The 68,674-nt window shown below is 51.3% G+C and overlaps 2 protein-coding genes across 2 annotated transcripts; both read left to right on the top strand.

Annotated features, from left to right (window-relative positions):
• The first annotated feature begins 11,848 nt into the window (after positions 1-11,848).
• Positions 11,849-13,554, top strand: FOXE3 (forkhead box E3). Its single transcript, XM_037043357.1, has one exon. The coding sequence runs from the start codon at positions 11,881-11,883 to the stop codon at positions 12,799-12,801; it is 921 nt and encodes a 306-aa protein (XP_036899252.1). The 5' UTR covers positions 11,849-11,880; the 3' UTR covers positions 12,802-13,554.
• A 17,768-nt stretch (positions 13,555-31,322) lies between these two features.
• FOXD2 (forkhead box D2) lies at positions 31,323-34,227 on the top strand. The gene has a single exon (XM_037043332.1). The coding sequence runs from the start codon at positions 31,941-31,943 to the stop codon at positions 33,444-33,446; it is 1,506 nt and encodes a 501-aa protein (XP_036899227.1). The 5' UTR covers positions 31,323-31,940; the 3' UTR covers positions 33,447-34,227.
• The last annotated feature ends 34,447 nt before the right edge of the window (positions 34,228-68,674 follow it).

Here is a 68,674-nt window from a genome sequence, read left to right as displayed (position 1 = left end):
GCTGCACCCATCTAAAAATAGGAAGGCAGGGAGTTTAACACCAAGCAGACGGCAGAAAAGCAGCCTGGGCAGGCCTGGGATGAGCATAAATATCCCCCACTCACAGAAACCATACTCATTACATTCTGAGCAAAGGCAGTTCACAATGCACCCTGGAGAAAATATGCAGTTATTGCCCCCAAACATGCCAAAGCCCTACTAATGACTGCACGCCTGCACTGAAGGCTAAACTGTTCCAGATGCTGCTTCCTGCCTCTGGGAGAGCTCTTCCCTTTTCCCGCCTGGAGAGTTGTGGACTCTTCCTTGGGTCCTAGTCCCCTGGGAGACCTGTGGTCAGCTTGGGGTCTTGGGGTAAGTGATCTCTGTCCCGCAATGGGCCCTCTAGGGATCTTTGCCTCAATTGACTGTTGGGAGAAGGGTGGTGGGCAGGAAGCCAGTGTTTTAGGTGACTTGGGGGTGAAGGGGGGTGGGCTCTAAATGTGAGTGTTTCCCATTTCCGCATCTATCAAGTGATAAGGAGTCTGTAGGGAAGCAGTAATCTGCAAACTCAAACAAAGCCCCAAACACACTCAGGGATTGGACGAGTGCCGGAGCTTGGAACGGGGTCTTCTGGCCGGGTGACTCTGGGCAGCTTCCCCCACCTCTGTGAAGCTCCATTTTCTCATCTGCAAATTTGGGATAGTTTCTGAAGTTAGCATTTCCCCCCTCTGATGAAAGAACTATGTATTCTTATGGTCTATTTTTTACAGTTTAATCAACCCATCTTCAAAATAGGTGACACGCGATCCCAAGTTCAAAAGATGCAAATGGCACAAAGTTCAAGTCTCACCCTCACTCTTGTTCCATAACCGCACCGTTTTCTTCCACCAAATGCAACCGTTGTTATTGGTTTATGGTGTATTAAATATGTATAAAATTTTAGAGCTTTTTATTGAGGTGTCAACACAGATGTATACAACAAAGTGCCTATGTCTCAAGAGCACATCTTGGTGGATAATGTTCAGTTTTAATTCCTAAAAAAAAAAAAGAAAAAGCTCTGACTGGTGTGGCTCAGTTGGCTGAGTGCTGTCCTGCAGGGTGGGAGGGCACTGGTTCAGCTCCCGGCTGGGGCATGGGCCTGGGTTTCAGGTTCAGTTTCAGGTTCAGTCCCCGATCAGGGAGTACGTGGGAGGCAGTCGATCCATATCTCTCTCCCACGTTGATGCTCCTCTCCCTCCCTTTCTCCCTCCCTTCCCCTCTCTCTTGAGATAAAGAATAAAATCTTTTAATAAATTACAAATCAATAAGAAAAAAGAAAAGTCACCCCAAATCCTTGCTCTAGGGATAAAAGCTGTTGCTATTTTTGGTGATTTTCTTCCCATTTTATATATGTATAAAATATAAAAATATGTAATATATATATCATCTGTATAATTTTGTACCCTGTTTTTATATTTAACCTTTTAAAATGAACATTTTCTCATGTCATTAAAAATTCCGCCCCCCCCCAAAAATTAAAAAATTCCTCAAAAAATTTCTTTCATTGTTTGCCTATTGTTTCAAAGGAATGGATCCAACCTCACTCTGGGACCTTCAGTCCCACGTTTCCACTAATAGCATAGTGGTGTCCCTCCTTAAACACGCATCACGGAGCACACCCCACAAGAGGAATTCCTCACATGGCCATTACTGAATCAAATAGTGTGAACCACAGCCACATAGCACATAACAACGTTTCAGTCAATGACAGACCGCATATACGACAGTGACCCTATAACATTATAACCAAGCTGAATTTCCCGTAAGAAATGGAAGGATGTGTAGTTCAGGAGGAATTTTTTTTCTCTGACGGGAGCAATACCTGTGGGGCGTGGCAATAGGTTCCCTCTCACGCAAGGCGCCTCGATTTTGAGTGCACGCATTACCTCCCGTCAGTCAGTCACTGACCTCTCAGCACAGAGGAGCCTGGGCCCCAGCACCACATGTTTGGAGGGTGCAACAGCCCTCGCAGATCTAGCTTGATGGTTTTCTGAGTACAATGCCCTACATTCTTTGTGGAGGACCCAAGGTCCTGTACGAGGACACAGGTCCAAGGGATTACTGTAACAGGTAGTAGGTGCCACTGCCCCTTTAGTTAAAGCTGTCTGTGGTCCTGTGGACCCAGCCTGTCTCCGTACTTTGGAAATATTTTCAGGTTGTAATGATGTAAAGCACAAATTGTATTTCTTCCATCAGTTCAATGCCAGAAAAAGCCCTTTGTGCTAGGGTCAAGGGAACCAAAAAAAAAAATTCCAGTGTCAACATATTGAGTCATCAGCTTCATACCCTCATGTTCAACACCCTCTTTTCTTTATGGATACAACAAATTGCCTTAATCTTGTGACTGTTCCAACATGCAACAGCTAAAACCTTATTGCATGACAATCCCCTATGATCCTTCATCTCTCTATCCCGATTTCTTATTCCAACTGGTCCTCAGGCCTCTTTCACTCCCTCCTGACAGTCACTACTGTGGTGATCTACGCCTCACCCAGCCAGTCTCTCCTCATGATTTCCAATCAGTCCTGCCCGTGTCCCTGTTCATGGAGCAGCACCGACAGCTTCAATGCCTCATTCCTGACCCTGTCAGAAGCTGGGAAACAGCTTGTGGGACAGTGTTTATAAAATCTGCAGTAGTGGACACTGATGCACTTGGCCTTCACATTCACTCACCACTCACTTGACACCTCACCCAAACAACTTCCAGTCCTACAAGCTCCATTCATGGTAAGTGCCTTATACAGGTGTGCCATTTTTTGTATTTCATACTGCATTTTACTGTACCTTTTCTATGTTTAGATATGTTTAGACATATAAACATTATTGTATTAAAATTGCACACAGTAGTCAGTGCAATAGTAGCGTGCTATAAAGGTTTGTAGCCCAGGAGCTATAGGCCATAGCATTACAGCCTCATGTGTAGCAGGCTATTTAGTCTGGGTTTATGTAAGTGGTGTTCAAACAAAGACAAAATTGCCTAATGACTCATTTCTCTACATGAGACATGACTGTATGAGAACTCAGAATGAAAAGGCCTCACGGAGCCACTGTGTTAGAGGCGGGGTGTAAGGCTCTGGTCTGGACACAGCACTCCGTGAGTGTGGGGCTAAGGGGTGCCAGACGGGGGACAGATACAGGCCTGCTGCTCCTCCCTCCAGGTCCTTCCTCCCTGGAGCCCCCCGAGAGCCACAGGGGAGAGCCTTGGTCTTGTCTGAGCTTAATTATTTTAATCATTGGATTCTTGCCAAGTGGTGGGCTGGTGAATATTTAACAGCTGGATCTCCTGGGCAGGGAGGGTTAGGTTCTGATTTGTAGTGTTTTTCCATTTCTGTGGTGTGAGGACTCCCACTATGGCCATTTTCAAATCACCAACAACATGTCTATGAAAGCAGAGTTGCGAGGAGAAGCACTTAATCTCACAAGCTGGTTGGAGCTGGCTCCAGAACCCCAGCTCTTGCCTTTCAGCCTGTCCAAGTCTCTCTTCTTCACCCCTCCCCATTGTCCCCCACCCTGAGACCCATCCAAGGTGACAGGACATAAATTGAACATTTTGCAGGAGGCCACTGTTCCCAAAGAACAAAAACATCCTCTCTTTGTTCTCCAAGGGAGAACCTGAGGCTACAGTTGATCAAGATGTTTGCCCAGGTCACCTGGCCAGATGACCTTTCACAGCATGTCATCCCCTGGTCTCTGCTTGATGAACTTCCCATATGAACCTGGGAACCTGTGCTTCCCACTATAGAAATATGCTGTCTTTTCTAACTGCTCCTCTCTTTCTTCGGGGACTCCTGCGCCTGGTCCACAAGTGATGAGCCCCAGGCCTTGCAGTCAAGGAAGTGAGAGCCCAGAGAGGAGGGAGACACCTATGAGTGGTTTGTACAAAGCAGAGACCTGGGCGCTCTACAGAAGCTGCCCTGTTCAGTCGCCTGCAGCCTGGGCTGCCAGCCTCCTTTCTTCTCTCTTGTAGCAGACACTGCTGAGGGCCCTTTTCCTCCTTTTTAAAGGGGGCCATTTTTTCCAGTATCCACTCTCTTCCACACAATAACCTGTGTGATGGGAAAGTGACCCACCACCAGCTCCTGGAGTAAGTAGGTTTGGACTGGTTCTGGTCAAACCTGTAATAACTTTGCTCCTTGCCAGTGATTGGTTTAGGAACAGGGGAAGTGATCCCATTCTGGCCAATGAGGGCTGAGAAGACTTTGGGGAAGGGGAGTTTTTCTCTCCTAAGAAATTTAGGCATAGAGTGAGACACCTGTCTTTGGGATCACTAGAATTCAGGCATTGTCGTTCTGGGTGCTGTAAGTATCTTGTCACTAGCCTGAAGATGAGGCCAGCTTGCAAGGGGAACACAGCCAGGAGAATCACTGAAAAAGGAAGCCAGAACCCTAACCACATCCTGCCTCTGAACTTGCTAGGGAGAAAATCTATTTCCCTACATCCTAACTCACTTTGAGTTGAGGTTTTCTGTCACTTGAAGCCAAAAACAGCCTGAATGATAAAACCCTTCTGGCCCAGTGTCCACATTGCAAATGTGGTGGTTTTTATACAACAGGAATCTTATCACATCACTTCCTGATTCCAGTCCTTCAGTGGCTACTTTTAGCAGTTAGGACAGAGGCTTTGTTCACTGTCTCTTCTGCCTACATAATACCTATATGCTCCTAGGCACCCATCAGCCACTGAGACTAGGACTGAGAGTCTGCCACAAAGCAGGTGCTTAGCAAAATTGTGGAATAAATGCAGAGAAAAGGAGGCTGGGGAGACCATGTCCTAGACTCCACTTCTGGTTTGGCACTGACTTGCTTGGGGGCTTTAGGTAAATCACTCCCCTTTCTGGACCCCAACATCCAAAACTGTAAGAAGTCATATTAAACTAAAGCAGTCGTTGAAGAACAAGATTAAAAACCCCTCTATCAGCTACTCTGTGGGATAGTAGTTGGGCTTTTGGTATCCACTAATGGGTTAAAAACAAGAAGGGCTAGAAAGCTTTCACGTGTGGGCACTCACCAGTCACAGCAGCATCAACAACCATTTAAAAGACATCCCTTCTTGTGTGTGTGCGACACGTCATGCATCTTCTTTATAGACAGCCCTGGGGAGCATGTGGTTTCCAGATGCCTGGCTTTTGCTAAAGGGCCTGACCATTGGGATTCACTGACCTAGATCATCTCGGGCTTCTTCAGGCACTAGGGGCTGATGTGTCTAACACAGGCCACAGGAGTTGCACAACTTGCTCAAGATCACACAGCAAATGAGTGGTGGATTCCAATGCACTCTTCTCTAGCCTGGACTCTCTCGGCTCAGCCAGCCTGGCTGACAGCACTGCTCCCCCTCAGCCTCCCTGGAAATGAAAAGCAGGGAGGTCCGAGGGCCCTGACATTGTGTAGAGGGCAAGCAGAGGGAGAAGGCAGAAGGCAGTATGCTGACAGCCCCAAATGACATGGAACATACTTCAGATACCAGTGTGTGGTTTAGCAACGGCTGGAATTACACCCTCAGGGCTGAGCGAACCCTGTCTAAGTCTGAACCTGAGCTGAGTGTGGGCCCTGCTAAGGCAAGGGTTGCATGGGAGGTCTCAGTCCTGGGCCACACAGCCCAGCAGAGAGACAGTGAGGGCATGACGCGGGTTCTTAGCTGGAAATCAGGCACAGGGTCCTTTTGTCTTTCCAGACACATGTGAGCATTTGTTAGCTGGCTAACTCATTCATTCATTCATTCATTTATTCAGCAAGGTAGTCCGTTAGTCACTCAACAAATGCTCAGAAGTGTGCAGCTCTGCAGCCTGGCATAGGGTCTAAGGATGAACTAGACACAGAGGAAGGCAAACCAGAGCATGTGCTGAAGTCAATCTGGGTACAGTTGGGCCAGAGGCTAGAGAGGCTTTTGTCTGGGGAAGGAGAAAGTAGGAAATGTTTTTTTTAAAGAATAAAGTAGTTATTTTCTGTGAGCAGTTCTCAAAGGACAAGGGGCAGGTACACCAAGCAGGTCGTGGAAGACTGGCGCTCCTGACAGAGGGTCAGGTGGGAGAAGGGGTAAGTTCCTTCTCCGCATTTGGATGGAACACTCTCAGGGTTTTGTTCACTTGCTTGTTATTTGTCTGACATTCTGGAGGAGCAGTCTTTCAGAGGGACAGATGGGTTTCTGGTTACAAGATCTTAGGAAATCAAGGGGCTGGTAGGAAAAGTAAAAGAGACTGTAGTTGTACGCAGAGCTGGCAAAGTGGGTTGTGCTGATTTGGGTTAGCAAAGGCTCGGAAAGGGAGAGGACCTGGCCTCTGGCTAAAAGCAGCTCCATATGGATCGTGCGTGTGTTTCAGGGAAAGTGGGCACAGGGGCTGGTGATAAATGAGGCAGTAGGGGCTGCAGGCCAGGTTGCGTGGCGCTTGCCAGCCATGTTAATGACTTGGTCTGACTCCTGAGACGATGGGGAGTCACTAAAGGTGTTTAAGTGGCCCTAACATCATTCTAGCTGCCAAGTAGAAGAGAAATCAGAGGGGAAGGCAGTGAGCTCAACCAGGAGACAGCTGCAGTTGGCAGCGTGAATACAAATATTGGCCTGAACAAGGACAGAGACAGGGGACAAGAAAAGAGAATGGACTTGAGAGAAATTTCTGAGGACACACAGGTCTCAATGACTGGAGGTGGTTGGAGAGAGAGAAAAGGGTAAAAAATGATGACCACTTCCTGGACTTGTGACAAATTCGATGTTTAAACCGTTCTGTGAGATGGACGGTAGGAGCTTTGCTCTCTGCTGTGGTCTGGAATGAATGTGATCGAAGGGTCTGGTGAGGCCCCCAGACGCGGAGGCTCGGTTCACACCTCATCGTGCTCTCAGCTTCCCTCCTGCTCTCTCAGCCTCCAGCCTCTTCCCTCTCTAGCCTGTCTGCTGCCACACTGATCTAAACAATGGATGTGACTGTATCGCTCCCAGGCTGGAGAATTTCAAAGGCTCCCTGTTGCTCCTAGAATGATTTGAGCTCCTTAGGCTAGCAAATAAAGTCATCTACAATCTGGCCCCATCTACCTTCTTTGTCTAGGTTCCTTGACCCTTTACATTAGCCACTGTTAATAATAGTACAACAGCAATAACAGCCTATACTTGCATGTCATTGTTATCTGCCTGGCAGTGTCCTAAGAGCTTTATAAATATTATTAGCTCATTCTTAACAGAAAACCACTGGAAGTCTTACACTTCCCAGAATGGACTATATCCTATCTTGCCTTCAGAACTTCCCACTCACACTTTTCTTGTCCTGGTATCCAACTGCCCTGCCAGCCATCTGATACATATTTACTGACCATCATCTTGTGTCAGGCACTATACTAAGTGAGCCATAGTGCCTAGTGCAGGAGACAGACACATACAGAGCCAATAAGGTAAGTGCGGTGACAGAGATGTGATGGGAGCACAGAGAAAGAGCCTCTAATGCAGCCCGGCATCTGCCCCACCTGGCCAGCTGGAACTTTACTCTTCCGAGAAGCCTTCCTGATTTTACCAGGCTGGGTGAGGTCCATCTTCTGAGCCTCTGCAAGTCCCTTCTCTGCCCATGTTACACGCTGGCCACTGTGTATGGGGCGTGACTACGTGGCTGTCCCCTCCTTAGTACAGTGAAGGCAGAGAACAGTCTGCCTCATCACTGATCCACACCCAGAGTGGCCTGGATGCAGACCCTTAGGATTTGCTGAATGGAAGCTCTTGAGGAATGAAGAGTCTCAAGAGGGCTGCCCTTCTTCCGGGTTGCTCCCTGGTGCTCTCCCCACAGCCAGGCATACACTTGTCTCCTTTTTGAACCTGGCTGGGCTGCTCGGCCCAGAGGGCAAGCCTCCGCAGGAGTCAGGCCCTTCAGATAAGGCTGGGGCTGCTGTTGCCATCCCTAGTACAGAAGCAGCCTGGTTAGAAAGGCCGTGCCAGAATGCCCCCCAGCCAGTTTGGAACTGTCTACCCCAGCCTTCTGAGGAAGGGGCAGTATCTGGGGCAGCTCTAGTTGTGGGGTAAGAGGGAGGGGTCCTGCAGCAGCCCTCAGAGTCCCTGGGTGGCAGAGGTGGGGTGGGGGTGTCTTTGAGCTTTCCTTTGATTCCTGAGCGCTTTCTACAGCCTTTGGGTTATGAGATAAGTGGACGATGTGATGGAGGACTTTAGGAATAAACGACTATGGAGCAGTGTCAAACTAGAGGTGTTTGAGAAATATTCCAGAAATACTTAAGGGGTCTGGCAGCAGCTCATCTAGCCCCTTGGACCCTTGCTGGATTAACATAGCTCTTTTGCCCCAGAGCTCTGGAGGGCCTACAAATCTCAGAGTAAGGAGCAGAACCAACTTTCAGACTGAGTCCCCTCTCAGACCCCTGGCAGAGTGGCTGAGGAGCTCTGGCCCCCACCCTCTGCCCCTCCCATGATGTGCATCTTGGCTGTGGTGCCTCTGTGGAGGTGGGGCTGGGGGCAGGGAGCCTTGGGGGCTGATGCTAACAGCTTTGCACAGGGTGGGAATTTCCAGCCCTATCTAGGGAGCCATCAGTGTTGTGTGCCCTGACCTGGGCCTTTGGCCTCCAAAGGGCAGTGGGAAGGCCAGCCCCAGGGCCAATCCCTGGCCATTAATCCCTCCTGCCAGTCCAGATATCCACCCAGCATGGTTAGACAAAGGACTGCCCAGTCCAGCCTCTGTGTTCCTCCTGCCCTAGGGGCTCCACTCAGACACTGGGCCGCCTGGAATTCAGGCCCATGAGAAAGGGGCTGCCTTCACTGGTCGTCTTATGCCCGGATGCTCAGCCACATCCCGTCCGGCCCAGGGCCTATGAAAAGAGGGCCCAGCCACGCTGAAAACACGGATTAGCCCTTGGGCTACCCCTGACACTGGCCTGCTCGGCTCTGGGAAGCAGGCCCATTGGAAGGGGCCAGGCAGGCACCGAGAACTGATAAAGTCTGGGTTTTCACCCCTTTGGCCCAGCTCCCTCCCTCCACCAACCCCAGGATTAGCACAGCCAAATGCACACTCAGTATCATTTATTGACCATATACTATGTCCCAGGCTCTGTCCATGAAACAGAAAATTAAGAGTACAAGAAAATTGCAGTCCTGTATGGACATAAGAAGAGCTGTTATCCCTCCACTCCTAATTTGGAGGTATGAGACAGAGGCTGTGGTAGGGAGCTGTGGTAGGGGGCTTTGGAGGGGACTTCAGCCCTGGGGAAGGTGGGAAAGATGGTAGCCCCTGTGCTGTGCCTGAGTCTAACTGCAGCATTACACTGCACCCATGTGACAATATGCAGTCTCTGAAATCACTTCTCTGGCTCTGCCTCTCTTCTGCATCCCCTGGTTTAATTCTGGGTTTCCTATTACCAAGTGCAGTGTGGGCCAGGCCCTTTCATACATGATCTCGTTTAAACCTCATAACAATGCTGAGGGTTCATTATTGTCCCCATTTGGCAGGTGAGGAAACTGAGGCTCAAATGAGCAACTGATCCCAGGTCACTCAGCTTGGGGAGCAGCATCCCATTGCTGCAGTTGCCTGTCTTGTCTTCTCTGGTGAGCTGCTTGTTGTGACAGCACCACCTTGTGTTCCCTAGGACCTGTGCAAGGTGGGGAGGGTGTGCGGTGGGACCTGTTCATCTATAAGCCAGCTGACTCTTCCCGGCTGTGGGATGGGGGGTTGTTTTTAGATCTCCGAGTGTCATTTCCTTCCTCTCTGCTTCCACAGCCCCCTCTACCCACCTGTCTCACAGCCACAGAACTGTCTGTGTCCCTCTCTGCACCAGACTGTATCTTCAGCTCTGTCTTCCCTGAGCGCTGGCAAAGGGACTGGCGTGGAAGTGCTTAAGGAAGGATGTGGGCTAAGCTGAGGCAGGAGAACTGAAGGAGGCATGGATTTGGAATCCGTGTGGCTGACGGGACTTGCAGATTGCTTGGATATGGGAGTGCTGGGGGAGGGAGGAGCCCAAGATGACCACGTATTTCTGATCTGGGTGGTGCGGGGCAAGGGGTCCATTGGCTGAGATCTGGATGCAGGAAGGAGAGCAGGTTGAGGGTGGGGGTTATTTGAGGTTGAGAATGATGTGCAGTGGACACTTGGAAGATGCCGACCTGGAGGTCAGGACAGAGGCTAGGCATTATCTTTGCAACTAAATTGGTGAGGACTGGAAGAACTCTACGGTAAATTATTTCTACAGTCTCAGATTTAAAATACGATGATTTTAGAAGAGCCGTGGGGCAGGGCTCTGGGCTCTGGGGTTCCTTCCAGCTCTGCAATAGCTGTGTGAGGACAGGCAAGTCACTCAGCCCCTCAGTGTCTACTGCGCAAGGTGTTCACACTTCAGCAAGATAACGGGTATAACGTGTTTACCACATACAAAATGCTCAGCAATGATGACTGTTACATTATCAGCTGAGACTGGAGCTGAGAAAGGGGGGCCCTGAACTTCAAGCATGGATACTGAAGCCCTGGACCACAGGCCCACTATACCTGGGGCCAGAACTAGGGTGTGGCCCCTCGGGGTCCAAATTTAAGGAGGCTGGCTCTCAAGTACTGACCTGGCACTCACACCACCCTGAGAGTGAGTGCCCCCTAAAATTTGTCTTGGGAATTCCACTTGCCTGTCCTGCCCCAGCCCTGCTCCCTTGATCTGACCTGTAACCACAACAAAACCCTCTTTAAAACAAGAGGTTTTATCCCCCTTTATCCTTTGGTTTCCTCCAAGCCAGGGCTGTCTCTCCTGTCACCTTAGAAGGCTTTCCTGAAATAAGCTCTGGATGGTGGTGGTGAGGAGCACTTCCCAGAGTGAGTTTTTAATAAAAACTTGTAACACATCCCTCCCTCTAGCCCCACTGAGATTGAGTGCAGCATTTCTGTGCCAGTAAGCAGCTCTCTCAGACCTCCAGTCTGTGGAAGCCCTTGGGGGGTCTTTCTCTGAGCAGTAACTGCCCCTTGGAACTTTGGGCCGTGCAGGCCTGTGTTCTGTGCAACTTCCCAGTGTGCAAACTCTGTGTGGGCCCGAGCAAGGGAGCCCTTTTTCTGGAACGGAAGAGACAGGGAGAAGAAACAGGGAGCCAGAAAGGCAACTGCAAGTTAAGGATTTTCGGGACTCTTAATTCAAAGGAGTCTATCTTCCGCCACTTTTCAAAGGACGCTCAGAAACGTCCTGGTTGGAAACAGAGTTGTGGGGGAGCCGGGAAAGGGAGGAGATGGTGACCGTGGACCCCCAAACATCCTCCCCTGAGACAAAGCCAGTGGCTTCCCTCTGCCCTTCCCCCCACTCTACCCTTCTCCATTGCCAAACGTCTGAGTGTGGGCCGCACACCGCCCTGACCAGCACTGTGTTAGAACGCTGAAGGCTGGCAAGGAGGCCTGGGGACTCTCACCTCTGCCCCAGTGGGGGTTGGAAGACAGGGAGGAGGCTGGAAGGATGGAGGAGACAGATTTCAACTGGAAAAAGTGTAATGGGGAGGGGCCCAGAGAGTGGTGTGAATGGGTGCATTTGTGATTGGCATTGACTCAAAAAGGGAGGAGGTTTAGGAAGATGGTGAGAAAGGAAAGGAAGCTGATGAATTCGGTGGAACTGATGAGTGGCCAGGGCCAGGGACTGATCCGTGGGATATGGGGAAGGGATGAGCCTGGGTCTGGGAAAGGCTGGACCAAAGGGAGGAAACCAAAGGAGGGGCAAAATGTAGGACAGGGGACCCGGAGCCTGGCAGGCGGATAGGGAAAGCAGAGTAGGGAGGGAGACGCGGGGGCCGGGGGGAAGGTCGAGACTTTTGGTCAGGGGGCGGAGGAGGGGAGCTGTGTCCATAAAAGGCGGGCCTGCAGCCCCTGCTCTCTCAGAGCAGCGCAGCGCCGGCAGGGGCTGCCCGGTGCTGAAGACCCGACGCGGCGAGATGGAATCCCCCACCGCCTTCTCGGGCTTCCCGATCCTGCCCTCGGTCGCGCCGTCGGGGCCACCGCCGTCGCCGCTCGCCGGAGCCGAGCCCGGGCTGGAGCCCGAGGAGGGGGCCGCGGGCCGCGGGGAGCCGGGGCCCTCACCCGGCCCGGGGCGGCGGCGGCGGCGGCCCCTGCAGCGCGGGAAGCCGCCCTACTCGTACATCGCGCTCATCGCCATGGCCCTGGCGCACGCCCCCGGCCGCCGCCTCACTCTGGCCGCCATCTACCGCTTCATCACCGAGCGCTTCGCCTTCTACCGCGACAGCCCGCGCAAGTGGCAGAACAGCATCCGCCACAACCTCACGCTCAACGACTGCTTCGTCAAGGTGCCCCGCGAGCCGGGCAACCCGGGCAAGGGCAACTACTGGACGCTGGACCCGGCGGCCGCCGACATGTTCGACAACGGCAGCTTCCTGCGGCGCCGCAAGCGCTTCAAGCGCGCGGAGCCGCCCGCGCCCGCGCCCAACCCGCCGGGGCCCGCCGCGGGCGCGCCGCCCGGCCCCTACGCGCCCTTCCCGCCCGGCCCCGGGCTGCTGGCGCCGCTCCCGCTCGCCCCGGGGCCCGCGCCGCCCGCGCGCCTCTTCAGCGTCGACAGCCTGGTGAGCCTGCCGCCCGAGCTGGCGGGGCTGCCAGCCCCCGAGCCGCCCTGCTGCGCCGCGCTCGACGCCGCCTTCCCGCTCTGCGCGGCCGCCGCCTCCTCGCCGCTCTACGAGCCGGCGCCCGACCGCCTGGGGCTGCCCGCGGGCGGCCCCGGACCGCTTCCCAACGAGCCGCTGCTGGCCTTGGGGGTGCCGCCGGGCGCGCTGGGCGCGCTCGGCCCGGGGGAGGCCTACCTGAAGCAGCCTGGCTACACGTCCGGGTTGGAGCGCTACTTGTGAGCCCTTCCCCACCGGCTGGGGCCACCTAGGGGTCCTCTCACCCCCAGGACTGGGGTGCTGCCTGGGAGGGGCCCCCTTTCCCTCTGTGCTTGTGCCCACCTCTGATCTCCCCATCTTTGCCTCTTGGAGCGAACACACCTGTTACCTCTTTCTCTGTATCCCATCAATGGGGAGAATCCTACCATCTTGCAATCGGACTGACTGCCCCTCGCATCTCCCCCCCAGTATGTGAGTCACTCTTCTTCCACCGTGAGCCCCACCTAAGCGCCCCGCCCCGCGCCCCGCGCCCCGCGCCCCGCCCTCACTCTGCGCTGTTGTTAGTGCGGGACGTCAGCTGGATCACCGCATTCTGGTTTCTGGTGCATTCCAAGCCTTCAGAAAAGCCAGGCCTTCCTTCCATCTCAAGCTGCCTCCAGGACTGGCTCCTTATTTCAACATTCCCTCCAGTTTTTATACTACATTAGAGGTCAAACTCCTGGCTTCGTGACTCCCTTGCTCTCTTCCCTTCATTTCCCACAAGTTTATCCCCAACCCGGCTTACCTGCCTGTCCTCAGTTTCGTACTGGGAGAGTGCTGCCCCCTTCTACAGACACACCTGGCCGCGTGGTTTCAGGCCCTGAGGCCAGTTCTGAGACAAACAGCACCCCCTGACTGAAAAGGAGTTAGTAGGCTCCCCACTATCTGGAAGCTTTAGGCCTGACTCATTAGGTTATTATTTTTTTTTTAATTAAAGCTGGTCTGATTAAAAAGAAAGAAAGGTTTCTCTGGGCTCGGTGTGCTGGCTGGTGCCTGGGGTGGGGGGAGTGGTCTGGGGAGGTAGTGGGCGAGCTTTGTTCGGGGTCTTTGGTTGTCACACAGTGAGCCCCTCCTGGGTCATCAGACTCATGAAGTAAGGTNAAGCTTTAGGCCTGACTCATTAGGTTATTTTTTTTTTTAATTAAAGCTGGTCTGATTAAAAAGAAAGAAAGGTTTCTCTGGGCTCGGTGTGCTGGCTGGTGCCTGGGGTGGGGGGAGTGGTCTGGGGAGGTAGTGGGCGAGCTTTGTTCGGGGTCTTTGGTTGTCACACAGTGAGCCCCTCCTGGGTCATCAGACTCATGAAGTAAGGTTAGGATGGGGTTGACCATAGCTGTGCACCCAGTAAGCCCAGCAGATGCCACCACCTGCTGCACCCCAGAGGCTGGTGGAGATGAAATATGTGTGCACATGAGAGTATTTGGCCAGTGAGTTTTTTGGCTGTGTGTGATTACTGCCAGCTTCCACGGGTAAGGGAGCAGTGGCCACTCCTGCAACTACTTATTGAGTGTGCTAAGCTTTGGGAATAAATGCATCACTAAACAAATGGGCAAGATCCCTGGCTTATGGTGGTTAGGGACCAAAGGGGAAGTGACACTGTCAGTCACTCCTCCGAGAAATGAGATAAGTGCTCTATAGCCTTCTACCCAAAGTGCAGTCCATGGGCCTTCACCTTAGACAGGCACAGTCTCAGGCTCCCCTTCAGACTCAACAGAATTTGCTGGTGACTAGTATACAGTATTCTGGAGAAATGGCACTGGGCATAAAGCTCCCTATTTAAAGAGTGGGACCAGGCTGCAGAATCACACACACTCCTCCGCACTTGTGGAGGTAGGCACTGCACCATCAGCTATGCCCCTCACCTTTAAATTGGGAGCTGGGACAGCACGGACCTGAGCTGATTCACGACTGTCCCCAGCACCACGGACAGGGCAGCCGTGAGTGGAAACTCGGGTTGCTGTGTGAGGGAGAGGGAGGATAGGGCTGTTGATCCTATTCAGCTCTCTGGTGCTGACCCAAATGCTAAGCATGAGGCTTTCCCAAACTCCTCTGCCCCAGGCCCCCCAGTCTAGTAGGCTCTAGATTAGAAGTGGAAAAGGCGGAGAGGGGATGAGTGCACCCTGAGCCCAGGACGAATGTGATTTGCACGTTGGGCATATCTGATGCACATCTCTTAGATGTAAGAGTTAAAGCTCCGGGTGGTGAGGCAGGTGAGGGTGGAACGCTGGCCAGGCAGCTCATGGAAAGGAAGGGTGCAGGACATCTGAGAAGGTGGGGAGGCTGTCTTTGGAGGTGGGACAGTAGGTCTGCACAGTCTGGTATGAAACATCCTGGTTAGACTCCCTCCCTAGCTGTTAACGCCTTTGAACAAGAGTCAGAATGCATTTGCCTGATGCATAACAGTTTTTCACTTAATGTTTGTTGAATGATTGAATGAATGAATCCCTAGTGTCTATTGTGTCTGACTTACTGGATAATGGCTGGGTTGACAGTACTTTGGCACATTCTTATCCATTCTCACTTGCAAAGCTCACAGTGACTGGCAAAAGAGGAGAGAGAGGTGGAGGTGGAAGCTATTTCCCCATTGGTCTGATGAGAGGATTACCTCTCTCTGGGGCCCAGCAAGTAGCAAAGATTCCACCTGGTTCTCTAAGGAGCACAGCTCCACAAAGATCAAAATGCAAACTCTGTTTCTGCTTCGAATGGTGTTACAGCCTCTCCTCCTGCCTCAAAGCACCTCTTGATAAACTTCCAAATCCAACAAATGTCCAGGGAAGGAGAGGATGCTCCACACTCCACTGAAGCCAGGAAGTGCTCCTGGAGCTCCAAACTTTATTCTTCCCACCACCCCGGAGGTCTCTGTTCCTGGAATCTTGGAACAAGGAGAAGGTAGTGGGAAGTGTCTGCATGGAAATACTAGGGAGGTCACCGCTGAACTGGAAAGTCAGAAAGATTTTATTTGGAAATACCTCTTTAGTTTTCCTTCATTCAACAGCATGGAGGGCTCACTGTGTTCCTGGCCCTGTGCTGAGCTCTGAGACCCATAGGCATACAAATAAGAGACTGTTGCTGTTGTCAGAGTTCATTATCTGGAAACCTAAATAAGGAAGGACCAAACAAACAAACACACAAACACACAAACCCAGAATTACCTTCTGGAGGGCAGGCCCCTTACAGCACAGGCTTCCCCCACCAGGTGAGTGTTCTAGGAGCCCTTCAGTATCAGTGCACCACTGTCATTGTTGGGAGCAGATGCGTTTGGCTTCAGTGAATTTTTTTAGAAGACTCTTTCAATGCATTTGTCCGTTTCACGATGGGTGATTTACCAGTTCACTTGCCCACACTCTGCTGAGTGTTTCAGCTGTTTTTGACCAAAAATGGCATGACCATCATGCCCCACCCTCCCTATTCACCTGATCATGCCTCAAGCAACTTTTTGTAGTTTGTTTCTCTGATGAAAAAAAAAGTTCTCAAAGGGAAACAGTTTGCCATTGTGGAGAGGAGAAACAAAAAAAATGGTAGAAGCACCAAAAGATAACAAAATCGATGAGATCAAAAACTATTTTAAGCAGTGGGAAAAAAGTCTCAATATGTGAATTGCATCGAGTGGAGAGTACTTTGAAGGTGATTGAAGTTTAAACATGTAAAACTAAATACACAATTTTTTATAAGTGAACTCCAGTTTGGGGGAAGTCCCTCCTCATCCCTCCTTGTCATAGTGCCCTAAGAATTTTGACACTTGGGTCCATGTTGAAAACACAAAACAAGGCTCTACCCCTACTCTGTTTTTACAAAGCACTAAAGCACTTTTTATCCAGAAGCAAGATTTCAATTTGGAAGTAATATTTTCTTCCCTTAAAAAGGAAGACATTATTAACAAGTAACTTTTGTTTTTATTGCATTGAAACAAGCAAATAATCTGACAGGTCAAAGGGCAATGGCAGGGTTTAATGGTGCCTTGTCCCCTTCTCAGGACCCTGTGTGTTCCCTAGAAGCATCTACTTTCAATTCGCATCTGCCTCTTTTGGAATATACTTCCGTATTTCCATGCATACACTCCTCTCTTGAAATAGTAGTGATTAACTTTCTATCATTTACCTCCAAAATCTCTATCTCTTCCAATTCCCACCCAAATGACCAAATTTTTAGTTAAGTTAGTGTCTAGCGCTTACATATTAATGCTATATAAATATTGTTCTCTGACAGGTACGAGTGCACCATGACCACGATTCCTTTGGATGGGTGGTTGCAACGTTTTATTTTTCCTGGAGTTTAATGCCTTGTGTTTTCTTTTGCTTACCTTTCTCTGTACCCATGGCTAAATCTTCCCTAATTTTCTCGAGGGCAAGCTTATCAGGAAATCTATCATTGCTTTTGGTGGTTGTGTTTCCTTTCCTGGGGGCACCCTCCCCGGGTCCTCAGTCCTCCAGCGCCATGTCTGCTGCCCAGATGTGGACCTGTTTCCCGTCAGTTTTCCTTGGAATTCCCTTCATCTCTACTCTGTGTTGGATGCGCTGCTTCCTTTACATCTTCCTTTTTCTTGGTTTATTTCTTTGTTTCAGTCAAGGTCAGTTTTGAGGGGCGGAATCTTGCACATCTGAAATTAAGATGATTATTTTAGGGTGAGAAGCCAAGTGAGCACGTTGGCAATGAAATGGTTGAGTTAAAGCTGTGTTTTTGTAGCCTTTTCTTCTTTGGGAGGTGGGGGCTGAGAAAGAGGAGAATGGGAGGCTGTTTTCTGGGTTCAGTGAGCACTAACTCCTAGGAAGGTGGGAAGGTGGGAAGGTAGCTTGGTGTTATGGAAATGAGCCGTACGTGTTTTAGTTGGAGGATGGAAGTCGGGGAATGGTTCTGAGTTCCTTACAGGAATAGGTGACCTGAGAGGCCTGCTTTCTGATTTGGGGGGCTTTGGAGCACAGGAAGGATGATTTGGGGCCCAGGGTGGTGCTGAGCTGGTTAGAGGACCTGTTGGACAGAGGCCGAATCACCCTGGCACGTGGAAAATCGAGTACAGGGAAGTGACATCCTTGGCAGAAACACCAGAGAGTCTCCTTCAGGCAGTTTTGAGAGCTGCGAGCTTCACTTGGAGGCAGAAGGGAAAATAAGCAACTCAGAGAACTCTTCACTGCAGGGGTTGGGTTGGCTGTAAGCCCATCTCAAGTACCTCCTTGGCGATCCTAGAAGGATGAGGTGGGGGTGGGGGGTGATTTTACGAGATACAGGAGGCTACACTCATCTCCCTTTAAAGGCAAAAGACTCTGTAGACCTCCAGTGCTGACTTTAATTTTTTAAATTGTAATGTCATTTAGTATGGGCAGATATAAAATCCTTAGGCTNGCCGAATCACCCTGGCATGTGGAAAATCGAGTACAGGGAAGTGACATCCTTGGCAGAAACACCAGAGAGGCTCCTTCAGGCAGTTTTGAGAGCTGCGAGCTTCACTTGGAGGCAGAAGGGAAAATAAGCAACTCAGAGAACTCTTCACTGCAGGGGTTGGGTCGGCTGTAAGCCCATCTCAAGTACCTCCTTGGCGATCCTAGAAGGATGAGGTGGGGGTGGGGGGTGATTTTACGAGATACAGGAGGCTACACTCATCTCCCTTTAAAGGCAAAAGACTCTGTAGACCTCCAGTGCTGACTTTAATTTTTTAAATTGTAATGTCATTTAGTATGGGCAGATATAAAATCCTTAGGCTGTATCTCTTATGCAACTATAAAAGAGAATTTTTATAAATTAAATTAAAACAGCTACAAAACAAAAGTTCAAATTCATAACACTAATAAAACGCAAAATAAGACATTGTTTTACTGAGACTAAGTCCCTTTCACCTTGAATGAGAGCCTGATTGCTCCGTCTTGGGTCTTTGGGTTTGGTGTGCCCTGAGCCATGGGATGGGTAAAATCCACCACATTTTTTCTTTTGAAGAAACTGTCAACAGTTGGCCCAGACATAATGGTTACTTATAAAATCCACGTTGTTTTTTTGCCTTATCTCAAGATTAAAGCAGCATGACTTGCCCAGGGTGGTGTGGCTCTCGGAGAACTGAGCACCGGCTGGGAACCAACAGGTCACACGCCTGGGTTGCAGGCCAGGTCGCTGGTTGGGGATGTGTGAGATGTAACCAGTCGATGATTCTCTTTCACATCAATGCTTCTCTCCCTCTCTTTCTCCCTCCCTTCCCCTCTCTTTAAAAACAAATAAATAAAATCTTTTTAAAAAACCTGACAGAGGGCTGAACAAACAAAATCTGGCTGTTCTCACATATAAAAGAAGATGCAGAGTTCCTTAACGTAATATTAGCAAATTGAACCTGGTGGTATATATATTACAAAGATGCATGATTAAATACAGTTTATTCCTGGAGTGTAGGGTGGCATCAGAATTATTGGCTCCGTTTTATCAGGTCAGGCTGCAAAGTGGCGGACTCCAACGTGACCTGCACCCACCTGACTCTAGTTATTTTTCTCTGAGGAAGGGGCCAGCAGAGGTAGACACTTGGGTGGAAAGCTCCCAGCGCCAGTGGGCGTCTTCCACTCGCTGCTCGCTCCGATATTCCCCGCCACTCGCACCCACAGTCTGGATCTGGAAAGGTGCCTTTCCAAGCCAAATGACGGGGTTTGGCGTCCTTTTTCTTTTCGTTTTCCTCGTCCTCCTTGTTCCATGCTACCCCTGCCCCCTTCCTTTCTCTCCCCTCAACAATTTTGTGGAGACAAACATGCCACCTATTGCCCACCTTGTGTGTGCCTGATTTAAGCAGGAAATCAGTGGAATAAAGCCGGGATCCAGTTGGATGATGTTTGGAGCTGAAGTGGCTTCTGGGGAATGAAAGGCACTTGCTCTAGTGGGAAACTCAAATGTTTGGTGTGGGAGAGGAAAACTGGCTACAGTTATCACCTCCCACTGGAAGCCCTCCCAGATCTTCAGTCCTCCCCACCCTACTGCCTTCCCTCACATTCTTCTTGGAAGCCCTCGGTAGCCTTCCTCTGTAGAGGGGCTGGAATGGGGGTGGGGTGGGTGGTCCCGGGAGAGCTACCCTGTAAAAGGGAAGTAGAGGAAAGCGTTCTTGACTGGAGTCTTGGAGGGTGTTTTCACCCTCTTGGAGGGTGAATTCTCCAATTCACTGGGTTCTTGACCTCCAGGTCTTGGAGGTCTAGTCCCTGGTCAAATATGTAGGCAAGGCCTCTCCTTTCTCCGTCCTTCACAGCTTTCTCCAAGCTCCTTGATTATGTCCCCTCCACAGCTGAGGACTCAGAGATGCATCAAACACTTCCCTACTAAGAGGAATCAAATGAGGGTGACAATGTAGTGTGCACAGTTCTGACAACATGAGGGAGCTATTAGGTCACCTTAGTCACTCACCAGTTCGGGCCTCAGCCTCAGGCTTCTCTGAAACAGAGAGAATGTGACCTGTCATCTCTGCCGGGGTGGAATGGCCTTCGTAACTGCTGAAGCCACCATGAAGGTGGGTGAGGATATCCTACCTTGCCTGGTGGGGGTCATCCCAGAACAAGGCCTGTGTCTGCTCTGCCCATTGTTTTCCTCACTGGGCAGCCTGGCTAAGGCTGGGCATGCCTGACATTGGCCTGAGCTACCTCTTGTCTGGAGGCTGGACTTGGGGTTTGGCAGAATTTGGGCACTGCTTGAGGGAGACACAGGTCCCACCTTAGGCATCAGATTGTCTTTTTGAGTGGCAGAGGGGCTGGGGACTTTGTGGGCTTCATGAGGAAGGCTTCCTGGAGGAGGCGAGCTCTGGTTTGGTTTTTGAAGGAAGCTGTAGAGGGCCTGTTGTTCCAGTTCCTATGGAAACCCCATTCCTCCATCCTAACCCCTGTCCAGCCTGGCAAACTGAGAATGCCTGACTATTTCCAGAGCAGTTTAGGTGGGACCAAGAGACAGGAATAGAAACAGAAGAGAAGAAATGCAAGGTAGAAAATCTGGGGTCCTGACTAGCAGCCTTGTCTGCTTCCCTGTTTGAACGGCAGGAGGCCAGGGCTCACAGACACCCACCAGGTCAGGCTGTCCTGCCCCTGCCTTCAACACCATAGCCATCACCTGTATTTTTGGGTTGAAATCCATAGAATGTATTCAGCATATAGTAATGTTTTTTATTTTATGTTTTGCATACTTAGCCTTATTTATTTGAATGATTCCATTGTTTCTTTTAAAGTATTTATTTAATTGTTAAATAGGTAATATATTTACTTGGCTTTAAAAGTATAAGGAAGTAGCCCTGGTTGCTGTGACACAGTTGGTTAGAGTGAAGCCCCATAAACCAAAAGGTCGAGGGTTCGATTCCTGGTCAGGGCACATGCCTAGGTTTGGGGTTCATTGCATATGAGAGGCAACCTAACCATGTTTCTCTCCCTTTTTCTCTCTCACTCACTTCCCCTCTCTCTAAAATCAATAAGCATGTCCTCTGGTGAGAATGAAAAAAAAAGTACAAAAAAAGTATAAGGAAGTTGCCCTGGCTGGGTGGCTCACTGGATTGGAGTGGCATCCCATAAACCGAAAGGCTGAGAAGTCTGTACCTGGTGGGGGCCCATGCCTAGCTTTTGCGTTCAGTCCCCACAGTTCAGTCCCCCATCATGGCACATGGGAGGCATCCAGTTGATTTCTCTCTCTTCCCCCACCCCTCTCTCCTTCTTCAATATATCCTCAGGTGAGGATTCAAAGATACATAATAAAATAACAAGTTCCCTACTTATCCCAATAGATAAACAGTTATTAGTTTTTTAGTCATCCTATTTCTGTTGCATATACAAACCAAAACAAATATACATTAGTTTCTCCTTTAAAAACTCCCACACAGTTAGAAACATAATGTTTGCAGTATTATATGTCTTAATTTTTTTTCACTCAACAATATATGTTGGAGCTCTTTCCAGATAAATACATAAAGACCTTCTTTATTACATTTCACACAGCCTACTATTCCCTTATGTAGAGATGCCATTATTTAACCAGCCTCCATTGATAGACATTTTATATCCTTTCTGGCCTTTTGACATTCCCAAGTCAGCTGCAGTGAGACCTTGTACATATATTATGGGTGCAGGGATGCCTGCAGGAAGAAATTCCGAAAGTGCATCTCCATGGAGCCCTTGTCAGGGCCCCAAGCTCCCTGTGTGTCCACACTGGCTCTTTTGGAAGCTGTTTTCTTTCATTTCTCAAAGGGACCCGTGGTGACAGTGGTCAGAATTTCACCTTTTCTTTCTTTTTACTTATTTTTTTGAAGATTTTACTTACTTATTTCAGAAAGACAGGAAGGGAGGGAGAAAGAGAGGGAGAGAAACATCAATACGTGAGAGATGCATCGACTGGTTGCCTCTCACAAGCCCCCTGCTGGGGAGCTGGCCTGCAACCCAGACATGTGCCCTGGACTGGTGTGATCTTCAGTCTGCAGGCCGGTGCTCAATCTACCAGCCAGGGCTAGAATTTCACCTTTTTGAACCTCACTGCCCTCCTCCCCAGCCATCTTCTTATCAGAGTCTCTCACCAGGTCCCCTCACCAGGTGTTTTGGTTGCTGGATCTGGGAAGCCTGGGCACTTGCCACCTCCATCCTAGGTGGGGTCTGTGCCCTAGCCACCCACCTGTCCAGGGTGACGGGTCCTTTTCCCTTCTCCTTCAAAGTCCTGGGAATCAGTGGCAGGTGTAGGGAGCTAGGTCTTCAAATCTCAACTTTCACACCTCTGGACTTCCTGCCTAATGCTGCCATCTCCCCTTTTCTTCCCTCCCCAGATGGGGCTCCAACTGCGACTCCCTTCTTCTGGTCATAGGATCATGTCCTAATTGTTGCTTCTCTCTGGCCTCAGGTTTCCTACTTTATTGCCTCCAGTCCCCCAAAACTTAATGGCCCCAGCTTTGTGAGCAGAAGTGGACAAGGGAAGATCAAGCAGAGCCCTCTGAGAAAGGCATTCCCATGACTAAAGGGGGGAGCCAAATTCCATGGCTGCAAACAAGGCCCTCAGCAGCCAGGGAACTTCCGTACTGGCCCAGACCTGTGACGTCAGCTCATGTAAGCAGGTGGCAGGGCTTGGGGCTGACGTAGGCTAGGATGACCAGGAACCTAGGCAGGGCAAAGCATTGCGGATACATGATTATTATACATGCTGTGAATAGCGATTGCTCCTACTTGGAATTGCAGGTAGGGCACAGTGGTTAAGAGCCCTGATACTGGAGCCATATTGTCTGGAACAGGAGATGCACTTCTCACAGGTCAGATGAGGAAACTGAGTGCTCCAAGAGGGGCAGAAGCGTGTCCGAGGTCACACAGAAGGCAGGGGCAGGAATGGGAGTAGATCCTGGGCCTCTTGACTCAGGCTCCACTGCTCATGTCCAGCTGCACCAACGAACCAGGGGAGGTGCATTATCCTGGCAGGTTGAGCAGTCATCTTCAAAAACGTCAAGGTAGGAGAGGAGAGCAAGGAACCTGACTGAGGCATCTTGACCCATAATTGGCTCCAATTAGGGGTCCCTGCGAGGAAGCAGGCCAGAAAATTTCCTTGGTCTCTGTCTCCAACTCAGCAACATGAATACTTTACAATGAGGAAACTGGGGGCTTAGAGAGATCGTTTGTCTAAGAATAATGGTAGTGGGAGCATAATTTGAACTCAGCTCTAAGGTTTGTACTCTTTCTGCTGCCTCCAAGATCCCTACCCAGTGATTACCTTGCCTACTCATGCATTGCCAGTGATGGTAGCATCAAAGTAGCCTATCACTTATCTGAAGGGCAGCCCTGTGGGAATGTTTTCCTTCCATGGAGTCACAGAAGTTGAGTCTCTACAACACTGAGGCCCCCTTCGCCTTGGTCTCTCTGCTCCAGGTCAGCCCTGTAGAGATCTGAAAGTGAATACGTCAACCCTGAGCCCTTTATTCTCCAGGCTAACAAACCCAGACAATTCCTTTGTGTCTATAAGACATTTTCCCATCCCTTCCTGTATTAATTAGGGTTAAGTTCAGTTATAAGTAACAAGCTCCATCCTTCCCCCAAAGACAATTCAGTTATAACAGTGGCTTCACCAAGATTGAAGTTTATTTCCATTTCAGATAAAAGTGTCTATGTGGGCTGTTCAAAGGGGACAGCACCTCAGGGTTCCAGGGGCCCAGGACCTTTCTCTTTTGTTGCTCTGCTGTTTGTGAAATTCAACTCAAACCAGCAGAAATTCAATTCAACCTAGCTTAAGCAAAAAGAGTATCTTTAGAATATCTGGAAATTCCAAGGGTTCTAGTTTCAGGCAAAACAGGGCAATGCAACACTATTACTAGCTCTCCCTCTTTCTTTAGGCTGTTCCCCTCTGTGGGTGGGCTTCAGTGTCAAACAGCACTCTGCAATGGCAGGAAGGATGGCTGTTGGCAGCTAAGCCTGTGTTTATCTTCTGGTCCCAAAGGAGAAGCATCCCTCCAGGGTCCCTGAGCCCCTATGTCCTACAGCCCCAGAGTCCATGTACCCTGGAGTCCCAGAGTCCATACATCAAATTGTGTAGGAGTGATTGGCTCAGCTTAGCTCACTCACTGCCATCTGGACCACTCACTGGGCCTTGGACTTGGAATGCTATGTTTGATCCAGCTGGGTTGCCTGTCTGCTCCTGGAGGTAAGTGCAAGGGGGACAGAGATTGGACAGTCCCAACAGGCCACATGGAATACCCGAAAGAGAAGTGGGACACCCCAAAACTAGCTCACCATGCTAAGGAGATTGAGTTTTATATTATAAGCAATGGGGAGCCTGTGGAAGATTTTGGCAGGGTTTGGCTGGTATAATTGGTCAAAACCATTTCATTTTTAAAATGTTATTATTTTAAAATTGCAATTAGAAATGCATTGTTATATTAGTTTCAGGTGCACAGCATAGTGATACAACATTTATATACCTCACAGAGTGGTCACAATAAGTCTAGTAACCATCTGTCACCATATAGTTATTACAAATGTAATGATCATGCTGTATATTACATCCACATGACTTAGAGTGTATAACTGGAAATTATTTGTAACCAATTCAAAGAAGGAAACTGAGACAGAGAGCACAAAAGATATACCCAGTGACTGCTAGGTCAGGGACCACAGAGAAACTCTGATGGGGGATATGTTTTTCTCCCTTTTGGGATGGGGCCTGGAGGGGGAGAAACAATACCTGTTCTCAAAGGCACATATTTATATATTGATGAGGTAAGCTAGCTTGCTTGAAAATCTCAGACAAAAGGAAGAGATATGTCACACCATTCATTCATTCAGGTGTCTACATAGCTAACATTAATTGAGTACCTACTATGTGTTAGGTTTTGTGCCTGGCAGAAGGTAGAGTGTAATAATGAAGATGGTAATGAGAACTGTTTATTGAGCTCTTTCAAAGTATCAGGCACTGGGCTAGGTGCTTTACATTCATCACCTCATTTATTCTTCACAACAACTCACTGTGGTAGGTACAATTCTTATCCCCATTTTGTGGAGAAAGATGAGGATAAAAACAATATAATGCCTGTTTTCTAGGAGTTTACAGTGACCAGAAGGTGGCGGACTAGAAAACCAATCATGACAACAGAGGGAGTTTGTCTTTGGGAGCACAGACAGGAGTCCCTCACAGCCTGGCCAGTGTGGGGTGTTGTTAGGGGAAGCAGCTCAGAAAGCTTGACGTTTGAAATGGACAAAGGATTAGGAGTGAGCCTGGCAGGAGTGAGGCCAAGTGCAAAGGTGAAGAGGAGAGAAAGAGCAGATCAGGTGTGAATGGAGTGCAGGGGTTAGAGGTGAGGCGTGACATGCAGATGAGCACCAGCAGCATCTCTGAGAGGGCCTCAAGCTGCAGAAAGGGTATCGCTGAGGTCTTATGTAAATCACATGCAAACTGGCCTCTGAGTTCTCCCTTCACTTTATAATTTCAAGCACCAGAAGGACTCCTACTGCTGATCTAACATCTCAGCAGAACCCCCTGGGTGTGTATTAGCAGCAGAAGTTTTGCAGCCCCTCCTTCCCTTCCCAAGGCAGAGAAGAGGATGGTGTTTGCCTGAATTGAGTCTGCGTCCAGCCTCCAGCTGACCTAGCTGTTGAGACCTGGAGCCCTTCAAGTAGCTTGATCTGGACCTGGGGTTGAGGGAAGGAATAGTCTGACCTTTCAATGAAGCTTTGTCCTCCCTTCCTTCCTTAACCCCATCCTGGAGCAGTGACACCTCCCGCCCCCCTAGTACAGTACCCTCCTGCATTTCCCCTTTCCTACGTCAAAACCCCTCCAACCAGTCCTCAGCCCTTTAAATGAGCCCTCCTCTACCTCACCTGCTCCCCATTCAGGTGACCAGAGAGAAGGGATTGATCTGGGGAAAAAGGTGTCTAGGGATCTAGTTCCACCTCTGCTACCAATTTACCGTATGACCTTGGGAAAGTCAGCCCACTCTATGGATCTCAATTTCCCCATATGGGAAATAAACTGAAAACCTACAGCCCAATTTTGGGATAAATGACTTCACTCCTACTTTACTGGAGGTGGGGGGATGGGAGGCGGAAGAGGAGAAAAACAGTACACCCAGCATGCAGTGCAAAGGGGTAATGGAGTAGACGGATTAACAATCTCTGGAGAAAGGCCAGGCTGAAAGTAGGTCAGCTGTGCAGTGCCAGGCGCGAACACTGAAGTAGAGGATTCGGGTTTTAGGTTCTGAGGATCTCAGAGCAGGAAGAGGAGATGAGCTGGGCTCTGGAGAAGGCTTCCTTATGGAGGAAGTGGGATTTAAGCAGGGTTTTGAAGAATAGGTATAAGTTGAGAAAGGAAGCAAGTATTTACAAAGAGGGGTCTGGAGGTTGTGAGTCTCGGGATGACTTTGTCAAAGGTGTGAGGTGGGACGTGGGAAAGGGGAGCTCCAGGCCCAGACCTCCTTGTCCAGTTCTTGACTGCTTGGATGCATGGCTCCTCCAGAGGGCGCTGTTCCCCAGGAATCTGTAACCAGCATCTGCGAGGCAAGGCCAGGACTCGCGCGGTCTCTCTCTGCTTCCGTGGGACTGACTCGACTTGGCATCCACTCCAAAGACCTCGGGAATCCGGCCAGGGGAGGCTTATGGGTTCCACCTCGCTGCTTAGGAATCGGAAAGACTAAACACACGCGCGGGTGTTGCGTAAGGGGCCGAGTTAGGACCGCTCTTCTGCCTCCAGCCCTGCCCCAATCAGGGCTCCGGAAGGGCGTGGGGCTCCCGAGGTTTGCTACTCCAGCAGGCAACGTGTAAACTGGTCAGAAGGAGGCCGCCGCTACAACCCGCTCTTTCCCTTACCTTTGCTATTGCCCCAGACACCTACCCAGGCTCGCACCGTACATGTCCCCCCTCCCTGCCCGAGTCTCGCTGTCGGCATGGAGCAGGTTTGCCGTCCCCTGATTAGGTGACGCAGCTTCAGGACCTGGGTTAAAGGCAAGCCATCCAGGGCAGTCACCTGCACAGGTCGTGCTTTCGGGAGGGGAGGACTCGGGACACGCGCTCGGGACTGCTGCTTAGGAAAGTACTCGGGCAGCCAGAGCCGCTGTTGCACGGAGGAGCACACCGACCACATGCATGAATAGAGAAATAGACCCTCCGACTCGGGAACCCTGGACACACCTAGATATTGGGGGCACTAGACCTGACGTTTGTGCTCCGACACACGCAGAAGCGTCCCGTGCGCCCCTGCAGGTCTCCCACGCGTGTGGAGCCTGCCTTCCCACGCTGCGAAGCCAGCCCCCAGGTCGGGCGTTTTGGGAGCAGCATTGTTTTTGCCATCTCCTGGGCTTGCAACCCTCTTCCTACGAAAGATAGTCGACAGGCCTGGAAGCTCACTCTGGTCTCAACCGCTGCTCAGTCCTAGAGCTATAGGGTGCCTGAGTGAGCCCCACCACCAGGTAGTCCCGGGATAGGTAAGGCTGGGAGGGGACTGTGGCCCGGCGTAATGGAAGGAAAGATGGACCCTCTAAGAAGTGGAGGGTCAACAGGTGTCGGGGGTGCCCGACCCTGAGCCGGCGCTGGGGGTGGGCAGGCGGGCTTCCGCAGTGAAGGAGCGTACGCTGGAGGCCCTGTTAGTGCTGCCCTTGCAGAGGGCCCGGCCTCTCCCTGAACTCTGATTTAGAGTCCTGCGTGTAGGGATCCCCGCCGCCTAAGGTTCACCCTGCAGGTCACAGATCTGGAGTCTCCAGCCTCCCAGCTGGGGAGAGGGTGCTGACCACTCTGGAGCAGGCGAAGATCTGGGGTCGGAAGCTGTCCGGGCTGCACCCAAACATCGTCTTGTTCCAGAGCTGCAGCCTCGTGGAGGGGCGGGAAGGGCAGGCGACTGCGCGAGTCTGGACACTTTCCCCGAAGCTAGCCAGGTTTGTGAATAAGATGAGAAAAGTGCGAAGGCGTTGTATACCTTTGCCCGCGCTTTGCAGCCTGGGCTCTCTGAAGCACGGACCTCTTCGCTCCTGGAACCTTGGGAAGGCGGCAGGTAATCGGTCCGCGCAGACCCCCACCGCTAGTTACCTCACCGCCGTATTATCCAGTTCTTCTATTGACTTCATTATATTTCCACAATCTTCTGTTAGCTCTCGTTTCTCCGGAGCTCGAAGAGCACCGCTACGTGGGCCACAAGGAGGGAAGGGGGGTGACGTACGGGGAGAGACGCTACTGAGAGCAACGAAGCTCAGTAAACACGTAACTTCTCCCGGTAATCCGAAAGTGGTGGAGTGAAAAACTTCCGAAAGGACCCTCCCCAAACACTTCCTTCCAATCGTTTCTGGGCTGCGCAAGAGAGGGGGCCAAATAATGAAGCAGACGAAGAAGGAGGCTGGGCACGCTGTCTTGTAAAAAGTCCCTCAGAGCCGGTCGCCTCCAGCTTCTTGGAGGCTGCAGCCATGGGTGCTGGAGCCCAAGAGGGCCCAGGTTTTCGCCGCGGTGGGGGGCGGGGGGGGGAAGGGGTCGCAGAGGTGGGAAAGGCAGGAGCCACAGGAAAAGGGCAGAAACTAAAGGAATCCCTAATCCCCCCGGTGGCCCTTCTTCCAGTCCCTAGTACACTTACTCCTGGCATTATTCAAAACAGATGGGCTCAGAACCTTGGGAAGGATGAGAAGCTCCCCCAAACACCCCTCCTCAGGCAAGAGTGGCCGGGTCAGGAACTAAGCAGTCATCTGGATACGCAGATCAGGCCTGGGCTGGGAGTCCAGGCACCTGGGTCCAATGCAACTGCCCCCACCCTAGCCCTCTCCCCACAAGCCTGGCAAATCACATGATCTCCTAGGCCTCCCTGATTGATTTCCACTCCTGTAAAAGTGTGCGTGGTTGAAGATCATGTGCCACTCACACTTTGCAGAACTGGGGCTGGGCTCCTGTGTCCCAGTTCCCCAACCTGAGTCTCAGCAGCAGTCGGGGAGAAGCAGGGCCAGGCAGAGGCAGGGCCTGCAACTGCAGCTGCTCTGTAGAGCTCTGCCTGGAGCATTAGAAGCAGGATATCTGGAGCAAATGCCTCAGCCAGTCTTCCCTGAAGCTGGCCAGGGGGCTGGAGCATGGGGAACTAGGAGAGATCTGGCAAGGAAGGAAGCTACTTACTTTCATTTGCCATTCTAGAAAGGAAGACATTTAGAAGGTGAGATGGAATGGGATGAGGCAGGTCTTGTTTTTCTCTCCATTTACTTGGACACTAGCAGAACTGAGCTGGGCTGGAGCTGGTGTGTGGTAGACTGTGTAGGGTGTCTGTGATATGAGAGAGATTGAGCAAGTTGGGGGTATAAAACTAATTTGCTAAATCTAGCAACCCTAGGTATGTGAGTTTATCTGGACTCATGAAAGAAACTTCTCTTCAAAGCTTCCCCTCCACACCCCCTACCCCACCCCATCCCCATCACCTAGGAAATTCTGATTTCAGGGCCACCAATCCCTCCCCAATTTCCTGTCTGTGGCTTCAGGACTGGGGCTCTTTTCTTTTCCCTAAGAGCAGTGTTTACGCAGGCCTAGCATACTGGGTGGATCTCCTCAGTCTGAGGTCCCACAGAGAAGCCCGGAGGAGGCGTTCTCACAGGACAGGAGCAGTCAGACCTGCCTTCCAGCCTCCTTTGCCTCAGGAGAATGGAGAACTCTAGCTTGAGGAATCTGTGGCAACAGTTGCACCCAGCCCTGATCTGAATTGTTGGAGGAGCCTAGAAGAGTCTTTACCCCCTTGGGGACTCTATCGCCCTGCCTGTGGAATTGAAGAGTTGGATTCTCACTAAATTATTCCATACATTGGAGGCTGCTTTTAGATGAAGGCGGGAATTCCTCCACCCTCACATCGGCCCCGCTAAGGGCATACAGCCTGCAGAAGCTGCAAATCCCCTCCCACTCTCCTTCCAGTGCTTCTCTACTGGGGACCTACTTCAGCACAGTGAGGAGATGGCAGTGGTAACTCACCCAATCAGGGAGCTGGACCAAGGCTTGAGATCTGGTAGGAGACTACACCACCTTCAAGTCCTTTCTCTCTCCCTGAGAGTCTTTGTAGTGCTCACAATACCCTCTTCAAAAGTAGCCCAGAATGATTTGTTTACTACCTCCTATTAGTCACGACCAAGGTATTTTTCATCTTATTCCTACAGAGGAAGAAACAGAGGTACAAAAAGTTATGAAACGTATCCAAGGTGGTGGAGATGATAAGTACAGGATTGGGACTCCAGAAGCCTGACTCTAGGCTGGTTCCCTGCTCTTAACTACTTCGCAAAGAAGGAAACTGAGGCTGGGAAGGGCAAGTAACCTGCTGACTGTCATGTAGCCTTCCGATTGTGGAACTGGCAGCTGGGTCTCAGGCCTCGCATGTCGGAGCTTTGGCCACTGCGCGGCGCTGTCGGGGCAGCAGCAGGTCCCTCAGCTTAGTACTTGCCCACCTCTAGTGCCCATCTCCCCTTTCACCCCCCAGAGGTTGAGACCGGCCCAGTCTGAGCGTGTGCTGCCCGTTGCTGGGTTCCGGAGAGTGACCAGCGGATAAAGAGGCCTAATGAGATGGAAAGGAACCCGGCAGTGGTACAAGGGCACAGGACCAACCTGTGTGCTCAGGATTCTGAGAGTTGAAGGCAACAATAGCCCGGGGCTGCAGACAGGCTCGCTGGGGGAGGTCTCCGTGGGAGTCCCGCTGTCCGTCTGTAGAGCGTACAAATCCTGCCAGAAAGTTGGGGGGCAGCCCTTCAGTGAGTCAGGGAGTGGGGGGAAGAGAGGAAAACAGAGCGAGGGATTCCTAGACCCAGTAACAGACACCCAAGCAAAAGCACGGTTTACACAGGAAACGGAGACAAGGATTCACCGAGCACGAGAAAGACACAGAATCACGGAGCCTGAGACAATCAGATAAGAGACAGAAAAGGGTCTAAGTGCAGGCAAACTCCGAGCGACAGGCCGGACCGCGCTCGCAGAATGCGGGCCGAGCGCCGCACGGGAAGCTTCGGGCGGGAGCGACGGGCAGGCGGCGCACTCCCCGGGTCGGCGGCGCACACTATCAAGTCTGGAGTCCAGCGACGGGACAAGGGGGATGGCGACCGGGTCCAAGCCTTGTGGAGAGAGAGGGGAGCAGTCGGAATCTCTCACCTCTCCGAGGCCCGAGGGTTGAGAGCTCCAAGTTTGCTCCTCTCGGTTTATCAAGTACGTCTCCCCCTGGGCCGGAAGCTGCTCAGGATCTGGCGGGCCCCGCTCCCGCGGCGTTTGTCCTGGAGTCTCAGGCCACCTTCGCACTTGAACTGCGTGTCGACCTCGGTGGCCCGGCGCTGCAGTGGGCACAGACGATGGGGTGGGGGCTGTCGCTATTTCTCCCAGCTCTGGTTGGCGGCCGTGTGAACCTTAACGTTCAGGGGCTGAGCCCACTGAAGGCAGCAGCTCCTGGGAGCGAAGCGCTTGTGGGGTCTGCGGGGAGGATGAGGACCCGCCTCCCGGCGGAGCAGAGCTCCAGCCGCCGCGGTTGTTTGTTCCCGCCGGGCCCCTGCGCGGAGCCACTCTGCCCGCCGACTCCCGCCCCGCCCCGCCCTAGGAGCTCCGCCCCGGGCTCGCGCTCTTCCGCTTCGGCAGCCGCTAGGCGGGAGGGACGAATTCCCCGGCCCTCCCCTCCCCACGTCCCGGGGGGCCCGGAGCCCGAGACTGGTCAGGGCGAGAGGAGGCCTCGGCTCCTTCCGGGGGCAGGCCCGGCTCGGGCTCCGGGGCCCCAGAGAGAGCAGCGGGTCGGGCGCTCACCCAGAGGGGAGCGCGGCCGAGTTAGGCCACGAGGGGGCGCTGCGGAGCTGGGGGAACCCCTCCCGACCCGCCTCAGTCCCCCGCCCCTTCCCCGCCCGCGCGCAAAACACACTCGCCCTACAGGCAGCGCCGCGGAGCCGGAGCCGCGGCCGGAGCGGAGCCGAGAACGGCGGTGGCGGCGGCGGCACCATGACCCTGGGCAGCTGCTGCTGCGAGATCATGTCCTCCGAGAGCTCCCCGGCCGCTCTGTCCGAGGCGGACGCAGACATAGACGTGGTGGGCGGCGGCGGCGGCAGCAGCGGTGGGGGGGAACTCCTGGCCCGCCCCGGGCCCCGGGTCCCGCGGGACGCACTCCCGCACGGCCCGGAGCCTCCCTCGGAGGAAGCCGAGGCGGACGCAGCTGAGGAAGAGGAGTCGGGCGGCTGCTCGGACGGCGAGCCCCGCGCTCTAGCGCCGCGGGGGGCGGCGGCCGCAGCGGGGAGCCCCGGGTCAGGCACTGCGGCGGCGGCCCGGGGCGCGGCGGGGCCCGGACCCGGACCGCCGTCGGGGGGCGCGGCGACGCGGAGCCCGCTGGTGAAGCCGCCCTACTCGTACATCGCGCTCATCACCATGGCCATCCTGCAGAGCCCCAAGAAGCGCCTGACGCTGAGCGAGATCTGCGAGTTCATCAGCGGGCGCTTCCCCTACTACCGGGAGAAGTTCCCCGCCTGGCAGAACAGCATCCGCCACAACCTCTCCCTTAACGACTGTTTCGTCAAGATCCCTCGCGAGCCGGGCAACCCGGGCAAGGGCAACTACTGGACGCTGGACCCGGAGTCCGCCGACATGTTCGACAACGGCAGCTTCCTGCGGCGCCGCAAGCGCTTCAAGCGGCAGCCTCTCCCGCCGCCGCACCCGCACCCGCATCCTCACCCGGAGCTGCTGTTGCGCGGGGGCGCGGCGGCGGCGGGGGACCCCGGCGCCTTCCTGCCGGGCTTCGCCGCTTACGGCGCCTACGGCTACAGCTACGGGTTGGCGCTCCCTGCCTACGGCGCCCCCCCTCCGGGCCCGGCCCCGCATCCGCACCCACACCCGCACGCCTTCGCTTTCGCTGCCGCGGCCGCTGCAGCGCCTTGCCAGTTGTCGGTGCCCGCAGGTCGTGCCGCTGCACCTCCACCAGGACCTCCGACGGCCTCCGTGTTCGCCGGCGCGGCCTCGGCTCCAGCCCCTGCGCCTGCCCCTGGCACAGGGTCGGGCCCGGGCTCAGGCCCCGCAGGCCTGCCCGCCTTCCTGGGCGCAGAGCTGGGCTGCGCCAAAGCTTTCTACCCCGCGTCACTGAGCCCTCCCGCAGCTGGCACAGCGGCCGGTCTGTCCACCGCACTCCTGCGCCAGGGCCTCAAGACAGACACGGGCGGTGGTGCGGGCGCGGGGGGTGCCGGGGCCGGGCAGAGGCCTTCCTTCTCTATAGACCACATCATGGGCCACGGTGGCGGCGGGGCAGCACCCCCGGGCGGAGGCGAGGGCTCGCCGGCATCACCGTTCGCGGCGGCGGCAGCGGGTCCTGGGGGTCAAGCCCAAGTCTTGGCCATGCTGACTGCCCCGGCTCTGGCTCCAGTGGCCAGCCACATCCGCCTCTCGCACCCCGGGGACTCCCTCCTGTCCTCAGGGCCCCCGTTTGCCGGCAAAGTTGCTGGTCTCAGTGGCTGCCACTTCTGACCGCGTCGGGCTCCGGGCCATTTCGGCCCGTACTCCTCAACCTCTCCCGAGAGCTCCTGCGGCCCCAGCGGAACTCAGGGAGTCTATTTATGAAGAGTCTCCAGACCTCGGGCCTGCGCGTGACTTGGCTCCACGCTCAGAATTTCGGCGATTGTTGGGAAGAAGCGGGCTCCATCGCTCAGGGAGAGGCCCGGGTCTTCGCGACGAGGTCGCAAGCCATGATCCCATTCCAGTATGAGCAGTAAGAGGGGAAGGGGAAAGTCTTCGCATTTTCCGAGCCTCTGTGCTTCTAGCAGCCCGGGAAGAACGCTTTCCCCGGTGCCCTCCCCGGCCCTGCGGATCCTGCCTGAAACACTGACCGCGCAGAGAGGTCTTTATCTCTCCTCCACTTCTTCCCCGACTTTGAGGCCCTGTCTACCTGCCCAATATTATAATTTAAAGACACCTAATACCTGCTTCGTGCTTAAAAGAAAAATACAACCCCCCCCCTTGCCTTTCTTCAAGGAAGTTCGTTCTCTCTGAAGCCTAAAGCTGTGTCTACACAGGTGAAGCTGAACCGAGGGGTGAAGTGAGGGGCTTCCGCAACCCCTGCGGAAACCCTGGATTCCACTCCGCTGGGAAACATCGTTCCTCTTTTGTGTTGGGGTGCTTTTGAAGGAACTTTTCCTCTTTCGCGTGGCCGGCTGGGTCCAGCCAACCAGGGCCAGCGGTCCTGTCAGCGCTCTGCTCTGCCCCAGGCCCTGGGATATTTATTGTAGCTAAGGCAATGAGTTTGGGGTGGGAGAGGAGGGTCCGGGTCAGGGACTGGAGAGGTGGGGGTGGGGTGGGCCAGGGCACATCCTGTGGCAGGGGGCCCTGTAATTATGTGTAAATATCTGTACAGCGGGCTGCTATGTGCGTTCTCTGTCCCCCGGGTGTGCATTGATTTAGAATTCTCCACTGTGGGGAGGTTCTGTGAAGTCATCTGATGGTTTGTGTGGAAGAAAAGAAAAATCTGTCTTCCCCCGAGTCCCCATTGGTGTCAATTGAATAAATGTATGTGAACTCCAGCAGTCACCAGCTCTGTCTGCTTGCCTGCACTCCCGTTTTTACCTAGTCGGGTCTCCCCCGGAAGGCCCCAGCTTCTGGGCAGAGATGGACTGAGGAAGAGCCCAGGGCAGCCCAGGCAGGCAGAGGAGGGCATGGGCTTGTTTGGTTTAGGGGGAAAGTATGGCACTGGCCCTTGCTGTTCAGAACTCTGGGAGGCCTGTGACCCGTCCAGCACTTTCATTTTCGCTCTGGTCCAGGAAGGTCACTGCCTTGGGCTTTGCAGAGAGGTTTTGTTTGAAAGGCACCTGGGGAGTCTCATCTCCTTCAAGTTCAGACTTAAGCATGGGCTGGGCAGATCTGGGTGCCCAGTGCTCATGGACACTACACCGATTAAGTGCCATTTGAGTGTCTGTGTCTCCTGGCAAGTTTTCAGTGTGCTCCTACGCACCGGGGCTTTTATGGAGCTTGTGGTTTGTGTTTGTTTGTCTGGGTTGCCTTGTTGTCCTTTTAGGGGGATGAGATGTATGTCAGGTACCTGTGTTAATTTATGTGAGTGTCTCTGTGATTCTGTCACTGTCTCTTCCTGTGCTCCTAAAAGGAGAGAGATTTCTTGTTGCCACTGTAGAATCTCCATTGATCTACACCACCACCACAGAACAGTCGGCATAAAAGGCTTGAACTGGGGACCATGAAACCCCTCTCTTTTCCAGTCTGAGGTAGCTATATGCTAAAGGAGAGGGTCAATGTAGTCCTACTCTGTTAGCGAAAACCTCCCCAACCCTTGAGCCGTGCTCATAGTCAGAACCTATTGCTTGAGGGCAAAGTCATTGGACTGGCTAGTGCCTTTCATGAGCCGTCTGAGGCTTCCAGCTTTATGCCTGGGTCCGGAACTCCCAGCGTCCAGACTTGCAAGCACCTTGGGTTTGAGGAGATGCTTTGGGTGAAACAAAGATGGTTACTCTGTAGCTCTTCTCTCTGTACCTTCAACTGAGGTCGTAGGAGAGAAGGAGTGATGGGGAGGTGCAGAAGAGGGAGGTCAGCCTTCACGGAAAATAGACACACGCAGAGGGCAGTGATTGGGAGACGAATGACAGAAGGAAGAAGACAGATGTAGAGATCTTGAGAGGGGCAGGCAGGGAGAAGCCATACAGGTTTCTTGAACCAGATTCCCAGGCATTAGCAATAGTAGGAAAGAAGGAGGGGGAAGATGACAGAGTGCCGTCTCAGAAGAGGGTCAGAACAGGGTGGGAAGACTGCATGGGGCTGGGGGAGGGTGGTTGGGACTGCTAGGTCTCTCAGCCCCTTCCCCAGTGGAGAGACAAGGTTCTAGGCACCGGTGGTAAAATCAGCCCCTCTGCCAGAGGTGAGATACCCTCTCCTCCATCTTCCTGAGAGACTGAGAAGTGGAGGGAGGATGAGTACTGAGGGCCGTGATTTTATCGAACAACCCAGGTGTTGTAAGGCCACATTCAATGATAAAAAGAGGGAATGTCTGTTGATACCAGGTTTATGGTCTCTGGCTGGCCGCTTGCTTGACTGACTTTGTTGAGTTTGCCTTCATTTCTTTTCACTTGAGGAAGGTTGAACATGACCGTGTGTTTGCCCACAGTAAAACATTTTGTGGGTCACATAATCTCATCTACCACAGATATATCACTCCCAGATATTAGCTTGGAGCTTCAAGTAAAAGTCTTATCAATTGGTTTTTCCTCTTTAGAACAGAGAAAATTAGGTCAGTCAGAATTCACATCTGATGGTGGATACATGAGGTACTTCCACAACTGCTACCTGCAGGAGAAGCAGCAAATCCTTCCAGATTCCTTGACTTGTCTTTGTGAAAGCATCTGTGAGTTTTTCTGAGTGTATTGCTTGGTGTTTATGTGTGTATCGGGGGTGTGTCCATATCAGGAAAACGTAGAAATGAGAGGACTGGGGAGGAGTGAGAAACACCCTTTTGGGGGCTTCTAGGTAGCTTGGAACTTCAGACCCATGACTCAGACCTAAGTTTCCCCCCAGCGAAGGCCAGTTATAGGCCAGATGTAATTATGGCTGAGGACTGGTGTCCAGAAAGAAGCCACCGATGCCCAACTGGTCGTAAAAAACATTAGAAAAAGAATTGTTGGGAGAGCTGCATCCCAAAAGCAGGGGAGAGGGAAGGTGTTTGGAATTTGGGACCCCTTTAGGTTGTGCGGGCCAGGAACTTATTAATTAGGAGCTGGCGAAGACCTATCTGAGACCTGGACTGTGGGGAGGGGCAAGGAGGGAATCTCAGATTTTTGTGGTCGAGTCCTCTGGCTCCTCATCCCTTCCAGACCAGAGGAGCTCTGTAGGTGGCTCCCTCCTACCCTGTGGGTGCATGGGGTTGGGTGTTTAGTGTGAGAGGTGGCTTTCTTAGGAGGCTAGCCTTGGCGGGAGGAGAAATAAGCCATCCCATCTCCAGCGGCTCCTGTGAGTTCCCCCACTGTCTGGGTGGAAGATAGCGGGGCCTCTGGCCCCACAGGCCCCAACAATTGGTGACAATAATAAGAAAATATCCAGGGCACACCTTCATCTTTCGAGGTGAGGAAAAAAATACTACGAAATCGGCTTGGGGTTCGCAGAGTGCTACCGAGAGAGCGGGCAGTTTAAAGAGGAAGAAAATTGGCGAATTTCACTGGTCAATTTCACTTCATTTCGTTCAATTTCGTTCAATTTCATTCCTTTTCATCCGGCGCCGGGAGGCCCCAGGCCGCAAGAAGGGGGAGGGGGGCTTTCCGGGCACAATTTCCCCAATCTTGCAGATTTACTTTCTATGGCTGAGAACAGCTTTGATTCTCAAACTTTGATATTCTTCCAGCTACGGCTAAGGGCAGTTATTTTATTTTATTTTATTGAAGGATATTTGGTTTTGCTGATCAAGGCACATCAGTGAGCTTCTCCTGCCCACTTCTCTCTTGCAGCGCAATTAAAGTGGTTAATTCTTTTCTTCGCCGATTCTTCCCCATCTTTCTTTCTCTTGGGGCACCCCGGACCACCCAGGAGCACGAGTCGAGCTGGGGGAGGACACTTTCCTTCCATATCCAATTTGTTCTCGCCACAGCAGGCGCGTCTTCGTGGTTACAAAGCGCTTTCCCCCCAATGACTTTTTTCCTCTTTTCAAAAATACTTCACTTTCTCCCCTTCAACTAGCAACTCTCCCCAGCACCCCCTCCCCCCGCCTTTTCCTCTCGGGTTTATTTAAACTTCGCCTCCTCCAGCGCCGCCGCAGCGCGCACTTAATGAAGTTGAAGGCTCGGTGCGCCCGGGTGAAGAGGGTTTGGAATCTGTTGAAAGGGGCGTTTTGTGACACTGATTGCGGCCGTGGTGGGGGCGGTGGCGGACCAGACAATGACTGATCCGGCCGGTTTTCCTCCACATCGGGTCAAGCGAATAAAGGCGCCGACGCTGTTTAAACGAGGGACCTCGCAGAAGAAAGGGAGAAGAGATTTCGAGCGTGGACCGTGTCTCGTAGGATTTTGAGCTTAGGGGGCGATGGGAGGAGGCAGCTTGCGTAGGGTCTTTACCGACCGGATTCAGGATTTAGTTCAAACCCTGCTCTTCCGCCCACAGAGAAGCAAGGAGAGTTTGGGTTTGCGCCTAAATTATTCCGATACGTGGTTCAAAAGGTTGGATAGGCTGGGACCTAGAGGCGTGTCCAGAAGAACTGTCCAGAATGATGAGACCCAGCTCACATTTGTCCCGGGGAATGGTGCTCTGAGAGTTCAGGAGAAACGGTGAAAGAGGACTTAGAGGTGGGCAGAGGTCATGGAGGATAATTAAGCCTCCTAAGCTGTATGTCCGTCAGAGCACTTGAGAGCAAAAGATGTCATTTGGAGTTTTGGAGCGGAATTCCTCTGTTCTTTAAGGTCGGCATAGACACGTACCAACAGAGAGAGCTTGAAAGACGGACAGAGCTTCCCAGCTCTGGTTTCGGGGACGAATTTTTTCGCCAGCTAGTGGGCGCGGCGCGGGGCGGAGCGGGCACCGCCTCCTTTCGTAGCCGAGCGAGCGTTGGCGGCGCGAGGCCGCGGCCCCGGCAGAGGCCCGGAGGCTCCGGACTGCTGCGGGAAGAAGGCGGACCTGTCCGGTGTCTTCGCCCCAGGGATGGATTGGGCTCCGATATCCGCGGGGTTGTACCCGACCCTCACTCGGCTCCCAGCTCTGAGTCCTGGGTCACTGCGGAGAGCTCTCCATTCGCTCTAAACGGACTCTGCGCCGAAGCCGCCAGCTGCCTGTGCCTTTGCCTTTTTCCGCGCGGCAGTCTTCTGCGCCGGTGCCCTCCTCACCGCCACGCCAGCTTCCTCTCCGCAGTTTCGTCGCCTGGAGGTGTTCCGTAGGCTCTGGGTATTAACCGGTCCGTCCTCCCCCCGCCCCGCAGCCCAGCGTTGGCGGCTTCCGACTCCTGCTCAGCAAACCCCGCACGCACTACAGGGGCCCCGCGCGTTTTGCCCGGGGGAGCCAGGGCCTGGGTCCTCTCCGCAGGTTTCTGGACGCTGGAAAACCGCCGCAGGCTGGTCTCACCTCTGGGGCATGTCTGTGTATGCAGTTAGAAATGTCTTTGCATTGGGACTGCACGGATTTTAGGACTGAAAAGGACGAATTATTGGGGCAGGGGAGGAAAACATTTAAATTCATTTCTTTGATCTGTAAAAATCACGTCGGCCTTGAAAAGCGTATTTCAGATGATTTGTGCTGACACTGCCAGTGTGCGTGTCAGGGTGGGGGGTCGCTGAGGGTACAGGAGGGGGTTTATTGTCCGAATTAATTCGCGGGGCTGCTTACAAAGGGGCCTCGCTCTCTCCTCCTCTCCCCCAGCAGGTGTTCGGACTCCTCGCTTCGACGCCCCATCCCATTCAGATGCAGATGTGCGGGCCCCGGGGATCTGGGGAGAGCACCCCTCCCCCGCCATCGTTGCTCTCCCTCCGTGCTGCTTCTTCCCTCGGGCGCAGTGGGTTCGGTGGGTTCGAGTGGCGAGTTCCGCGCAAATGACCCAAACTTTCTGAACTATTTCCACTTACTCCAAGTCACCACAAGCAAAGTGGGCGGTTGGTGAGGTTATCACATAAATTAGCGTCAGACGGGCCCAGATGGCAGCAGGTTAGAGGGGCCTGAAGACTAACCAGTCTACTTTCTGCTTTGGAGCGGAAGGGGCCAAGTTCACATCACACAGCAATTCGGTTGCGGAGCAGGAGACTGGATCCAAGGACCTGGACCCTCGGTACAAGGACTTGAATCCCTGGGCTGGAAGCGCTGGTGGGCAGGCTCCGCATCCAGCTTGTCATGTCCGGGCGCCTCACGCTTTGTGGAGGCCCTGAAGGGTCATTCCCAGCGTGCTTCTGCAAACCCAGGGTCTTCGATATAGCAAGGCACGGGCAGAGGGGCTGCCAGGCAGCTTCTGGGCTCTGATAGCCCCAGACAGTCACTCTGGCCTGTGGTCTGCACCTCGCAGCTGGGCCCCTCCGTTTGTCTGTTGACCACCTGAGCAGTGTGCCACGGACATCAAGGCTGTCCGTGCCCAGCAGTTCCCCCTCTGAACTACCTAGTAAGGTTTAAATGGCGAGTTAATTTGCCACCAGCCCTGGAGAGCTCTTTCCTCTCTGGCTCCTTCCTTCCATCCACAGATATTTATTGGTCACCTACTGTGTGCTGGGTGATGTACTGGAGGTACCAGCAGCGAACATCTGTTTAGCGTCATTACACACAGTCTAATTCTGGCATTGAAAACTGAGGCAAAGGCAAAACAAGTGATCATCACCATCTTTGAGGTAAAAAAAAGAAACATGTTTGGTGTTTGAAGGATTAGTGGTGACAGGTTTCCACTTCATGATGACAGTTACAGGTATCACTGTCCGTAGGTGTGTGTGTGTGTCTTTGGGTATTTGAGGGTCTGTGGCTTTGCATATGTTTGAGCATGAGGGGGGACAGGTATGTGTAAATGTGTTGGGGTGACTGTGGTTGGGGGAGAATATTTATGACTCTGTGCTAACATACGTATTTGTGACTGTACCAGTGTGAACCCCAGAATGTGCTCCCCTCTTCTTGAGTTGGCTGGGGCAGAGGCAGGTGGGCTGTGGGTGTGGAGGATAAAGTGTTAGGAATGAGTCCCTGCAGGGATGAAGAGGAGGGGGCCTGATTTCTGAGCCTCTTCCCTTATTCTTTTAATGAAGACTCGGACCTGCCCACTTTTTCCTTGCTTTCCTTCCCACTGCAGACAAAGCTGGGAACTCAGAGCACCCAGTGAAGTCACTCGGGGGAACAGTGGCTTGGCCATGAGTGGAGCAGACTGCCCCCTCCCCCATGGTTCTCTTTCCTGCAGGTGTCCAGCCCCTTTAGCCTGCCTTGGGTTCAGGATGGGTCCAGGTTGTGCCAGAGTGGCCAAGAGGCTCTGTTATCTGGACTCTGACCTGCTCTCCTGGAAGGTACTGGGAGTCCCCTCTCTTCCTAACTGCACAGAGTGGCGGGGTGGGGGGAGGCGGTTTGTAACACTAGAGCTTGCAAGATTCCAAGGCTAACTTTGAATGGATGGGGAAACAGGTACGGAGGAGGGGTGAGGGAGGGGTTTGCCCAAAGTTGCTCAGAAGGATGCAGACAGAACGAGCCTGCAGCCTCTATGTACCAGCATTAAACATGAAAGCGTTTGGCTAGATATATTGAGGAAAATAAAAAACTTAGCATCTCTCCTTGTACTCTAGGGAAACCTCAAGTGTTCTCTGGGCTATGGATCCTCCCAAATCCTCCTTCCTTCCTAGTGGCAGGACAGGAGGAAAATGATCAAGGTGTGAAAGAGCAGACAGTTGTCTGGATAAATCAGGGCACAAAATGTGTCACCCTTAGGTGGTTGAGGTGCTAGGTGGGCAGTTGGGAGGACAATGGATGAGCAATAGCATCTTGCGTCCCACCCTGCTCTGCGTTCGTGGGCTGGGGCGGGGGGGGGGTAGCTGAACCCTTCTCCCAGCTGCCAGCCACAAAGAAGATTGGACACCAGCTTGGTTTCCAGGAAGGGGTGATGAAGGGGGGCAGGATGGTCTGAGTTGGTGAGTCAGTTATCTCTTCCCCTCCAGCTGTCCCGGCAGTCGCACCCCTGCCCCTCTGCTTCTAAGAGCTGGTGGATTTGTCAGCCCGTCTGCTCACCTGGCTACTCCAGGCCTTACTTCCTGTGGTGCCCCATCTGGCTCTAGAACTTTCACACAGCAGAGAATAAGTGAAGGAAAATCCTGGCTATCTAAACCTGAGGCTGTTCTGGCTGGAGCCATTCCTTCCTGTGTCCAGGTGTGCTGGTCCAGCTTCTGGGGCTCTGAGGTATGGGGGTGTAGGTCAGTGTATGTGTGTGTGCATGCACACAGCATACAATTCTGAATTACTCTCACTCACGGAAGGTTCCGGAGCTTTGATGCTTCTTTCCCCTTCCTTGGTTTTCATTTTAGCACCCATCCTGAGGGTGATTACTTATCTAATACTGGGGGTAAGGATTCCTGAATCTAGCCAGGCTGATGGCCCTCTGACTTTGGGCCAGTACTTCCCACCATCACTGAGCCTCAATTTCTCCGTCTGAGAAATGGAGCTAGAATATGTTAGCCTGGATTTGACTTCCAGGTCAGGGGCCAGTGACTTCTCACAGCTTCTTCCTCTAGTCTGTTGAAGAGTTCTCACTCCTTCCACAGCTCCCTCTGCTCTGCAGTGAGGGTGCAGGATAAGACAGTACTGGCCTGTCTGTCACAGGTTGGGCTGGGATTCCGGAGACACAACCCAGGTGGCCATCTCAGTGCTTCCACTGTGTACAGCAGTGGTGGGGTGGCTTGGCTCTTTCCTTTCTGGACCCCAGGGGCTTCCCTCCCAGACTTGGGGATTGCCCTTCCTTGGTGGGGCCATAGGAGGGTGGCCAAGTGTCCACAGATTCCTTGGTCCCTGGGTTCTGAGTGACCCTGTCTCCTTTGTGAAAGATGGGGAATGTGATGAGCATGAAGGTGAGTGAGTGTGAAGGTGAGTTGCCACGTGGCAGCCTGCTGAGCTCTCACACCACCCATTGTGTCTCAGTGTGGACCCTGGGCTAGGGTGGCATGGGTGAACATGCTGGCTAGAAGTGTGAGAGGGAGCCTCTACCCCAGCTCCCTTTCACTCCAGTCTCTTCTCCCAGGCTCCATCCTTCCCTTTCTGGGAAGCCCTTGGGAATGTTTGACTGTTTAGGCGGAGGTGAGAGAGACGGGGCACTTCAAAGGAGCTGGAGAACTGGAACCTGTGCAGGTGGTGGTCTGCTGTGGGGGGAGCAGTCCCCATGTGGAGTGGGGAAGAGTGTCGCCGTTTGAGGGCAAACTGAGAACTTAAGATTTTGTGGGGTCGTATCAGGAAGTACCCAAAGGCGGGGAGAGGGCACGCACCGCCGCTGTCAGAGTGGGTAGTTTGCAGACAGGCACCCAGGCGTATCGGAAGGGCCGGAGGGAAAGGGCGGGATCTGTCTTCGCTTCCCCGGGGGCTGGTGTTTCCAGGTCTCCTCCCGGTCTGCGACCAAGATTCTCGCTCTCAGGTGTTCTCATGCACCAAATTACACCCTATGAACAGAGAGAGCCCCAAACGTGCCCGCAAAGAAAATTCGGAAGCAGAAGCGATTCCGGACTCCCAATGCCCAGGACTCGAGTCCTCCCGGATGTCATCGTCACCCAGAGGAGGATGTGAGGAGCTGGGTTCCTGAAACCCTCTCGATCCATATCCCGGGCGAGCCACCTGGGGGCGCCGCTGGTCCCAAAGTACTGCGAGCTCACCGGCTCCTACCTAGGTGACCCCGCCCCGCCCCGCCCCACCCCACTGGGTCTGGCCGTCTGTTAGAGGTCGACTCTGCAACCCAGAACCCTTTTGTTCCAAAGCAGACCGCCCTAGCGTTAAAAGGGGTGACCTGTGCCAACAGAGCGACCCATTTCGGACCTTGAGCTAACAGGTGTGCCCCTAAACTGACCGGGGAAGATCCGTGCCAACCGTGCTTGGGCTACCTGGGTTGACTCTGTGCTCTTCCTCTCAAGACTTACCTGCACAGGTTAGGTGCGGGGGTAGGTTCCGCAGCTCTGGCACAGAAGCAGAGCTCCCCACCTCCACTCCACACTGGTCGCTGCTCCATCCCTCTCCCGTCTGACCCTTTAAACCAGTTCTGGGATGTCAGGAGAAGCCTGAGCATGCCCTAAAGCCCGGAGACAAGGAGAGAGAATTCCTAAAGAGAACTGATTCAGTGGAGGCTGGGGCATCTGGGAGCCAGGGCTAGGAGTGCCTTCCTGTGTTTGAGATCTTTTTACCCAGCAGGACATATGGCGCAATAAATAGTTGTTCATTGAAAGAAAAATGCCGGGAGTCCAGTCAATGCTTTGATGAGCCCAAGAAGCAATGATTCTATGGTTCATGAACCTGATCGTCCCTTCTCCTCCTTTCTAACTGGGTCACTACCAACATGGGTGTCACCTCCTCCCGGAAGTCATGCCTCCCCTCCAATTCCTACCTGCCAAGCCTTGGGTGGGTTTGAGCCTCACCCCAGGGCTCCTACACCACCTCACACTTTTAAAGAATTTACTCTGGTATATTATTTTCCTCTTACTGCTCCACCCTCTGCACCAGACTGAGCACTCCCTGAGGGCAAGACTTGAATCCCATACATCAATCCCTCTGTCCCTCAGCACAAGGCACAAAGGCCTGGCATGAAGTGAATAAATCAGCCATGTGTTGGAGGTGCTCCAAAAAAGTGAGTCACATGGCCCAAAGACAAGTGGAGTTAGTATTATTCAGAAGTCTGACCCTTAATAAACAATAACAACCTCTGGTGCCAGATGTGGTAGAGGACAGGGAGTGAGCACAGTATTATCCAGGGCTGGGGACCCTGACCACAGGGAGCAAGATAACCTGGAGGGAGAGGGGGGCCTCTAGTCAAGCTCAGTTGCCTCCATTTCCATCTCCACTCCAAGTAGAGCTTGGGCTGGCAGACGCCCTCTGCAGGACGGGGCTGGAGAGCCACCTTCCCCAACCTCCCTCTTCCGCTTTTCCAGGCGCAGCAGCTGTCCAGGGTTCCGGGAGCTGCACAGAGAGGATGAGTGATCCTTGCCCCAGGTGCTCCAGGTGCTCAATGGGGGTGGGACAGGGGGGCAGAGGAAGGAGGGTTGGGCTGAGGGAGTGGCTTTCAAGGGTGTAAGACAAGGAGGCTACTCAGCTGGGACCCACAGGAGGTGTCTTTGGACTGGGGTTGGGGAGGACTCAACAAGTTGAGTTGTTAACTCCTTTGTGACCTCCAATCTCCTTGGCTACTCAGACTACACGGACCTAGAGGACAACATGGGATGAAAATCCAGGCTGGGGCAGAACTAATCTCAGAAAAGGAAATTAAGGCCCAATGTGGGAAAGCACCAGACTGTCCCCTCCTTCCCCCATCATATACAGGGGTGAGCAAAAATAGGTTAATAATTCTAATAAATAATACAAGAACAAACTCTTATGTACTCACAACTGTAGACATTTTGCTTGCCCCTGTGTTTTTCTTAGATATGCATACTGTGTGTGGAACTGGAACCGGCTTGGGGGTGGGGTGAGGGGTGGGATAGAGCTGAGTCAGGTAGTTCTCTGACCACCCACCTTCCTCCCATGCGGCAAACTTTCACTGGCCCCACTGGACTGCGCTCACCATAGGAGTGGGGTGTGGGGTAGGGGAAAAGAAAGGAATTTATCCAGTTTCTTATCCCTGGGGAAACTCACAGTCTGTTGTTGCTAGCTCTTGGTGCTTTAGGTCAGGGGCAATCAATTTTGTGGCAGGGGAGGAGGTGGGAAGGGACGGGAGACTTCCTGGAGGAAGTGGCATTAGACCTGGGCCTTGAAGATTGGGGAGAATTCTGACAGTAGAAGTTTGAGTGTGGGCACCCGCAGCATTCCATCCTTTATGAGCAAGGGCAGGTAGGAGAACTACAGGTGAGTCCAAGGTTAACTCCAGCTGAGAGGTGTACCCTGCATTCCTCCTGTAGTTTACAAAATTAAGATGATTTTCCATCCATTTCATAATCTGAATGATCAGTGGTGGGGGGCACTTTGTTCACACAGCTGTTCAGAGACCCAGAGCCTTCCTGCTGGGGGCTCCATCATTTGCTGGGGGGGGGTTATGGGACTGTTTTTGTGCTGTGGACCCACTTGGGCAGATTAATGAAGCCTATGGACCCCTAAGAATAAAGATTTTTCAAGGCAGAAAACCCAGTTCACTGGACTGCAAAAGAAATCAATTGTTTTGAAATTCAGGTGTCAAAATATTAAAAATTTAATAATACATAAGATAAAACAGTAGAGTAAATTTGTGATATAATTATATAAGAAGTGAAATAAGGAAAGAGCAACAGAACTAACAATACACTTACAGGTCAACCCAAATGGCCTGCAACAACTTAACATGATGCAGGAAAATCCCTGTGATTTCTGTGGCAACAGGATTACAGGTATGGGGAATAGTGTGAATTTTTTTCTCTTTTCAGCCTCCCTTAATAATTAAATTAAATGCCTAATTTCAATTGAGAGGCTGAAAAAGCAAAGCTAAAATTTTTTTCTGTTCAAATTTATGGCGTGCCCACCCAACAAATTCTGTTCATTGACCCCTTGGGGATTGTGGACCCCAGTTCTAGGCCCTTGGCATCCTCCACTGGATCTTCCTAACTCAGCAGAGGAGGAGAGAGAACAGAAGATTTAGAGGAGATTTTTTTAAAGGGCCAGGTCTGCAGGTGGTAAATATCACTTCTGACCACTTCCCTTGGCCAGAACTCAGTCATAAGACTCCACCTCACTGCAAGGGAGCCTGGGAAATTTTGTCTAGCTGCGTGTGCAGGAGGAAAAGGAATGGGGCTTGGTGGCCACACAACACTGCCTCTGCCACGTCTCCTTGTTGAGTCTTCTGTTCCGTTTTGAGTTTTAAAGACCCAGATGAAGGGCTGTGACTGGCTTTGGTGGAAAATACAGAGGGCATCATCTCTTTATCGTGAAAAGAATAGACAGGGAAAAAAGATATTCCTTAGTGCAAACTCTAGTAAATTCAGTTCAGGAGGCACAGGGACCTCTGGCTCCAGTCTGCTGAGTGGCTCCCAGAGCCCAGGAGCCCCTCCCATTCCTCCTCTCGCCCCAGCCCTGCCGTGTCCCACCCTGTGCAGAGAAGTGACTCAGAACAGCCTTGGCTCCCAGCAGGCTGTGGGATGCCCAGATGGAGACCTGCCCATGGACCAACACTGTGCCATCTGCTTTTCTTTCTCTTCATCAGCATTCTTTGGGACTGATCCATCTTTGGAATGTGGCACATGGTGCGTGAAAGAGGCCCCCATGTGTTTGGAACGGAGGGGAATAAACTCACATTTGCCATACTGTTGTCCCTAGGTAGAGTTACCTAAAACCACACGTGCTTAGTGGCTTAGTAAGTAAATGTTGATTTGAACATCTGGATGAATGACCTTCTTTCCCTGGAGGTCTCTTGCCTTCTTATAGCCTCTGTCTTCATTCCTCTGCCCACCCACCAGTCCTGCAGTTGGTCTGTCAGTGATCTTTTCCCCTCAGCCAACTCAAATCCTTTGTGGAACGAGGCAGGCCATACAAGCACACATAAGTATTCACAATAAAATCTCCCTGTGGGCAGATAACCGTTCCCTGTCATCTCTATTTGAATCTCCTGACTTCCCCCGTGGTGGCAATCTCAGTTACTGAGGAGGCCCAGAGATGTCACCAGAAGGCAGTGCCACTCCCGTGGTCTTATTTGGTCCTCACAGGGCCTTGAGGTGGGCATCAGAGCTATTTTTTTCCCAGGTGAGACTTGTGCAGTTCTGTGGCTGGTTGCACTGTAAACAGCATCAGGACTTGAACTCTGACATCTGACTCCATGGGTCTCTGTGCTTCCCTGCCCCTTCACTAAGGTGTTTTTTTTTTCCTTCTCCCCACCAGCTTCCTCTTCCTCCCTGGGCCTCCAGTCAGGTCTTGTTGCAGGGTGGCTGAGGGATCTATGCCCTCCCCTATCCCTGCTCTGCCTGTTCCAGGCCCCAGGGAGGTTTCTTTGAAGACTCAGCAGCTTGGCCACACAGGGCAGGACAGCCTTCCATCAGTGGCTGGCTAAGGTGGCAGCAGAGACCCTGGTCCCCTCCGCTCCTGCTGCAAGAGCACTCCCATCACGTCCCTCTCAGCACAGCCCTGGGTTTCCTTTGAGTATTCTCATCCACCCTTCTTACATTCCTTCTCCCCTCCCGTTCTCCTCCTTCCCTTGTTCTTCCCCCTCTTCCTTTCCTCATTTGTCTTTCTGACTTCTTTCTCTGCTAGCCAGACTCTCCTTGTCTTAGGAGACCAGGGCCCCCGTAAGCAGGTGCCTTCTCAACTCGGACTCCATTCCACCGCCTCTATCCCATGGAACCCCCTCAGCACTCACTCGTACTCAGCACCTCCAGGGAAGGGACTAAGGCTGAGCCCTGTCCTCACAGACCAAGGGACTCAGAAGGGTCCCAGATGAGCCATAAACCCGTGGCCTCCTCATGCCCTCAACCTGTCAGCTTCCACTGCCCTGGACCATCTTCTTGGTGATTATGGATGAGCAAGGGTTCCTGAATCTGTTCTCCTCTGGGGTGATGGGCCCCAGTTTTTTCTCTGCCCTCATGGCCCTCACACCCTCTCACCCTTATCCCCTGTTTTCTTACCTCATTCAGAACTGCCCCCCTCACTGCTACACTAACGGGAGGGGGTTTCTGTGGGGGTCTGGTTTCTGTGTGTTTGCTCTCAGATACAAGTGCAGCCCTACTCTGCAAAGACTCCCTGCGGAGACGGACTTCCACAGTCAAGTGCTGGGCCTGCTCTGTACAAACAGACACTCGGAGGCAGGTGTGCTAGTGTGTGAGCACACTCGTAGCTCTCCACCCACCCTGAAACACACACAGGCACTGACGCACAGACGCAGAATCAGGGGCTTAGGCACGTCCACCAGGATGAACCTTTTCCAACATGCCGCAGATGGTGGGAAATGAGCTCTGCACCCGCACAGAGAGATAACACAGCGATCAGGTACATCCAAGTGACCTCCGTATTTAGCACAACTAAGTGAAAATATATACTTACTATTCTTCTGGTTACACCGTTTCAGAATTGAGCATGTGGGTAATTTTTCCATAAATAATTATGAGGGAGAACATACTTTGTGGAAATATGCATGGGATGAGCATTACTAGCAACTGCTCACTTGTGCAATCTGCTTTACACAGAATATCCTCAGGCCTTACCTTTGTCATGCCTGCTGTATTGGTGACAAGAGGTGTGTGGACTGGGTGGGCTGGGAGTCTGTGATACATATCACGTGTACCGGTGCGTGTGTCCTGACCAGGGGACTCAGACTGTTTTGCGATGGGAATGGTGAGGAGGTGTTTGTGTGGTGGTGTTTCTGGCAGGTGTGCCTATGTGTGCACGCCTGGAGCCAGCAGGAGAGGTGAGCAAGCACCAGGAGAAGCTGAGAGGCAGCCAGCCTGGCTCTTGGGAGAGACACTCATGTATGAAGAGCTGAGCGCTCAAAAGCGGCTGTTTAACAACTTGAGCGTCAAATTATGGCCCACGTGGACAGAGGTGTCAGCGGTCCACTGGTTGCTGTAAATACTTCAGTGTAATTGACAACAGCTTGTGGAGGGCTAAGTGAGATGGGGAGGGGGCAAAGGGAGGAGCAGTGCCTCCAGCAGGGAGCCTCTGCCCTACAGTCCTCTCCCCACTGCATCTAGTGCTGGTGGGGAGGGGTGTGGGGCTCGGAGCAGTGGGTCGGTAATGGGGTGGGCTTCAGACTGGTCCTGATAATCCCTCACTTACAGCTGGGTAACCTTGGGCAAATGACTTACCTACTCCATGCCTCAGTTCCTCTATCTGAGAGAAAGAAACAGACAGAGATCATAATACCCTGTGGGATCTTTGTGAGGGAGGAATTATAGGAACTTCTTTCATCCGAAAGCGCTTGTTGTGGTTATACAGACACTAGCTTTTATTGTCTTGTGCGGGATAATACACGAGGAATTAACACAGTGCCTCTCACTGCCCTCAGTAAATGTTAGCTAATGTTGTTAGCCTATCGCTATTGTCTTCCTAAGGCTGGACCTATAGCTGGAGATACCACAGCCCTTCCAAATAGGAATGGAAAAAAGGCTTCACAGACGGCAGCCCCTGGGTCTTTGCGGGTTCTCAGAGAAGATGTTTTTAGTCTCCAGTCTTTCAGAGAATCTTGCTGGGCAGGATCTGAGAGAGCCTGCCCAGGGAGCTCTCTCTGAGATCTGTCCGTCTTCATTAGTGCCTTGGCTGCTGCCTTCTTGAAAAGTCATGTGTAAATGGGTTTCTCCAAACTCAGTCCCGATTAAAATGCACTAGCAGGCCTGAGGGCTTAAAGGGCTCCTGTGGTGAATTCTTTTGTAAAGCAAAGAATCTCCTGAATATATCTATTTTGTAAAATAGAGATATTTATAAAACAGTAATAGTCAGGATGTCTTGAGTGCCTACTATGTGCCAACATCTATTATTTAATGATAGCCTCACAACAAGCCTGCAGGGGGGGAAACAAGGTCCTAATTTTCCAGAAGAAGATGCACAGAGAGGACCCACACTCGCTCATTGTCACACAGCTAGAGCGGGGTGGAACTGCAGTTGGGATTTGGTCCAGCTCACGGGGAAGCAGCGCTCTTTCTGCTGCGCCCTCCCCTGCATTGCTCTGTCCTCTGCTCCCCTCCTCCCCTCCTCCCTTTCTTTTCTTTTTTCAGTAACACAAAAGTTTTTTTTGTTTTGTATTTACTATAAAGAGGGTAGTTCTAAGCCTAGGGTAATCAACAATCACCTAAACCACAAAGAAGTCAACAGTGTTGAAAAAGGAGGAGCAGTAGCTGTCTCAGGCCTCTGAATTTTTTTAAAAAAGATCTTATTCATTTATTTTTAGAGAGAGAGGAAGGGAGGGAGAAAGAGAGGGAGAGAAATGTGGATCAGCTGCTCCCCCCCACATGCCCCCACCTGCTCCCTGCAGGCCCCCAGTGGGGAGCCAGCCCACAACCCAGACACATGCCCTGACCAGGAACGGAAAACTTCAGCGCTCAATTCACTGAGCCACACCAGTCATGGAAGGCCTCTGAATTTCTGAGGCTCCTTGCTAAAATCATTTTCTTATGAACATTTTCAAATATATGCACAAGTAGAGAGAATAGTACAATGAACTTCATGTAGACCCACCACTTAGATTCAACTATTATCAAGATTTTGTTTCGTTTAGTCTCTACTTTCTTTGAGATCCTGTTTTAATATATTTTTTTAAGATTTCATTTATTTGCCCTGGCTGGTATAGCTCAGTGGATTGAGCGCGGGCCTGCGAACTACACGATCATGGTTCGATTCCCAGTCAGGGCACATGCCTGGGTTGCAGGCCAGTTCCCAGCGGGGGACACATGAGAGGCAACCATACATTGATATTTCTCCCCTTCTCTCCTTCCCTTCCCCTCTAAAAATAAATAAATAACATCTTAAAAAATATATTTCATTTATTTATTTTTTAGAGAGATGGGAAAGCAGGGCAAAAGAAGGAGAGAAACATCAATGTGTGGTTGCCTCTCACTGGGGACCTGGCCCTCAACCCAGGCATGGGCCCTAGAGTAGGAAAGCAAAGCGACGTGACCCTTTGCTTTGCAGGCTGGCACTCAAGCCACTGAGCCACACCAGCCAGGGCCTGTTTTAATATTTCTGAGAGAAGGATTATTGCATCATCTGCATTGGTATAATGATCACCCTCTGAACTGTATATGCCCTTGGAGGTGTTTTTATTCAGAAGAGTTTGCTATGCTATCTCTTACTGAAAGCAAGTATATTTCCTTCCATTGCTGTGAAAAGTTATCACAAGATCCTCTAGGTTTATGATTGCATCGCTTTAATTGTCGGCTTCTCCTGTGTATCATGTTAAATGCTCCCTGATCAGACTCACTTTAGGAGGTTCATAGAGAAATGGAAGGGACCATGTTCTCCAGCAGCCTCATTCCCCATGGCTCAATTCATTTGACAGTCACTAGACATTAGCTTTCTCTTGTAAAGATTCAATAAATCTCTCTGATCCACTTCCTCAAGCTAATAACTATGATAATAGTTAATAATAATAACTGTGATCCTCTACAGCTTTCCATTTTTCCAGAGGACCTCTTACTTTTTAAAAACATTTTCATTGATTGATTAATTTTATTTTTTCCTTTTTTAAATATATTTTATTGATTATGCCATTACAGTTGTCCCATTCCCCCCCTTTACTCCCCTCCACCCTGCACACCCCTCCCCCACCATTCCCCACCTTTCGTTCATGTCCATGTGTCACAAATTCTTTAGATTCTGTATTTCCCATAGTATCCCTGCCCTCCCCCCCTGTCTATTTTCTACCTACCGTCTATGCTACTTATTCTCTGTATCTTCTCCCCCCTTCTCCTCCTCCCACTCCCCTGTTGCTAACCTTCCATATCCATTTCTATGGTTCCGCTCCTGATCTAGCTGTCCTCTTAGTTTGCTTTTGTTTTAGGTGTGGTTGTTAATAACTGTGAGTTTGCTGTCTTTTCACTGTTCATATTTTTTATCTTCTTTTTCTTATATAAGTCCCTTGAACATTTCATATAATAAGGGCTTGGTGATGATGAACTCCTTGAACTTGATCTTATCTGAGCAGCACTTTACCTGCCCTTCAATTCTAAATGAAAGCTTTGCTGGATAGAGCAATCTTGGATGTAGGTCTTTGGATTTCATGACTTGGAATACTTCTTTCCAGTCCCTTCTTGCCTGTAAGGCCGAGGACCTCTTTCTTAATGCTCGTGTGAGTGTCCCTGCTTCTTTTCACTCATTGGCTTTTTTTACATTGAATTCACTCACAAAGAGTCCTGCCTATGGTATGATATCTGGGACAGGTGCTTGGTTGGAAGCAGCAGGATGGAGGTTTTCCATTTTAGAGGACTGCCAGGTGTGTCCTGCTCCTCCACATCATATGGACCTTTGGTCCCAGGTCTGCTGGATGAGTCTTAGCTTTGCTCGTAGGTACAGGTATGGGGTGTTCCAAGCATAAGTCTATAGATGGAAGTGACTCCTAGACCATGAGACCTGCCCTTCTGGTGTGGGACCAAGTGTTTTGATACCTGGACAGTGTCTTCTAAAGAAACTGGCTGAGCAGAGCAGATCTCCCTGAGAGTGGCAGGTGGCTGCCCATGCCTACCCACTGCAGCTACCTGGGTGGTCAGCTCGTGGCATCATCCGAGGAGCCTGTTGGGCTGGCAGCAACGCTATACCACCCTACTCAGTAGCAGAGCCTTCCCTGCTTCCCCACCAGCTCACATACCCATCCATCCTGTTTCAAAGAGGGCCGGGCAGTAACTTCCTCTGAAGTACTAACACCCCAGGAAGATTGAACAATTTCTCCAGGGATCTTGAGAAACGATTGTATCCCAGATTGGCTTTTCATGGTCTTTGCCAGGTACCATCTGCAGGGCCTTTTGCACCTGCAGAATTCGATTTAGCTTTCACCTCTTTTTAAATTTACAGTGAACACTGCCTTACCCCGGCGTGGCCTCTTCCTCCCTCATTTTACCTTCCTCTACCAAATTATCTTTGAACAACAGGCATTAGTGAAAATTTTTCATCATTCCAGTTTCTAAACAATCTGGGGCACAGGAAATGGCAAGTTGGTTCTTTGCTGGTTGACACTGTGTCTGTTTTCCACACTGTGTTTTGTCTGTCAAGCAACCCACTTACAAACTATTAAAAGGACATGAAAAGCACTACCCAAGATGATAATTTTGAGCAAAATAGAAAAATTAAAAAATGACCTGACTTTAACCGTGAGAATGACGCTGCTCAGTGTAGATTTCTAGGTCTATGTAGTTCACATTCAGATGCTTAAGGACTGAGCAGCAGCACACTGTGACATCAGTCGGGCCCTGTAAACATCATGGCTTCACTGACGTGCTTCAACCCTTTCTTTGGCGTGGCATGCCTAGAGTATCATGGTCTTTGTTTAGCACGCTGGGGTCAGTGGGAGGGGATTGTGGTCATAGGCCTCGGGGCTTGGAGGTCAGGGATCACACCCACTGTGTAAGCCCAAGGATGAGATTCAGCTGTGGCTGCCCACAGCAAAGGTCCACCTAAATCAGTGGAGGGTAAGTTCAGAGGAGGGAGTGATTGCATCTGGACAGGGGGATTCTGGAAGCCTCCCTGGAGGAGATAGGCATTGATTGAGGGCCTTAAAGATTTAAGAGCATCTCTGTAAGTGGAGATGGTGGGGCAAGGGAGAGGCTGATGTCAGTATTGAGCACACTGCCAGGTGGTGGTGGGGGCACTCTCCACAGAGGGGTAGGAACAGAGGTGTGCTTTTCACCAATTGTGATAGTGGAATTACCTTTTTGTGACTATTTTGAGAGCAACCCTACCTGCCTTATTTGCCGCTATTCTCAGGACTGCCGCACAGTACAAGTCTGGTGCTTGTCTCCAGCAGGGCCTTGAAGGATGGTAGATTTGGATATAGGGAGAGGAGAAGGGGGGTTCCTGGAGGGGCAGCAGTGTGGGCAAAGGCGCAGAGGTAGGAAAGCATGAAACATGTGTGGAGATCAATGAGGAGCCTGGTTTGTCTGGAAAAAAGGGCTTGTGCCAGGGAATTGCGGTGATGAGGTTGGAAGGTGGGCAGGAATGCTACATTTTCCAGGTTGGGTTTGAGGCTGAGACAATAATTCTCTGCAGAAGGGCAGAGGAAAGGGTTGGGCAGCAGAGGGGTTTGCTGTGTGGCCCATGGCGGGATGGAATGGGTGGGCAGGAGGCTGTGGCTGCCTCCTTGAGTTTCTCTCCAGCCCCCTGTCTCTTCCGGTGTTATGCAACTGGGAATTGAGGGAAGGGCCAAAAACGTCATTTTTTTTTCTTATGGGAAGACACACACACACACACACACCAACCCAGGAATGGTTTTTTTTTTCCATTTGTCAAGAGCCAGAAAAAGGCTGAAGGTATAAAGTTCAGAACTGGCAGGGCCAGAGGGCTGACAGGGCTAAGGATCTCTGCGTTTCATTGGCTGTGGCAGTAGCTGGGAACTGGGCAAAGCAAGTCAGGAGAATTTCCACGAAGTCTCCGCAGTGGCCTGTGGAAGGCCATATGGAGTTCCCAGAGCAGGCTGCACACTCTCTTCCCAGAGCCTTGGCTACATGGGTGGGGGTGGGGGCGGGTAGGCACCTGTGCCTTCAAACACCCCTTGGGGCTCTGAAGATGAGGCCTTACATGTCAGGGCTGGGAGTACCTGGTCCTACTGACACAGCCATGTGGCCTGGGCTTAATTTTGGCAACATGGCCAACCAGCTCCTTGACCTTGAGCAAGTCATTTAATGTTGGTGCTTCCCTTTCTTTGTTTATTAGAGTGACCACATCCACCTCCTAGTGTTAAGACGATTGTGTGCGCTAATCTTACTTAGAACAATGAATGTAGTAAATGCTCAATACACATTAGTTGTTATTGTTATTGAGGAAGCAGCGGTCTCGAGAACAGAGGGGCCTGATGGGATAACACGCACTCAAGCCCAGCTGGGACTGGAATGGCTGCCTTTGGGCATTAAGCAAAGGTTACAAGGCTATCTGTAAATTCTGATTAAGAAATCAGGAAAAAAAAAGTTGATGCAATTTTGGCTGGTGTAGCTCAGTGATTGAGTGCCAGCCCATGAACCAAAGGGCCACTGGTTGGATTCCTGGTCAGGGCGCATGGCTGGGTTGCAGGGGGGCATGTGAGAGGCAACCTGTTGATGTATCTCTCATACATCGACGGTTATCTTCCTCTTTTCTAATCTCAATAAAAATAAATAAAACCTTAAAAAATTAAAGTTGGTGCTTAAAAAGTTTCAAAAGCTCAGGTATCTAAAATAATGCATTTAATTAAAGTTCTAGATAGAGGAAGTTTCACTATATATATATATATTTAGATATGTGGCAGTTGGATACATTTGAGATTTTTTAAAAAGATTTTATTTATTTATTTTTAGAGGGGAAGGGAAGGAGAGAGGGAGAGAAATATCAATGTATGGTTGCCTCTCATGCATCCCCTGCTGGGAACTGGCCTGCAACCCAGGCATGTGCCCTGACTGGGAATCGAACCACGATCATGTGGTTTGCAGGCCTGCGCTCAGTCCACTGAGCTACATCAGCCAGAGTGGATACATTTGAGATTTAAAAATTGGGTGCACTGTCAGCATTGGGAAGGTGGCATGCAAAAGTCTGTTTGTTTTCCAATGTGAAGACCACTAGCCTTGGAGATGAAGGTTTGAATGCTGGCTTGGCCAGTGACCAGCTATGTGTGTCTGGGCAAGTAACCTAATCTTTGCATCTCGGTTTTTTCATCTGTAAGAAGAGGATAATATCCTATAATCAATGATGATGATGGTAACAATATCATCATCTATAACGAGCTCATCCATGAAGAGCTGTAACAGAGAATCCAAGAAAAAAATAGCAAAACAAGAAATGTTGAGGTATAATTTTATACACCTGGCCCAGGTATAATTTTAAAATGCTAAATTTTTCTCAATTCCTAAGATAATTAATTTTTTCAAACTTTAGTTTTCCCATCTTATTGAAAGAATTAATTCTTTTTTTAATAAAGTGAATTTTTATTTTATTCTATTTATTTATCTTTAGAGGGGAAGGGAAGGAGAGAAGGAGAGAAGTATCAATGTATGGTTGCCTCTTGTGCGTCCCCTGCTGGGAACTGGCCTGCAACCCAGGCATGTGCCCTGACTGGGAATCGAACCACGATCGTATGGTTTGCAGGCCCATGCTCAATCCACTGAGCTACACCAGCTGGGGCCAGAATTGATTCTTATTCATTGCGAAAATATTAAAACCTACCATGAGCAAAGAGAGAAAAAATAAAAAAATCAGTGAAAGGTAATTACCTTGTATTTGGCTTCAAATGAAACACAAGACCTGTTTACCTTTGACAGATGTAGAGTAGATGACCATTTGCATTTCATTTTACTTGCGTAAGAACCCTGTGGGACAGTCAGGGATAGGATTATTAAATTTATCTCATAGGCAAAGAAACCGAGGCCCAGAGTGGTTCCTGAGTTGGACGTAGTCACACAGCCAACCTTACTTTTCTGGAGGGAGGAGACAGGAATCCTTTCCAATTAGGCCAGGAGAGCTGGGGAGTGTGTGCAGCCGGGGGTGCTGACTGGGAGTCTGGTGGGGAGGAAGACAAGGATGCAGCTGAGCTGGCCCAGAACATTCTGAAGGAGATGTAAGCTCCAGCAGGAGCCATGATGGGGGTGGAGCCTCCTCCCTCCAGCTGTGGGTTTGCTTTTCCAGGGCGTGGTCCCTGGTCACCTCTTACCAGTTCATTCTTGCCCCGAGGAAGCTCCAAGGATGGGAAGATTTTTAGGTAGTTGGGGCAGATGGAAGAAAGGGGATGGCGTGAGTCCATTAGTGGGCAAGTTCTGTATAAGCAAAAGCATGGACAGGAGGACTTCGGGATCAACTGGTGGATGAGTGAAGTTACAGTGTCTCAGCTCCGTGCCTCCTCAGCTTCCTCTAACTCTCCCATCCACCAAATGTTCCTCCTCCGGTGTCTCAGCAAATGCCACCATCCTTCACTTAAGTTTAGGTACTACCTCCTCCAGGAAGCTCCCCCCGCCCAGTCTACTCTGCACATCTCTGGTCATACCAGGCTTACCTGGACTGACACCTCTGTGTGGCCTTGGTCTAGGAAGTATGTGTGTGCCTCTACTTGTCCTTTCAGGTACCCTCATGGGTCACTATGCTTCTTCCTTCTCCCACCCACCTCCTGACCCAAAGTGTCCCTGTGAGTCAGAACTTTGCTACCACTGACTGGTTGTGGTCTGAGGCCACACTGATAGCCACCACCACTCCCAGCTTTTCCAGAATGATACCCATGTCATGTATTTCGTTCTGTTCCCTATGTTCCCCAAAGCTGGAGTAAGAAGGTGTGCTGAATTTCAGTTCAGAAAATCCTGTAACTTGGGCTCTACAACCTCCAGCTGAGGTAGTGGTAGGTCATCGAACCAGAGCTTCACATCTTTGAATATTTTCAGTGAAACAAAACAAGTATGTAGGCATTCTTTGCAAATTTAGGAGTTATCTTCAAAGGTAAACTTTCATCATCACCATTACTATTATTAAGAGGGTCTCTCTGTCTCCTTCAAGGTGAAAAATTACCTTCTCTATCAATCAGGGTCCTTCTCTTCTCCTAGGTCTCCTTATAGACAAATAGGTTCCTCTCCCACGTGTGGGTCATCCATTTATCTACACCCAACTCTTCAATCAGCCTGCCTGCTTTGGTTCCTCCTTTCCTTTCTCTTTTCTGCTTTCACCTTTTCTTCTTTCCTCTTCCATCCTATATGCTCATCCATCCACCAGCAACCATTCATTCACCAGTTTAATCCATCCAATATTTGTAAGATGATACAATAGATAATGAACCTAATTTTCCGTCCATCTATCCACCATCCATCCATTCTTCCATCCATCCATCCATCCATCTGTCATCATTTCCTTTCCATATTATTTCTTCACCTCAGCTACCCCATTTCTCTGAGGGGCCTCCCCAGTTCCCCAGCCTTCCAATTTGGAACTGTCCCTAAAGACTAGGCACCTTCCACAAAGCATCTGCAACCTCCTTTCCTTTCTCTGGACTCAGCAGTTGTCCTTCCACAAGGCACTTCCTTGGTCTAGTTGCCTTTCCAGAGTTTCAGTGTCGTTGTCTCTCTCTTGAGTCCTCAGTCTATGCCTGACCTTTTGTATTTGATCCATACCTTCCTGCTTGGTCTCAGATCATTTCTTCTGATTTCTTTTCCTCTGGATTGCTCCTCCCTATAGCCTTTCCTGCTGGTGGCCTATTTATCCCTCAGGACACAGTTCAAATGTCAGTCTTTTGTGACATTGTCTCCTCCACATCACCTTTCCCAGCTGAGTTAATAATCGCCTCCTCTGTGCTCCCACAACAATTTGTACATCTGCCTAGCATACACTCAGCACACTGAATTTTAATTAATTGCCCTTCTTCTCTTTCTCACAGGCTGAAGGGAGCATGCTTAAACCATGCTGAATTTCTGATACCTGGTACAGAGATCTGGGCTAGTAGAACATCTATCTATCTATCTATCTATCTATCTATCTATCTATCATCTATCATCATGATCACCATCTAGTCACCATTTATCTATCTATGTATCTATTATCTGTCAATTATTTATCTATTATCAATCACTCACCTCTTTTCTACTTACCAATTATTTATCATCTCTATTTATCTATCCATCCATTCACCCATAACCCAATTCATTGAATGAATTGCTCAGTCCCACAGTGAGTGAACGGTGCCCTCGTCCCTCACCACTGTGGTCTCCATTTCCCTATTCATATCCTACTATTCCTCGGAAGCTTTGCTCAAGTACCTGCTTCATGAAATCTTCCTTGATACTATCTCCCAAGCTAGAATTTCCATGCCTGTTCTAGTTGTCCCAGTGCTTTGCTGAAGGGAAGATGGAGAGAGAGTGTAGGAAGACGTGGTGTATGGAGACTGACAGCACCTCTTCTTCCCTCCCACCACCCCTCGGGCTCTGTCATAACTGTGGGTCCTTGGGAGCCACCTGCCCTGAACCCATGACTCTGCTATCTTAGGCAAGCTAAGAGAGGACCCTTCAGAGGTACAGAGATAAGGCTGGCGCTTTTCAGGGTGGAAGGGATATGCTTACCTAGCTAACTGCTCAAGATGGGCCCAGACTAGGGGACTTGTGTAAATTAGAAGCAAATTGAATGCAAACATTATGCAAATATACATGTGATTCTCCTGATTACTTCTTTCAGTGGGAGGGGACCCTTGGCAAGCCTCTTGCCTGGGTCACTGGGATCCTCCCCCTACCCATTCTCTCCCTTCCTCCCTTCCTCCCTCCCTCAAGGCTCATCATCTCTATCTGTGACTGCAGCTACAGCCACTATTTCTGTAATGAGTGTGTAGGGCTGGGTTTCCTATCACCCTCACCTAGGGATGGGCTGGCTTTGTCTCCTCTGTCTGACTAGGGGCTCCCTGAGGGAAAGTTGGGGCGGGAACACTGAGGTCAGCTTGTCTGGACCCTGGCTAAATCCTGTGAAGAGGTACATAGAAAGAGACTCTTCTCCATGGCTGTCTAAGCGAGGGCCAGTTTCAGGCCAGGGAAAGACTTAGTTCTTTTCCATAAGGTCAAACAGGTCCAACTGTGTATAGCAGGGAGGCGAAGGGGTTGGGAGCTAGACAGGGAGGAATGTCCCACCCTAGAAAGAACAAGATGGATCGAGGATCCAGGAGAGCAGGAACAATTCTGGTTACACAGCAAGGCCAGTTTTAATGTTAGGAGAATAAATTACCTATTAATTACAAGTAAAGAAAAACAGAGGAGTGGTGGATGTTTCAATTAAGACTTTTTAATAAAGAGATCAAAAATTGGTCACTTGTGAATGGTTGGTTAGTGGTTGACTGGGATAAAGACAGCTGGAGTTTACCTCTAGTACTCAAATCATCATTCACTCACTCATTCATTCATTCACTCACCCACTTATCACTCATTCATTCCACTCATTCATTCAAGTTCTTATTGAATACTGAGTTTGTTCCAGGCATTTTTGCTGGGTGCTAGGTATCCCTTTGTCACTCTCAGCTCCACTGATTTTTATACAGATGGCCTGCAGCCTGCCACCTAGAGCTCATGGGAGGAGGGAGAAAGGCATTGCTGGGTGAGGGAACAGCATGTGGAAAGGAAGATGGGAAGCACCGAATGTGGAGAGCTACAAAAGAAATGAGTGCTATTAGGGCATGCAGGGTGATGGCATGTGTCAGGAGATGTGGAGATGTCCACAGGGCTTGTCAAGTCATGGCATCTGCTTTGTCTCCTCCCTCAAGGCTGTGGGAGGCACTGGCGTATTAAGAAGGGGAGAGATTTGGTCAGACTTGGGCTCTAGCCCCGCCACCGTGGCCCTGTGTGGAGGTGCATTGGAGGGCCAGAGGGATGGGAAGGGGCACGGGGAGCACAGTAGCGCTCTAGGCAACTTGGCTTTGAGCTTGTTGGAGTTTGAATTGGTAGGACTTGGGGACCAACTGGCTGTGGGTGTAAGGGAGAGGGAGAAGTTGGGGAGAAAGCCAGGTTTTTTAGCTGGGGTGATTGGCAGGACTGTGGGGAACTCGATATCATGTGGAGGCACATGATATGTTCAGTGCTGAATGGGCTTAAGGTGTGTGGGGGGTACCCAGAGGGGCTCCTAGGAGGCTGGTGTTTGAGCCCTTGTCTGGGCCTCTCTAGACTAGAGATGGAGGTCCAGAGGGGGCAGGACTCTATGGATCTGAAGCGATGGCAGTGTGTGAGGCAGTGGGTTGTGGGAAGGGGATAATTCCTGTCCATCCTGACCCACCATCTTCTGGGACATCCCATGGGCTTCTGGTTATGGGAATTGCAGCTTTACCTGAGGACTCCTGTCCCCTTATGCCTCACTGTCCCCATAGCCCGTCCTCCCACAGAGGAGGAAAACTGAGAGAAGGGGGCTGGAGTGAAACTTGAACTTTTAAAAAATTTGAATTATTTTATTGTTGTTCAATTACAGTTGTCTGCATTCTCTCCCCACCCCTCTCCCCTAACCCCTCCAAACCTCCCTCCCTCCCTGGCTTCCACCCTCCCTTTTGGTTTTGTCCATGTGTCCTTTATAGTAGTAGTTCCTGAAAACCCTTCTCTCCACTGTCCCCTCCCCCCTGCCCTCTGGCTATTGTTAGATTGTTCTCATTTCAATGTCTCTGGTTATATTTGTTTGCTTTTTTCTTTCATTGATTATGTTCCAATTAAAGGTGAGATCATATGGTATTTGTCTCAGACCACCTGGCTTATTTCACTTAGCATAATGCTCTCCAGTTCCTTCAATGCTGTTGCAAAGGGTATAAGCTCCTTTCTCTCCGCTGTGTATAATTCCATTGTGTAAATGTACCACAGTTTTTTGATCCACTCATTTGCTGATGGGCACCTAGGTTGTGTCCAGCACTTGACTATTGTAAATTGTGCTGCTATGAACATCAGGGTGCATAGGTTCTTTTGGATTGGTGTATCTGGGTTCTTAGGGTATAATCCTAGCAGTGGAATTGCTTGGTCAAAAGCCAGTTCCATTTTCAGTTTCTGAGGAAAAACTTGAACTTTTTGATTTGGAGTTTACAGCAGAATCCTGTGTTGTTTACTACACACACACACACATTATTTTTCTGGAGAAAAAAAGCTCATTATTTCCATAAAAAGGTCCACCTCCTCTCCTGACTCTCCTGAGCTAAAGCAGTCTCCATGGGGGAGCCTGACTCAGGGTCTGAGTGTAAATGAGTCAGTCCCCACTGGCTCCCTCCATGAGCCAGGGCCCGTCTTTAATTAAGGGGACAGTTGCTTGGCTCAAGGGCTGGGGGCTTCCAGCCAACAGGTCCACCCTCTGGCAGATCCATGATGTGCTACAAACGTCCTCTCAGCCGGCCTTGGAGCCAGGCCGCTATCAGAAAGTGGAGGTTGTGGGCACACTGGAATGAGACACAGGGGAGGGCCCACCTTCTATGGTTGTGTCTGGCCACTAGGGAATGTTTCTCCGAGAATCTGGAGTTGATAAGAGCAGTCAGGCTGGCCTAGAGCCCTTGACATCTGTGCCATTCTGTTCTAGGAGGGGGCAGAGGCCAAGATCTCATGTCACAGGAACGCAGGGACTGAAGACTCTTCTGAAAGTCACCTAGGAAGCCAATGACGGAACTTGGCTAGAATTCTGACTGTGCGTTGAGTTCAGTTCATTGGTTTCTTTGTCCAGTGGGCGTTGATCTGAGGAACAAATGGATAAATGAGATGATGGAGGGTTGGGCTTCTGGGCTCAGCACTTGATAGGCTATTTTCTTGGCAGTTGTGTTCACACCTGCAGAAGAGGTGCTTTTCCTTCTTTTTTAAAACGGGGCTGCCTGTGTAGATAGGGCCTTTGGTGTTCACTTTGCCCAGTTAAGTCCCTGGAAGCAGAGTCCTAGAGAGGCTTTGTCATTTGCAAAGGCCACTAGTGTTGGAGCTGCTGTGTGGGGGTTCTCAGGTGACCCCCCGAGTCTGGGAGGAGCCTGGGTCCTGGGGTGCAGAGGATGAGAGTGAATGGCTCTGGGTGGAGGGAGTGTAGGCTATTTCCTGGGCCTGCCAGGTGCCCAGATTATCCCTGGAAAAGAAGAGCAGGGCCCAGACACACAGGACCTGTGGGAGAAAGCAGGAGGAGGCTGAGAGGCATGGAATGCTTCGTTTTTTTCTCCTCAAAGACAACCTAGATGTGGGGACACATGCCTGCTGAGTACAGGAAGAATTATGCCCCACATTTCTGCTTCCACAGCAACTGAGCCAGGATCACCGAGTCCCTTTTAAAGGGTGACAGAAGGACTATGGTGGGGGCTTCAGAAAACACTGGCAAGTTCTCATACAGTGAGCACAATCGAGGGCCCACAGTATCTGTCCAGCAGCAAGGCCTGACAGGGAAGTGGGGCCCTGAGGCTGCCTGGCCTGCTGTATATGGGTGGGGGAATGCCTCCTTCCCCAGTAGGCTGTGGGAACCTGGGGCCTTGGAAGCTGGGCATTATCCCCAGGTACTCTCATTCAGGGACATCCTGGATATAATATAGTAGAAGGTAGGGCCTGGCCAGAGCAGAAATAGTGGCCTGGGTCATTGGGTGCACTGTGTGTGCATGTAGCGCAGGGAGGGGACATGTCTCACCTCTCAGCATCTCCAGAATTGTGTGTAGAGGTTAAACTAAGGATGCAAAGTCTGCAGCCAGACCATCCAGATTCAAATCCTGGCTCTGGCACCAGTTGTACAATCTTGGGGAAGTCATGCTACCTCTCTGTGCCTCAGCTTCCTCATCAGGAAAATGGGGGATAAACTATCTTATAGAGCTATTGTGAGGACTGAATTCACAAGAACACGGGAATCTATTAAGAGCCTAATAAATGCTGGCTCTCGTTTGTATTCTTTTCCACAACACTTCACTCCAGTCTGTCTTATGTGTCTTAGGACAGGTAGCCGCGCCATGTTCCCCTTGGAGGAGAACTGCTGTTGCAGCATTTCAGAGCAGACCCGGGTCTGGGGTAGGCTGGGTCTGGGGGCAGCCTGGTCCAGTAGAGCTTGTGCAGCCAGGTTGACCTGGGTCAAAGCCACTGACCAGGTGTGTGACCTTGGTTAAGTGACCTTGCGGCTCTGCACCCCAGTTTTTCCATCTGTAAAATGGGAGCAATTCTTTTTTTTTAAAGATTTTATTTATTTATTTATCTTTAGAGGGGAAGGAGAGAAACATCAATGTATGGTTGCCTTTTGTGCGTCCCCTGCTGGGAGCTGGCCTGCAGGGAACTGGCCTGCAACCCAAGCATGTGCCCTGACTGGGAGTTGAACCGTGATCCTCTGGTTCGCAGGCCTGTGCTCAATCCACTGAGCTACGCCAGCCAGGGCCGGGAGCAATTCTTATAGAGAAATCGTGAGGATTAGGAGGGAGAACACAGGAAAGCTCCTGGCTCACACCTGTCAGTCAATAGCCTCTCAGTGACTAATGTGGTTTTCTTTCTTTTTCCTGCTCAGAATGGCTATGGCAGAACTGAGTTTTCACTCTTTTTCTTTAACTGCAGTGATTATTTGGATGATAACTCTAACAACAATAAAAGTAATACACCCATGATTAGTAGTGTACTGATTATGCATCATTCACGTTTCTCTCACATGAAGTCCGCAAACAACCCTGTGAAGTATATGATTTTTATCCCCACTTCAAAGATGGGGACACTGAGGACAACAAGGGGCTGTTGACAAGGAGGCACCAGGCAGGATTCGAGGAGGAAGCGCCTGCCTGTGCAGCCAAGCAGAGGCCACTACTCACTTGGGTCTGGGGTTCTTTGTGCTTATGCAAATGGTGAGGGCTAATCACTTTGCTAATAGGAAACATGCAGGGAGATAGGATCTGTAGCAAAGCGGAAAGGCCTTTCAGAAAAGCAGAGCTGGGAGAAATCCGAAAGAAATCTGGGAAGATAAGGCGTAGCCCGGAGAACTTGCAGCTCTGCGGGCGGGCGAGCGAGCGGGCGGGCTGGTGGGCGCTGGGGCAAAGTGCGTACGGGGGCGGGGCGGGGGAGGGTCCGGTGTGTGTGGGGCCTGGAGCAGCTTGGAGAGCAGGATCTCTTCCCTGAGCCAGGCCCACCTGCTGGGCCACCTACCACAGAATTCCTGGACACCTCCCCTCTGCTTTGCTGGGTCCTGGTGTCACCTAGACCTGAGTAACCCTGCCTCCAAGGAGAAGAGTGAGCACCTGGGCTCTAGAGTCAAATAGCGTGGGTTCGAATCTAATTGGTGCTGCTATTTACTTACTACCCGCATGACCCTGGGCGAGCTACTCTGCCTGTCTGTGCTGCAGTTCCCGCATCTGTAAAGGGGTGCTGTCACATGTTAGTAAAGGCGTGGTAGTGAGGATCGAGTGATTTAGGGTTCTTAGAAGAGTGGCTGAGGTGTAACAAGTACTGGATAAGTGACAGATGTCATTGCTATTATTATCTGATAGAAATATAATCAAATTAGACTGAGTACTTCCCTTGGGTACACTCTTTCCATAGTGTCCCATTGTCCTCAGGCTTACGTGCATTCTGAGAGCTGGGATCTACATTTCGCCCCTGCTCATGCTCCAGCTTTGTCACTCCCTGACCCACTACCCTTTGGCCACCCACTTCGACTTGCGTTTTTCTGAATGTGCCATTCTCTTGCCTCAGGGCCTTTGCATATACTATTCCCTTGGCTCGGAGTTCCCCTTCCAAAGGATTACTTCTCTCCCCTCTCCTCTCCCTCCGTGTGTTTGGCTGTTCCAACAGCGTTATTCCTGAAGCCCATTAGATTTGGATGCCCACACCTGTGTCCTCCTGGCCTCTTGGTTCTTGCTATCACAAACTGTACTACCGGCTTGTGAACGACTATTCAGGATCTGTGTCCACTGAGCTGGCTTGCCTCTCTGTCCCCAGCAAAAGGAGCAAGTCTTAAACCAGAGGTTTGGCCAATTATGTTTGTTGAATGAATCTAGAGGGGGGCACAGGACACCAAGCTGTCTCATCTGAGGTCTGATCAGCTTCTGGAGAAGGGACAACACAGTCTGAGAACATGGCAGTTTGACAGGCAGTGGGGCCTGATGGTTATAAGAACGGCGTTTGAAGGCAAACAGACTGGGTTTGAATCTCCATCCAGCTATTTGTGAGCTGTGTGACTGGGCAAACCGCGGGACTTGTCCGCACTTCCATTTCTTCTTTGGCAAATGGGAGTAATAATAGACACTTGAGTATGAAATAATGATGTGAAGTGCTTTATACCATGCTGGGCACATAGTAAAGGGGGCGGCCACCTACCTCACTGTCACCATGATCCAGGCCTGCAGCTTCTTTCCACATGTGCTGCCTCGACAGCCACCACCTCTGACCGGGAGGCAGCAGCCAGATGTGCCAGCCCGCAGCCAGAAGTAGTAAACCGTGTCTAGGCAATGCTTCTCACGCTGTCAGCAAAGAGGAGCCACCAGGAAATCTAGAATGGAGACAGGACTGGCTGGGAGACCGGACATCTACCTGTCTGCCCTACAGGGAGGAACCAACAATTTCCAGAAGAGATCGTTTCTGGAAATGGTGTTGGGTTCTAAGGTTAGGTCCCATGGATCCTAGAATTTTGTTTCACTCTGCCTGGGATTCTACTGTATTATTGAAGCCACGTTGTGTATAGACAAATGCTAGTGTTCATTCATTCATTCATTCATTCACTCAACTCTTGTTGAGCACTTGCTCTGTGGCTTAGTTGGAGACACCGAGACTGATAGGACATTGCGAGCCTGTCCTCAAACTGCCCCCAGTCTGGAGGGGTGGACAGAAATGTAAGCAGGCCACGGAAGGTCAAGTTGTCAGGGACTGGAAGGGGGTGGAGGTTATGGTAGCACCGACTCCACACCTGCGAGGCCTTTCTCTGTCTCAGGTGCCATGCTACAGGGTCTGTACGTGGAATGTTACTTGGTTCCTACAGGAGGCCCTGCGGGTAGACGTGAATGTGGTCCTCATCTGAATTCATTTCCTGCTGCTGCTCTAACAACAGTTTGTTTGTTAATCCACAAACTTAGTGGCTCAAGACGACACAAAATTATTATCTTACAGTTCTGCAGCCAGAAGTCCAAAACCAGTTTCATAGGCCTGAAGTCAAGGTGTTGGCAGAGCTGGAGGCCCCAAGGTAGAACCCACTTCTCTGCCTGCGTTTCTCAGCCTGGCCCCTGCAACACTCCTGTCTCCGTCTCTGTCATCTTACCCTTTGCTGTCCCTGCGACCCTCCTGCCTCCCTCTTGTAGGGACCCTTGTGATCAGGGTCCCTTGTGACTGGGTCCACCTGGGTAATAATCCAGGATGATCTCTTTGTCTCAAAGTCCTTCACTGAATCGCTCCTGCAAAGATTCTTTTACCATGTAAGGTAACTTATTTACAGGTTCCAGAAATTAGGACATGGGCATCTTTGGGTGAGGGGTAGGGTTTGTTATTTAGGCCACCACCACATCTTACAGATGAAAAACCAGGGTTTATGAAGGTTATGGAACTTGCCTAAATCATTCAGACAGTAACTGTCAAATCCAGCACTCCCTGGTCTCAGGTCTCAAGCTCTTAACCTCAGAATGAAAGATCGGCTGGTGGAGGCGAACCTTGAACCAGCTTTTGAAGAATGAGTCAAGGTTAACAAAAGGTGTGTCAGGTAGAGGAAAGGCGTGTGCAAAAGCACAGTGGTGAAAATGAGTTTAGCTCCCGGTGTGTTTGGGGGACATAAATGGCTCTGACTGGCTGGAGTGTGAGGTAAGAGGGGACAGGGTGGCAGGTCTGCGTCATGGAGAGCCACACAGAGAAGCTAAGATGTCTGCAATCTCACCTGAAAGCTGTGAAGAATCACTGTGGCGTGTGGGGTGGGTCACCAGCACATACTGGGTCATGTCCCTCCCCCTCTCTGAACCTTGGTCTCCAGTCAAGAGAAGCAGTGGGCCTGCTCTTCTGCAGGGGCTGTGTAAGTCTGCCTCCCCCCTCCCTGCCTCGCCTGGCTCTGGCTGCTCAGCCTGGTCCCATTCATCCCTGGGCAGAAATGAGGGCTGGATGAACCGCCCCCTTCCCCCACACCCAGGACAGAGATGGTTTCCAAATATCTGTCTGTTGAAATAATGTTCTCCGAGCGCTGGGCCTCCCTCCCTCCCTCACATTCCTGGGCCAGCCTGCCTGTTTGGCTTGCTCGGACAAATATTGACTTTCTCTGTCCTTCTCACTCTGGGTCTGTTTAAAAGGCATCAATCTTTGCCGGGGTGTGAGCTCCCTCTCTGTAACCTGTGGCCTCTGTGGATCTGTCCAGGCGGGGAGTGGTGGGGAGGGGCTCCAAGGCCTGGGGGACACCCCTGCCTTGCTTGGCTGCGTAGAGGCTTTTGGCGGAATGCTGTTCCCAATCAGGTGCCTTCCATCTGGTCCCAACAGACTCGTTTATTGAGTGTCTACTACCTCTGCGGTAGCGTGGTGTGAACATGGAGACCCTCTAGACTTCACAACAAATAACCAGGCAGGAGAGGTATGAGCCTCTGTCAGAAACCCTGCCGACTCTACCTTCAAAACATGTTCACAATCCAACCACGTCTCAGGCTTCATTGCTACCATTGTGGTCCAAGATACCATCATCTTGCTCTTGGATTATTAATCTCCTGACAGGTCTCTCTGCTCCTTCCCCTGTTCCCTTCAATCTGTTGTCAACGTTGGAGCCAGAGGGGCTGGTTAAATTGTTCTTGAGCCCGTGCCACCCCTGTGGTCCCAGCCCTCTCAGGGCCTGCCAGCCACCCAGAGTAAAATTCTTGCAGTGGTTTAAAAGCCCTTCGTGACCCATCCCACGCCTTCCCCTCCTGACCTCCTCTCCTCCTCACTCGCTCCAGGTGGCTCTACTCCAGCCACACTGGCCTCCTGGTTGTGTCTCAGCCCGAGATGATTAGCACTTACTGTTCCTTCTGCCTGGACTGGTCCCCCTAGGATCTGGCAGGCCCCCTCCCTTACCTCTTTGTTATTTTTGCCCAAAGGTCACCTTTTCAGTGAGCCCTTTCCTGGGCAGCAATGCCCCCTCCCCCTAGTACTTGG

This window comes from Sturnira hondurensis, unplaced genomic scaffold (assembly GCF_014824575.4).
Source record: "Sturnira hondurensis isolate 20B ecotype Veracruz unplaced genomic scaffold, ASM1482457v3 Scaffold0004068, whole genome shotgun sequence".
Classification (NCBI taxonomy): Eukaryota; Metazoa; Chordata; class Mammalia; order Chiroptera; family Phyllostomidae; genus Sturnira; species Sturnira hondurensis.
This window is presented reverse-complemented; position numbering and strand designations above follow the sequence as displayed.

Bases quoted from the DNA above. Each gene is read 5' to 3' on its own strand.
- FOXD2 (XM_037043332.1), top strand. From the start codon at position 31,941: ATGACCCTGGGCAGCTGCTGCTGCGAGATCATGTCCTCCGAGAGCTCC.
- FOXE3 (XM_037043357.1), top strand. From the start codon at position 11,881: ATGGAATCCCCCACCGCCTTCTCGGGCTTCCCGATCCTGCCCTCGGTC.